The sequence below is a fragment of the Medicago truncatula genome, chromosome 5 (genome assembly GCF_003473485.1).
Source record: "Medicago truncatula cultivar Jemalong A17 chromosome 5, MtrunA17r5.0-ANR, whole genome shotgun sequence".
Classification (NCBI taxonomy): Eukaryota; Viridiplantae; Streptophyta; class Magnoliopsida; order Fabales; family Fabaceae; genus Medicago; species Medicago truncatula.
The window spans coordinates 36785070-36848929 of NC_053046.1; the positions used below are offsets into that span (position 1 = coordinate 36785070).

Sequence of the window (63860 nt, forward strand, 5' to 3'; positions counted from 1 at the left end):
ATAATATAGTTTTTATCTAACCTCAACCAAGAATTTTCTTGAGTACATAAACCTTGTCAAGTTTCAGGATTAAATTAAAAAGGGTCACCATTCAAACCCCTATTTCTTGCGATGTTTATTGCTCCTTCAAATTGGGCCAGTTTGGCATTACCCATTTATATTGGGTCACATATTATAAAGCCCAGTCTGATCCGTGTGTGCCATGGGCCAGCCCGACCCATTTTTTATTCACTCTTTTTTTCTTTTTCTTTTTTGTCTTTTTCATATATTAGTTTATCTCAATTATATATATTTGCCAAAATGTGATTGGATTGTCATAAAAGTGTAAATAATTTTTATATTAACATTGGATATTTATTAAATTCTAGACTTATTCCTTCAATTGAATCAAATTAATAATTGATATTTATAAACTTTAAAAAAAGCTAAACTTATCAATTTTTATTAAGTTTACATATTTAGATAATTTTTATTGATAATTTTTAAATTAGTTGATAATTTTTTTAGTATTTTTTTTGGGTATTTTTTTAACAAAAATCAAAGGTAAATGACTAAATGTTGATAGTGGGCTGGTCTAAAACCCGACAGGCTAGCCCGATTCAACCCAATTTTTCGATGGACTAATTGGGCTAGGGCCGAAATACCGTAGTGCATTTGGGCTACCTATTCTGAGGCCCGTCCCAAAAAACGGACTAATAGACCGACCCATTTTTGACTACTCTATTTACAACACATGTTAATCCAGTTAGTTTTGCTATCAAATTGATTAATCTACGAGAAACCAAATAAGCTCATATTCTCTCTGGCTCAGACTATTTTTTTTCCCTTCTAATGTCATCAAATCTTTGTTTTGTGACTTCAATGCTTAATTGAACTATTTTACCATGACTGCCTAGTGCCCATACTTGAATTAATTGCAAAAATAGCATTAAGAAGGAACAAGGTGATTGAATCAAACTTAAACTCAGAACATGTGTTTGGCCATTCTTCAATGTTGTGTTTGATTGTTGTTCATCAAAAGAGGACGCAATAGTGAATGCAATGAACAAAGTTTGTCATTCGTTGCAGTCGACGGTGGTGGTTTTTTGTTTGACCATGACTCGATGGTCCATGAAACATACCCGAAATGATGAAAGTCAACAAAAAAAAACTAATGGTTTTAACATAGGTAAGGGTTATGTTTGTCTTTTTTATGATAACTTAAGGGACGGTTAGTGTAAGTTTTAGAACTAAGAAGTATTAGTTATTGTTATTTCAATAGATTTGAGATAAGTATAATTTTTCCTTTTATATATATTTTACTAATATCGTCGACACTTATTTTCTCTAACATCCCTAAAAGAAAACTAATTTTTTAATTTTTTTTTTAAGGAAAAAACTTATTTTCTCTAACAACCTCGTTTTATCTGGTTACAACTAACACGATTAGTAAAATAAAAAACTAACATTAACGACTACCTTTTTCTTGTTTTGCAATCAAAGTTGAACTAGTAGTATTATTTTTTTAGACTTGAATCATATCTCAGTTTTTTTTGTTAGCTAAATCTTTTAAGGTGGTGACTAACGACTTCTTGTTCCGTTATCTATTTAGGTAACATTCTTGAATATATCTTATTTTAAAAACACCATAAAATAAGTGTAAATTAGTAGTTGCTCAAAAAAGAAAGTGTAAATTAGTTATTAAAAAAAAGGTGTAAATTAGAAACAATAATAACTTTTTTTGAAATTTTGATTAAAATTATAGGTATAAATAATAGATATTTTGTACTTTCGTATTGTAACAAACTATAATTATCTTTTTAAATAATATCAACAATATAAAAAAATTTTCTTCAAAAAAATAATATAACAAACTTAATATATTTCAATAAAATGTAACAAACATAATATAAATTCTTATCTTTTTGAATAATACTAACATAATAGCATTTTTATGGTCAAATTTGTTACGGTTAACTTTCTTTATATATATCATAGATATCATAGACGATGAAGAAAAGTGAATGCATTGATACGATGATTGTTAGTCGTTACTAGTGATGATGCTACTAAGAAAACATTAGTGTCTCATGCAAGACTTGTAAAGAAAGTATGCAGAGAGCAAATTGATAGAAGTTTTTGTTATGTATATTGATGAATAAATCACAGGTTAATATACTGTACAAGTATTAACAGAAAAACCAAACTAAGAGGAAGCTGAACTAATGTATAGGAAAGCTAAACTAATTGATAGGAACAATAAGGATTAGGATGAGAACAACAAGGACCAGTAGCAAATTGTAACTAATTGTGAGATATTCTAGTTTAGTCGATAACAAGACTCACATCTTTTCTTGAGAAAGATCACTTGTTTCTCACACCTTGGAGTTGGATTCCCAAAACTTTTGAGAATGAAACTAATTCCACCAAAGAAAAGGAGTATCTTTACTTTCATCATGGATCATATTTTTCTAATGAGGTAATTTTTTCATGTTCGTAATTCCTATTCTTTTTTTATTCTTTGTATACCTTGTTCATAATGTATCTTCTTTTTTTGAAACATTGTTCATAATGTATCTGGTATCATGATTGAAATACACGCTTTCACGTCGAGAACTATGGGGTTTGGTGATGGTAGATAATTCATATGTGTGTGTGGGGTTTATCAACTAAACATATACAATTTTGTCTAAACAGAAAATAAATTTAGAATTAAAACAGGCTAAAAAAAAAAAAGAAGCTCTATTTTGGACTAAAATTACGAGTTTCACCTAAAGCCATATATGACACTTGTGTGTTACTCTTTAGGCACCCTTTAATTGCTCAAAATCCGACTAATGGCAGTTAAGTGTTGTTTGCCACAAAATGGTAGTTAAGTATCATTCGAAACTTTTTAAATCGGCTCAAACTTTTTTGGATCGGTTTAAAATCATGTTTTGTTATGATGTTCCTACAATTTCTACTTTTAATTTATTAATCAACCATTGATATTATTCAGTTTATAATTAAAGTGAGTTGCTCGTTTAGAGAGTCAAATATGATTTAAAAAGTCTCTGGATGGTAACTAATTACTATTGATCATAAGGAGTATTTTCGTCAATTCAGGGTGCTCGAGAGCAAACCCTGGATACCTAAAGAGCAATAAAACTTTTTGCCAATGCTTTGTGTGCTTGTTTCGTTGTTCTATTAAGGTTGTTTTGGGATCTTCTTAATACATTAATTTTATCATATATATCATTAACAAAGTCTTATTAGTATGTACTTATTATCAAGTTAATGAAAACATGGCTTAAGATTTTTTTCTTCTTCTTCTTCTTCTGGTTTTTGTTAGATAATTGACCAGAAGAATGAATTTTCTTCACGTTCAGAAGAAGATCTTAAGAAAGTTTTGTCTTGTGGATTTGGGTATTCGAAGCCAGACAATTTGCATCCCTTCCAAAAGACTAGGCAATTTAATCATAGCAAGCAAAGAGTTAAATCAGTCAAGGAGGAGAACTATGATGAGAAGAGTATTGAGGTTAATACTGATTTTAATGTTCAAGAAGTGAATAATAATACTATTAAAACATCATGTGGTACATGATGTGTTACTGAGTCTCTTAATAATGTTGAGTGTCTTTCTCTTTCTCTGATTAGAACTCACAAGTCATAACACACTCTTCAATTTAGACTTTTTCCTTTTATTTCTTTTTCACACTTTAGATTTACTTCCCCAAGGTTTTTTTGGTATCTTTTAATATTATCTTATTTTCTGCAAATTGAAATGTAGTTTTGTTAATCCATATAGATTGATTGATGTATGTTTAGATTAATTTATTGAAGAGGGTACAAAATTAATTGACAAAAAGAAAAGTAATTAATACAACCTTAATATGTAAAAAATTTGGAAGAAAAACACCACACCAAAATTATATATCCATTTTATATATACTAACGTGTCTTTTTCTACTGCGCTTGATTGTATGTTTATATTATTGTATTTGATTAAAAAAAATTAGAATTAAATAAAAATTTGAGCTATATTGTTCATGTTTTTTTTTTAACAAGCGCTATATTTTTTTTTGAGGGAAAAAAAAAATATAGATATATTGTTCATGTTGAAATGTAATTGCTTATATTATAACGGGATTGATTAGATTTAAAGAATATTATACAAAAGATAAAATTACGATTAAAATAGTTTAAATAAAGGGTGTAATTGAAAGATAAAAAGGCATACCAACACTCTTGAAATTGTTTTTAACATATGTGTATGTTTGATTTCACTTTTGAATATATCCAAACATAAGCTACTTGTCATTCAACCCACTTTTAGACAAGAGTAATTTTACAAAATCAATCAATTCAAAATTAATTTTTGTCGCCGCATAACCAAACATAACCAAACGTACATGAAGAAATGTCAATACGGGGCGAGTGTATCTGAATTGACATTACCTATCACCCTTAAGTTCGAAGCATATATAACAATGAAGCCAAATTAAGGTTCCTTAAAATGCAATGAAATCAAGGAAATGATTGTGACTTGTGTTGGAATGTAAAATGTGACATCAAAATGTTATTATGGTAATGTTCAATCCTGTTCAATCCTTCCAAGTCATGAAAGGCTAAAATAATGTGAAGAGTTCTGTACAAAGAAAAAACTATTAATAACTATGAAACAACAAAGACAGTGAATTTACTTGATGTTGCTTATGGACAAACCAAAATTGTGATTGCACGATTTGCAATATGGTGAAAACAAGCTCAAGAGACACCGATATAGACAACTCAAACAAAGTTACTGAACCTTCACACCAGAGAATGTTACATGGACTTGTATACATAGGAAAGCCATGGATGTTTTAGTGCCTGTCTTGCAGTAGGCCTTCTTTTGGGGTTGACGTTAAGCAGATAACTGACGAAGTCGATAAACATAGTATCGTTGATCTGTAGGTGGTGCTCTAATGAAGTCTCTTCTGGAATTATGTACTCTAGTTGATCTGTCTCCTGTGTACATTATTAAAGATTGGTTGGGGAAAAAATGTAATTTGAATGTATGGCTTGAATAAATCTAAGGCCCTTTTTTCTTCTTCTTTACTGCGAATAACCAACACTAACGTATACTTCTCTTTTTTGGTCTAGTTAGTATAATCTGAGTTGAGTCGAGTGGCCTATTTTTTTCATTCACGAGACTCGAATTTGAGACACTGTTTAACGACTAAAAAGTTTTTTTAGGCATAATCCAACTCGGATCGGGTGGCAGCAACATGAAAAAAGTATTTCAACCTAGGACTGATGAATAAAAACAAATGAAATATGTTAAAAATGGAACAGCTGAAGGGAAACAAACCTCATTTATGAAGTAAATGTCATATTCTTTGGTGAAGTACTTGTGTGTTTCCTGCCCTTTCACCAACATCTCCATATCAAAAGGACCAAACATTCCAATCATGCGTGCTAGAATCATCACGACTGCATCATTTGGAAAAAGCACCTGGAGCCAAAAAAGAACTCAGAATCAACAAATATATAAAAGAAATCTTTGAAAGAAAATCAAAATTCCATGCTCTTGTACGAGCCATAGAAAAAAGTATTTCATTAATATCATAAGAAATGCAGATTAGAACATACTTCACCGGAGCATAGCTCAGCCAAAATACAGCCGAGCGACCATATATCAATCTTTTCATCATATTGAAGGCCTAACATCACTTCAGGAGCTCTATAAGACCGGGATTGTACATATAGACACAGATTGTCTGTTTTAAAGCAACTGCTTCCAAGATCAATAATCTTTATTTCACATTTTTTGTAACTTTTGATTAGAACGTTTTCAGGCTTCAGGTCGCAGTGAACAATTCCCAAGTTATGTAAATATTGCAATGCCTCCAAACACTGTCGAGTAATGAGCTGCAAAGAAGGATAGCAGCAACAACTCAGATCATCATGCTTTCACAATTTCTCTATTTCCGACAAAAACAAATCTATTCAAATTGATAAGCAATGATGTGGGATAGGTGCAAAAGTTAATTAGTCTAGTTGAACAAACCTGCAATCTCTTTAATGTAAAATATGCTTCACCACCAGATTCTTGGTTGAATTTCTGAAATTCATATAAGTTTGCACGCAGAAGTTCGGTCACAATGAATAAATGTTCCTGATGGTAGAAATAGTCATAAAGACGCAGTATGTGGTGTTTATCTCCTGGGTCGTGCTTATTGACGAGTTTAAGAAGCTTGATTTCATCTAGGCTTTGATCAAAGAAATCCTTGTCATTTTTAATAATCTTCAAACAAACATCAATTCCCATCTGAAGATCATGGGCTTGAACAACCCTACTGAATGCAGCTGAACCGAGATATTCTGTCACATAGTACCTTCCAGCCATGACTGAGTTGAGCACAATTGGAACTTCCTTGTTTTCTTCAAATCCAGTCCTGTAGATTCAACAATAGATGGTAGAAAATTATGGTCAGAATACTTAAAGAGAAAAAGTGAATAATGTTAGGTCAAAATCATGGTGAACTAAATTAATGCCAAATACGAAAAGTTGAAGGCTAAAAATACGAAAAGTAAAAGCATTTGATTTCAAATTTTATCAACTAGTCTCCTACACATTCAAAATCAATTTATCCACCAGCATTATCGAGAATATTAAGTAGAAATGAAAGTTCACGACAGAAGATCATGATCAAGCAAACCTGTTTTTTCTATGTACAATTCTTAGCTCAAATACTTCATATTCATCATCTTGAATGTATTTTAAGAGGTCATCATCAGTATTATTATCCTCTCCATCTGCGGCAACCTCCGGAACATGGAGTTCTTCATTCAAATCTCGGTCATCTCTTACTTCATAGCTTTCGATCCCATTCGGTAGATCTGTTTCAACAACTTCGATGGTTAAGTCATAGGGATCCTTGTAGCAATCTGAACTATGCTTCATGGTAAGCACAGGAACAGAATCAAAAGAATTAATATCCTTCATATGAAAATCATTCAGATTCAGCTTAATTTCCTTCAAATTAAGGTAGCTAAAGTTCATAGGATCCTCGCTACAAGAACCTCCTGAACCTGGACTGCTTTTGCAAAAGGGAACTTCACAATTATGCGCAATGGCTTCTTTCTCGGCCCCGTGACAATAATCTTTTGAATAAGTCGCATTTTCATCACCTCCAGATGAATGATTACAAAGGCATTGCTCCATTGACTTGTCTATGTAACCTTCATTTCCCTCTAACTGAATTTCTTCAAAGTTGTAATGAAGATCACGAGAATCATCTTGTTGATTTTCTGTTTCTGAATTCAAGATAAACTTATCTTCACTTTGACATCCAAAGAAATCTGGTCCATCAAAATCAGGAGTCATGAAATCATCATCGTCATCGTTTTCGTTATACCAATACGGTTCATGTTGCATATCGAATTCGTGATAATCGCGTGCTGTGCCGAATTGGGACAATCTATCAGATGAGGATTCAGAATCATTCTGAGTCTGAGATGAGGAATTAATTCCATATGGATTGATAAATTCTGCAACAAAAAAAAATCTAGGTTATATAATTGCCTATTTTTATGCATTACAAATTTTTAACATTGATTGAATTTATTAAAAAAAATATAAAACACTCTTGGTAATAAGTAATAACTAAGCTTAATATAATCCAAATTTGGAAACATAAATAAATTCAACTAAAGAAAAAAAAATGCAGATCATATATAAGATATAAACATGAACTATGAATAATTTGAAATCCTATAACACAACATGCAATTGAAATTAACTTAAATCAAATACACAAATTCAAATTTGGTCAATCAATTATGCGATCCAAATGTAGAAATTGCAGAAACTAAATTTAGAACACTTAAAAAATCTAACTAAACATTAATTAATCAAGAAAATCTAAATTAACGATTATAATTACTAATTCTCTATTCTTTCTTCGATTTTGACCAAAAAGAAAAACAGAGTTGAAAACAGAGCATAATCACTAATACTAGAAAGTAGAAACACATAGTGATAATTGATCATTAAGAAATAATTAAGCATAATGAATGAATAATCGATTATGAAAAGAGAACCTGAAGAAGAAACACGAGAACGAGAAGGAGAAGTAGAAGAAGCGATGCTAACAAACTGTTCTTCAGAAGAAACAGAGTTTGATTTGGAGAATTGACCGTCGCCAGAGGTAAACTCCGACGGGCGTGAAAATGAGCGGAGTTTGACCGGAGGAGGTGGAGGAACCATTGGAAAAAAGAATTTCTCGTAGTCAAAGGAAGCAAGATCATTGTTGTGCTTATCAATGATGTCTTGTCTTAGAGCTGATTCTGCTTCTGATAATCCATTTTTTCTTAGAAATTCGAACACAGCTTCGACACTGTTTGAAACAGCCATGACCACGAGAAGAAGAAGTTATAGAAGAAGATGAAGGTGTTTTTGTTGTATTGGAGAGAAGGGTAGTGATATGTGAATTAAGAAGTGTTGGAGGGGTAAAAGTGTAATAAGGTTCATGGTGTGTGATTTGCATGGTTTGGTGGTGGGAAGAGAGAGGGATTATGGGAAGTGTACATAGATGAATTTAGAGAGAGAGATATTCTGTCTGTGTTTTTTTCTTTCTTTCTTTGTGATTGTGTTTTCTGTTTGTGATTGTGTTTTCTGTGTAAAACATAAGCGAATCAAATGGTGTCTATGTCTTACCAACTTTTGAAAAGTAGGATGAGAGAGGATTGTGGAATATTGCAAGAAATTTATCAAGTGTGTTACACACAAAAGTTAGCTCGAATGATTAATCTCTATAATTGTATCTAACATTGTATAGTATAAAATTTAATTTGGATGAAGGTGGTGTTTAACTAATGCGAGAGTAAAACTAACTCATCAAAATTGAAAGGAGAAGTTTATGAAATTGAATTCGATACAGTCAACATTTGATGATCGTCTTGTATATGTAAAAAAAAATTAATTGAAATTGAATAATGATTTTTTGATTTTGATCAAACAACTATCAACACTAATTGAAAGGATCTGTTGACCGAAATAAATTTGAGTTCGGAAGTTTATGGTCTTTTTTGTTTTGTAGCTAAAACAATGCTCTAATGTCAATTTGATAAAAACAATAAAAATAAATAAGCATGTACTTAATTTTGACAAACCGATTTATTTTATTTTTAATTAATGATATTTGAACAACTTTTTTATTACAATTTTTGGGACAATCTTGTTGTGCTCTTTTTTCATTGGTCAAAAACAATGGAGAGAGAAAAAAGAAGAGAGAGAATAAGAAGAAAATATGAATATGATAAAGAAAGTTGTACAAAAATGGTTGTACAAATATATTTCTCTTTATTTTTACTATCCCCGTGAGCTTAGCTCAGTTGTGATATTGCATTTAATATGCAGGGGTCGGGGTTCGAACTCCGACTTGAAAAAAAAAATAAAAATATCATGAACTTTTACTTAAACAATTATATATTTGTCATTAAAATTTCAAATGATTTTAAAATATCCATCTATCAAATCTTGTACAATAAGCCTAGAGTGAGAGAGGGGTATACGTGATTGTGTTTAAGAGAGGTTGCTGTTTTTGGTGGGGTAGGAGACAATATAAATTGAAGGATTTGACACGTGTAATTATGATATGATATCCACGTCATGTTATGTTTTTCTCCCCTTGATTTATGGTGAGAAGTCAACATGTGTATGGGACCGGGACCATCTTATTTTGCTTTCTTTTCATTTCTAGTAACATGATTTTTGGGGTCCTATGATAACTTTTTCTTTTATTTTCAGTTGGGGAGTTCTTTCATTCTTCGTGAAAACATTAAATATTTATTATATGAAATGAGAATAAAATTTACTTATGATGTAAATTTTTACTTTATATATATATATATCTTTATAAATATTTAGGTGACATGTTTAATTGAATGCATTTTTAAAAGAAAATTAAACTAGCATGCAAATTAAATCCATATAAAAGAGAATATAATATTTTATCAGAGTATATATTAACTAAATTTATGGTTGGAATATTCTGCGGTATAATTTTATTCGTTTCCCTTGTTTGATAGCAAAACAGTTGAAATTAAAATGATTTTAAATATGCAAAAGTGTTTGAATAGATTCCATGGATTTCTTTTTAATCACTGGTCTTAAGTTTGAATTCAAGCCCTAAAATTGCCATAGTCTAAAACTCTTGAGGAATAGTGTTGAGCGAGCATACGCGGATTCAAAGAATTTGTCTATTATAAATTATGCGCAAAGAATGGATACTTTATAAAAAAAGTATAAGGATTTTAAATTACTTAACCATAAAAAAAGTGTAATTAATATAAACTGGTTGATGATATGGGACAAAGTATATGCTTTCATAAGCAAACGTGGCTGCTGGAGGCTGTGGTACGTACAAAAGAACAAATTAGACCGGTGGCCAAAATAATAGTTTTGCATGGGTATGATCTCAGCTAATATAATGTTTATGGATAGATATGTATTGATAATATTATAAAACTGAAATGATAAAAAAAATAAGGGATGGATTATTATTATTATTTTTTAAATTGGAGAAGGAGAAATTATATTATCATTTGTATGAAACAAATAATATTAATATTGTTGGCGGCACGAGGAGAGTGCGTGGGAATCAAACCATCTATCTCCTTGTTATTTCACCCTTTAACATTTTAATCTCACCCAACAAGTCAGTTTTTTTTTATTTTTTTTATTTTTAATAATAATAAATGATATTCGTTAATTAAAATTAAAAAGAAGAAAAGTGACGATGATTAGGGTTTGAGAAAGAAAAAAAAGAAGTGTTGAAGTTAGCTACCTACCAGGTCAATATTATATCTCCGACATTAATTCAGGTGAAACTAGTCATCCTTCTATAATTATTCTATTTAAAATTTAAATTTTGTCTCTTAAAACTACGAAATTAAATTCTTACTAGCGAGATCAGATGTTATATATATATATCATCGTGAGTTTAACTCAGTTGGTAAAAATAACACATTATATATATAAGATTCGTGGTTCAAACTCCGACCATCGTAGTTAGCAAAAAACAAAGATTAATACACAAAAATTCCATTATGAGTAGGACCACATGTACCATGTGAATCTTAAGAGTAAATTAAACTTTTTTACTACTACCATAACCTACTTTTTAAAGAAGGATTAATGAAATCAGCAGCACATATATAGAGACCTCCCACCTTTGATCATAATTAATGTTTTCTCTCACCCACTACTTTCTCTTCCTGGTGATCAGTCACTAGATCTCACCACACTACTCACTTGGCTGGTATGTAGAATCATTAATCTCTTTTTTCTCTCTTTCCTTTGTTCCCTTTATGATTATTGTTGTCCTTTGGTTCCTTTTTATTTTCTTTTTTAACCTTTTTTTATCTCTGACCCCAGACAGCATCTGAATTTCAAATGAGTTGCCCGTTAGTGAGGCCACACCAAACATGCCATCAAATTATTAATTAAAGAATGTACTTTTTTTTTTATAAAATAAAATATGTATACTCTATATTGTATGGATGAAGCTCAAAGCATATAGCTTAACTTTCAAATAAATGCAATATTAGTGAAAATTCAGTGTCAGTAATAATTTGCGAAAAGGGTTTGATTGATTGTCAATAGTATTAGTGGGTGATTTATGGTTTAGTGGGTAAATACATTAAATGGGGTACATAAATGCAAATTCAATAATGTTACTCTTTTTTTTATATATAAATGTTTTAATTCAATAATGTTACTTGTAAAAGGAATTTTTCCCCCAATTATCAATCTTTAGATTGCTTCTTTGTTTGGACAAAAGACCAACTTAAATGGTCATGAATAATGACATAATCCCTAACAAAATAATTGATTTTTCTATTCTTTTTCTTTTTTTATTTGATATAAACTTTTTCTCTCACTTCTCAAACACAACCTTTCATGCAGGTTTGCTAAAAAAAGTGATAGATTACAATACAACTGTTGTAGAAATAGGTCCGCTTATTGATGATATAAGGTCTAGGGAAGTTACAAATGTTAGGTTTGTGGGATTAAACCATGAGGAAGAGGTTCCTAATATCTCTGTAGAAGTGGTTAGTGAGCAAACTTTGCAGGTTGATTATTTTGTTCTGGCTGAGACACAGAATGATGACCAACGTCACAACAAATTTCCAGATATGCTTATTGTTGGCCCTTGGGATGACGCAGTCACGGATGCGGATTATATTCAAGATTCTCCTTCAAGTCAGGAGGACTTTGGTAGATCTATGGTGGTGACAAACCCTAATTTGTCGAACTTTAGCTCAAATGTAATTCATGACATGCAAGTTTTAGGGCTAGTTCCTAATGATGCCCAACAAGTTACAGAATTTTTGAGTGAATCCCGGTCTAACATGGCTCAAAATGATGAGAGTGTTGATTTGGGTGGAAACACAAATCAACCATTTCAACCGGTGGTTCCGAGAAAGTCAAAGAGAAGGTTAAAGAAGCAGCAAACCGAGGCTAACAAAGGATTCAAGATAGGTGCTTCGAACTGTACCCCACGCTAGCTCGTTGGTCTATTGTTGTTCCTTATGCTTTTATTTTGTTCTTGTTTTTTTTTTTTGGGTTAATAGACCTTTACCCCCCTGTAATATAGGTCACTTTTGGTTTTGCCCCCTGTAAAAAAAAAAATTTAGATTCGGTCCTTGTAATTTTTTTTTGTTTTGGAAAACCCCCTAGACCAGCTGACTGTGCATTTTTTCTGATGTGGCATGCTCCGTCACCTTTTTTGGATGACGTGGCGGGCTGACTGTATAATTATTATTATTTTTTTTTTTATAGGGTACACGTGGCATTAATGATTTTTTTAAAAAAAAAAATATTAAAAAAATTTCAAAAAACGAAAAAATATTATAAAAAATAAAATAAATTCTGGAAAAATAAAAATGATTAAAAAAACGAAAATAATTATGAAAAAATAAATAAAATTTAAAAAAATCTGGAAAAATTTAAAAATTCTAGTAAAATCTAGAAAATTTAATAAAAAAAATCTGGAAAAAAAAATTAATATATATCAAAATTTTCAATAAAATTATTAAAAAAATCTGAATTAAATTAAAATTATAAAAAAATCGAAATTCTATAAAAAAAAAATTAATGTATATCAAAATTATATTCTTCACGATCTAATGTTATGTTTTTTTATTTATGAATATACTTTCCAATATTTTGATTTTCTGTATAAAAAATAAAAAAACAAACTTTTAATTTCGAAAGAAAAATCTGAACTTTCATTTTTAATTCTATTCTTATTAGATTCATAAATTTTGAAATACTTTAAGTTGCTGAATTTTTTATAAATTAAAACTTCTTAATTTCGAAAAAAAAAATGATTTTTTTTTTATTTTTCCAGAATTTTTAAATTTTTCCTCTATTGAAAATAATATGGATATATGAATTTTTTGAAATATATTAATTTTTCCAGATTTTATTTTATTAAATTTTCTATATTTTTTTGAAATATATTCATTATTTTTCATTTACCAGATTTTAATTAATTTTTCCATAATTATTTTTCGTTTTTTTAATCATTTTTATTAATATTTTTATTTTTCTAGAATTTATTTCATTTTTTAAATTTTTTTAAGAATTTTTTTAAAAAAAAATCATTAATGCCACGTGTACCCTATAAAAAAAATAAAAATAAAAATAATTATACAGTCAGCCCGCCACGTCATCCAAAAAAGGTGACGGAGCATGCCACATCAGCAAAAATGCACAGTTAGCTGGTCTAGGGGGGTTTTTCAAAACAAAAAAATTTTACAAGGACCAAATCTAAAAATTTTTTTTTACAAGGGGCAAAACCAAAAGTGACCTATATTACAGGGGGGTAAAGGCCTATTAACCTTTTTTTTTTAGTTTGTTGTTTTCCTCTTTTTTGTTGAGGGTTTTGGCTTTAGCCCCCTCTTTTTTTTTTTTTTTTTTTTACTTTTCTAATATTATAAGATAAGATTAGGGTGTTGCAGCATGTTACCCCTCTGCATCCCGTCTTTTGCTTAAAAAAAAAAAAAACCTTTCATGTGGTGGATAATATAGTAATATACCCCACATAAACATCAAAGAAAAAGAAACAATTGTTAGAGTTGGTCCCTGTCCCTAGGATCCAAAGGAAGTAACCTTTTTTTTTTTTGAATAAAGACATACTATTAATTAAGAGATTAACTCTTAAAAATACAAAGAGGAAGCTTGGGATGGGACATCTTCCATCCAAACTTTGTTTAGTTCTGTGACTGCTAATTGTGCCAAACAGTGGGCCACCTTATTGCCACATCTTTTAATATGAGAAAAAGAACAATTGTTGTCTTGCTCCTAGATAGTTCGGTAGCTCTCCACCAGAACCTTGAAGAAGCTTTATCAGCCTTTCATTATCACTCTCAAATTGAACTTTATTGAAGCCACACTCATGAGCAAAGTGAACCGCTTGGTACAGACCCCAAGCTTCTGCAGTTCCTGCGCAGTGGAACCCAAGCCGCATCCAAGTTCCTGATGCCATCACTAGACCTTCATCATTCCGCGCAATCACACCGATACCCCACGAATCCGGATAAGATAAGTTCACATCGCTGTTTACTTTGATAACATCCTTCTCTGGTCTAACCCATTTAACTTTTGTAGGAACTTGAGCTCGGTGCATGCTTCTAGTGCTATCGATGTTATTCAGATGGTCCAAATCCGCTTGTTGCACATTTTTGTAGCTCAGGATACTATTTTTAGCTCGCTGAATAACAACTTCCCCATGTATATCCTTGTTCTTAAACACTAACTGATTGCGAGCATGCCAAACACTATATAATAGAGCTGCCATTGTGATTATAGTTGATTTGTCATTATTGAGAATAAAAGAAATCAGCCAATCTATGAAATCAGTGAGGTTTTCATTTTGAAAATTGATCCCTAATTGGGATCCAAACCATTCTCTTCTGGTATGTTCGCAGTTAAGAAATAGGTGATTTATCGTCTCTATGGTAGAATCACAACGCGGACACAACAAGGAACATCTGATTCCTCTGTTGATTAGTTCACTTCTAACGGGTAATGCTCTGTTAATGATTTTCCAAATAAGAACTTTGTGTCTAGGAATTGTCTGTAGGCCCCAGACTTTCTTCCAAACTGTCTTCATTATCTCTTCACTAGAGGGGCCTTGATCCCTATTATTTTTCCAGCATTGTATAGCTTGATAACCGGTTTTGACTGAGTAGACTCCAGTCTCTGAAAACATCCACATGAGTGAGTCTTGATTCTCCTTATCGGTTAGGGGGAGTTGTTGGATTTGAATCCCTTCAAAAGGGATAAAAGTATCCTCTATGAGTTTTTTATTCCAATCTGGTGGAGAGCCTATTAAAAGATCTTTGACCATGTGAATGTTAGAGTCCCTAGAGCTTGGGGTGATGACTTTGAATCCATTTTGATAGGGGAGCCACCTATCTTCCCAGATGTTTATAGATAGCCCATTACCCACTTTTCAGCAGTAGCCTTTGTTAAGTATCCATAGAGATTGATGAATACTCCTTCAAGCATAACTAGGAGTAGTACCAATGTTGGCCTTTAAAATATCCAAATGGGGGTAATATTTTGCTTTCTAGACTTGAGCAATAAGAGAGGTTGGGTTAGTGTGCAGCCTCCATGCTTGTTTGGCTAGCATGGCTAGGTTGAAGTCTCTAAGACACTTGAATCCTAAGCCACCCTCCATTGTTGATTTGAGAAGTTTTTCCTTTTTGACCCAACCTTTGAAAATGAATATTTCAAGGTTCTTTGTTAACAAATATCCTAAGTGTATTATTTAAGAAACTCATAATTTTTTTTTTTTTATAAAAAATACAACCCAAACAAATATAAATATCATAATTACACCATTTTTAATATATATGTCACATATAATTTTGATTTGTGTTTGACTTGTATATAAGCCGATCGATAAATATTTCTTTAAACTTATGAGGTGTAACCAGAACAAATATTTTAATCATATATATGCCATTATACTTTTCCAAATTTATAGCAAGAGCCTCAAAGAAACAACAATAGGGTTGCATTTCCTAAAAAATAAAGGATTAATTTTGTCTCGGTTTTGTTAAGGTGTGTTTGTTTGAAGTTATATTTGTAGATTTTTCGGAAAAAAATCAGAAAAATGCATATGCATATATTTGTTACAAGTTTATTAAATTTTATTTCCGAGGATAAAATGTTTCCATGGAGATATGAATAAAACTATGTGTAAATTACCTATTATATACCATATTTTTAAGGTTCCTTGGAATATTAAAATGTTAACCAAACATTTTTTTTAAATACTTTAGAATAAAATTTCTATCTTTATATTCCAAAAAATGTTATTCCTAAAAATAATTTGGTACACTTGAACCAAACACACCCTTATAGTTTTCATTATGTCGGAGGAACTGTGGATCCTTTGCATAGTTTAATTGCTCTATTTTTTCTTTATTTTCTATATGATTCATATACAGTACGTAGATAGCTCTGTTGAACTCCCACGTATTAACCATAATAATGGATATCGACGTTGGATTTCTCTTTGAGTGCCCACGTTCTGAAGCACCAACAATAAATTAATCTCATTCAAATTGAAAGTGACTGAAAGCATAGTGGAAGACCAACAACATTTTTCTAGAAATTTATATTTGGTGATGATTGCTACTTAATGTCTAATTGGTAACATAACTTTGGGTGTAATTATCAGTTATTGTCTTAACATATTTTGAGGCCTAAAATGAATTATGATATGAACCTTTTTCACAAGTTCTACAAATAAAAATAAAAAAATAATATTGATCACTCATAAAAAAAAATCACCTTTTCAATAAAACAAAAGTTAAATAAAGAATGCATAATTGCATCATTTTTTTTTTTTTTTTTTTTTTACAAAAGATGGTTGAAGCTAAAGAAGAAACTACAAAATTAAACAAACATTCTTAGACATGTTATTCTAGAGATATCATCACATTTTCGCGGTTAAAAGAGTTTAAGGAAGGCTAAAGTTTGTTAGTCAATCAATCAATACATTGGTTTCTTCCCTTCAAGTATGATGAAAACTGAACATGTCAATCCAAAACTAAAATGTTTTGAAAGTGTTGCACTAAAATAAGAATTGCCCCACTAAACTTTTTTTTTTTTTTTTGAGGTAATTGCCCCACTAAACTTGTAATTGTTTGTAACCATGTATAAAAGAATTTTAGAGTTACTTTCTCCAACGAGATGAGAATTGCTCTCCATTCAAGCCATATCAAAACTAACGTAGATGCCCCATATTTCGAAATGAATTAAGGATGTCACAAGTTCCAAATTTTCTAATGTAACCTTTGATTCATCTTCGTTTAGAGTTTCATAACAAGCCGACACATCCCGCGATCTCTCCATCTCTCTTAGAGGTACAATCATTGTTATGCTTTATCGGCCATCAGAGGGTTGCTTTGGGTTGAATATTATGATGAAGCGATTGAGTATAACAATTAATGATTCCTCTTATAAAATTATGGATTGTCAAAATTGAATTATTTGGCCTTTGAAAATTATCTTCAAATATAACTTTATTACATCACATCTATAGGATTAGGAACCAACAAGTGATAAGCCTACCGGTTAACATCCATAGCTCCAATGCTCAACTTGCATTATCTAATTATGAGAAAATGTAACATATTATTTTTGTAAGGCTAAAATATGTTTTTGGTTTCTGCAAATATAACGAGTTTGAGTTTTGATCCTGATAATTTTTTTTTTTTTGAAAAACGTCCTTGCAAAATTTTGTTTTTTAAAATAATCACTAGACCCATTTTCTTACTGATTTGGCAATATTTGTCCTATGTGTCACTTGCTAACTGTGTATAAGCAGTACATGTGGCATTTAAATGAAATTAAATAAAGATAAATTAAATTTTTAAATCAGAAATTATTTTTTACTTTAATTATAATTTTTGAATCCTGATAAAAAAAAATGTGACCTGATAAAAAAATAATTAAAATTTTCAATTTTAATTAACCTTTTATTCTATATTTTTGTCACAGATGCAATTATCTTCTCCAAATCCAGCAACATATAAGGAAAAATCCACAAACAAACACATATCAGTGAAAAATCAAGCCAATTTTAATTCAACCATCTTCTCCAAATTCAATCAATCCCAAATTCCTCAATTTTAGTGAATAACCCATCAACTCAAATTACTAAAACCCATATCAATTCCAAAAGAAATTCAAATCTGCATCCCCTTTCTCAGTGAGAAATTCCTCAATCTCAGTAAAAATTCCATCAACTCCAAATCAACCCTCACCCATGGCTGACCCTATCCTCGTCGCTTCTTCGGAACAACCTTCTTTCCTTCAAAATCAGTTTCACCAATTAACAACAATAACCTTTAAACACCCAGGACTGAACTCTCCTTCAACATCCTTAATCATTTGTTATTCAACCAAAACCAATCAAAATTAGATGCAATTCAAACCACAATTCGTGATATGAAATAGTTTAAGAAAACAATTCATAGAATTAGAAAATAGTGAAAAGCAGATCCGATAAATTTATAAATACAAAACAGATCTGATGTTTGGTTAGGGGATCTGATGTTTGATTCGTACGAGAGAAGTTGAAACGAGCAGTTTGGTGGTAGTGACGAGAGGGGAGGGAAGAGACATGGTCAAGAAAGGATTCGTATAAATTAATTGCAACCTGGATGCCACGTGTACAAGTTTAGACATTCAGCACCTGCCATATAAGCGAAAATGCACCAAATCAGCAAGAAAGTGGGTTCAGAGACTATTTTAAAAAATAAAAAATTTTGCAAGGACGTTTTTCAATTTTTTTTTTTTACCATGAACCAAAATCCAAACTCGTCATATTTTCAGGGACTAAAAACATAATTTAGCATTTTTGTAAAGATATAAAAGGGTCTTCTGGATTAACAAAAGGAAAAAAAGGTCTTGTTGAACTCTAAAAGAAATAGCGTCTTCCAAACTTGTGTATAAGCACATATTAAAGAACTAAAAAATATCGATTTTATGAAAAAAGTGAATTTTGAAGCATAATTACTAAAACTAGGGGTGTTCATGGGTTGGTTTGAATTGAGTTTGATCAAACCCAAACCAAATCAAATAGGGTACTTCGGTTTAGATGAGGTAAAATAACCATCCATTATACTATTGAGTGGGTTTAGGCAAACCCACTAATTTTTGGATTGGGTAATGGATTACCCAACTTATTTATTTATTTTATTTTTAATATTAAATGACTAAATGACAAGTTCTCATAATTTTGTTTAAAATAGTATTATACTTTTTAATTTTCTTAAAAAAATATGTTTAACTTATTTTACTATAATTTTATGCATCATAGAATATCAAATAATAAACTCCATCATAAAACACTTGCAAATAACTAAAGTTGCATGACATAAAATTGCATTAGTATCAAAATAACTAAAAAGTGCAACATATTAATTTATAACTTTAGTATATTTTGATTTTCAATATATAGGGTACAATGTGAATGTTTTGGAAATATAACTTTCTTCTACCCTATGAAAATAAAGATAAAAAATATTATCATTATCGGGGTAAGTGAGTTTTTTGGGTTTGAGTTTTGTTTTACCCGAAACCCATTTATTTTTATGAGTTTTCCATTTTTAGAAACCATACCCACACAATTACCCAACCCAACCTATTTTTTAGAGTTTTTTTGGATGGATTTGATCAGATTTTCTGGGTTGATCCAACGCATGAACACCCAAATAAATCCTAGAGAGGAAGAAAAAATTTGAAACTAAAATCCTAAAGAGGAAGAAAAACCGTGTATGGGGCCTAGAACCTTTGTATTTGTCCAAAAAATGGTCTTTTGTATAAGTAAATCCTAGAGAGGAAGAAAAAATTTGAAAAAGTTCAGCAATCATATTTACCAATATGATTGCCAATGAGAAGTCCAATTTCTTCTGTCATAAAAACAAATCGCAGGTTTTGAACATGCATCAGGAGACATGTTTTTTAGTGTGATTTCCTTGATTAAATTGGTAACACAAAGTTTCCATCTCTTATTTGAGTTTCTTGATCAAGAACATGAATCTTTCTGGAGCTTTGTTGCTTGTAACAATGTGCTTCTTGTTTCTTAACTTAGACACCAGAATTTGCGTACCTTGTTCACTTAAGATCCATGTAATGTTAGCATTTTCGTTGTAATTTAGTTACATTGTTTTTAGAAATTATTTCCTTAAAAAAATTCTTCTATTTTTCCCCCTTTCGTTATAACAACAACAATATGAATATGTTGTGCAATATTTTAGCAACAACTCTTTCTATGACACCATACTTGAAGAAATTACTATAGCTCCATCAATGTTGGCTTCTACAATAGAGCAAGCTCAAGGTGTATATACATTATTCTTGACTATTATTAAAGTTGAATTAGTGCCGAAAAATTTAGAAAGAAAACATATGAAATTTTCTCTAATTGCATCAATAAATTTAGTGAAAAAAAAAAAAAAAAAGTTTGATTGCAGCTTGTGTTTCCCTTTTAAAATATAATTTTTGGTTCTTTGCTCAATTTTTAAACCACACACTTAATATCTCTTTTTCTTTATAATTTAATATCTCATTTTCTCTCTCATATTTTTATAAAATTCTCACTTGATGATGAATTAAAATGTTACTTGTGGTGACCATTAAAAAAAGGGAAATGTTACTTGTGCCCTGTCGGATTTAAGACCCATTTGTTTAATTTAGAACTTACATACTAATATTATTTCTTAAAATTTGTTCACTATGCCACAATCAACCTAAATATATAATTGAACATTGATGTAAATTGTATTGAGTAAACCATTGTAATGTCTTAACAGAGAGCATTGAGGGATGATCTAGATGTTGGTGTGACTCCTATGAACACAAGTATGGAACCAAAGTTGGTGGAACCATTTTGACAGATTTGGTCGCTGCCACACTGCTGCTGAATTGCCTGCTTCTGGAAATCCTCACAAACCCACTGTTTTGATCTATGCCACTGTCCAAAAGATTGTTTTTGATACAACAGGTTCACATCTATAAGAAGTTTTATAAGGCAAAATTGCATGATGTCCTAGATTGAAAAGTGCATTTATTTAACTGTGTGTTTATTTAAGCTAGCTGTGAGTTTGGACTTTGGACAGACCAATGACAGCATTCATTGCCACCATGGTTTGTTGTCAGCTGAGATATGTCTTCACTCATCACCTAATTTGAGTTGTTTAATTTTCACACACAAAATTGACATTAAATTTCTAGAACAAATTAGATGGTTAACATAGTTCAAATATGCAGTTAATCAGGTTCATTATTCTCAGCGAGTCGATAGTTAATGAATTGCGACATCTTCACCACCAAGAACCAATTCTCAAGCTACTGTCATGATGATGGGCAGGCATGTACAGGGGTTAACGGGGACTCCATTTCATAAATAGTTTTTCTAAATAAGTTGAAAACAGTTTAGATACATGTCATAAGTTAAGACTATAAAAACATTGTTTTTTTTTTCTTCCAACTATATATGAAGATGGCCGGTCATTGCATAATGCATACTCAGGAGCTAGATAGCTGCAAAAACAAGATTTCAATGAGACAAAATAGTTTTTTATCTATAGAAAGTGCACATAAAAATTTTAATGTGTAATTAATATGCACCAGAAATATCGAGTAAACTAGTATGAAAAAAATTAATTCCTACACTAAAGTTAAAGTATGAAAAAAACAAGCATGTGTAAATCATGAGCAAACTAGCTTATGTTGATTTTGCTGCTATGTCAGTAGTTAAAGTATGGCTATTAAGTTAAAGTATTTGATTATGGGTGAAGTATGAGTAAATTAGCTTATGTTCATTTTCAGAATCTTGTAGAATTAATTCAGTATCACATAAACTTGTTTCTATATGTTTGTCAGTTTAAAATGAAACTATGATTCACTCCCTTTTTTGAGAATGCTAAATGTAATATTAGACAACATTACAACATTAACCTGCATAAAGTGTTAAATGTTTTCTGAGGGTCATGTAGATGAAAACCAGTTAATCAATGCAACTAATTGATGCAATCTTGTTCAGAAAGATCCATCACATTGTATGTTACTTTGACTTATTCACATTTTAGCTGGATCATACACTAAACATCCATCTTGTAGATGAAGTTGATGTAGCTTCTGTTTCTGTGACATCAATCTTATGAAATATTGCGAAGAAGAAGAGAATTTCACCAGAATGTTGTTGGTTTTTGAATATGCTCCAAATGGAATACTATTTGAGCATTTTACACGGTAAGAACACACCTGTTAATAGTCATCATTACATATATGGTCCGTTTGAACAATAAAATATGTCAAATTAATCACATCTAATCTGCACTTGCAGAACATACACGGTAAGAAATTAGTTCATTTAACTTGTGCATAATTTCAAAAAAGGAGCAAAATAACAAATGTATCAATCGATTCACTCTATCCAAATAGTTACCTTGTTGTGGTTTTTCTTATCTCCACAATTCTCAAGGAAAAAAATAAAATAAGGAACATGCATTATTTAATAATGGCTAAAATATGGTTTTGGTCCATGCAAATATGCATCGTTTTGGTTTTAGTCCCTGTAATTTTTTTTTTGTTGTTTTTGGTCCCTGTCGCCACTTTTGTGATGATTTGCACACGTGACACATGATGACTGAACCCATTTATTATAAAATAGTCCCTGCAAAATCTTTTAATTTTTAAAAAGGTCCCTGCAAAATATTTTACTTTTGAAAATAGTCCTTGGAGGGATTATTTTCAAAAACAAAAATATTTTGCGGGGATCAAAAACAACAATTTTTTTTAGAGGAACTAAAACCAAAACGAGACATATTTGCAGGGACCAAAACCATATTTTAGTGTTTAATAATAAATAGTGACCACATTACATATTCATGGTTTTTAAGAAGTAAAACTGAGTTTTCTCAAATAAAAAAAAAAAAAGAAAAAGAAGTAAAACTAAGTAAAATGGGATAACATCCATAAACCTACACTCTCAACTTCTTTTCAAACAGACCGATCTCCCTTGGAGAAACACTTTCTTCATTTCTCAATGGTCCAAGCTTCCTTACTGATTCCAAATGCATCCACAAACATCTCAATCTTGAGCTGCTTTGAACGTACACATTGTTCGATTTAGTTGTTTATTTTTCTTATCAACTAATCTAACGACTAAAACTCACGCATTCTTATATATGGAGAAACATGATGTATGAGGTTCGAATCTTAACCCCTGCATATATTATGTATTGTCTATATCAATTGAGTTAAACTCACGGTTTAGTTCCTTATTCTACCTGTGGTTTATTGTGAAAAGAAAAACAATAGTGGTTTATTTGTTGACACCTACTACACTAATTTGCTTAATTGGTTGTTAATGTGTGTCCATTGTGCAGTGTGACATTTATTTAAAAAACCAGAATAATCATTTTGACAATAAAACAGGTGGATGATATTGTATTTTTTATACGGTTGTCAACTAATCATAGTTTTTTCTCTCTTTCTTTTAATTAAACTAACATTTACTTTATATGTATTTATACACGATGTTTCAAAAATTGTCACATTTTGGTTGTTCAATCACAATTTTTTTATTAACAAAACAGCACCTAATTGAAATGACATTTTGATTAAAATTAAACTAATAAGGAATGTTTTTGTCCTTACTTTCCACTTTAAATCGTTGTCCCAATTTAGGCACTCTCTTCTTTTTCCTTCCTTCCTCCCTCCATTAAAATGGCCTTCATGTTAGAAATGTCTTGCTTTAGAGTTTAGACATATCATGTCATTATCAAATGCTCATTTGTGTCACTACGAAAACTAGCATTTTTGTTCTAACATATCATTTGATCAGCCGGCCCAATAATGTTAAATTATTAGAAAGAAAAAAAAAGTTGGAAATTAATTAATTACCATGCATATGTTAACGACAAATGTAACATAATTTATGAATATATTTTCCCAAAAAATATATACAATTCAATTCTAGATTCTGGTGACTCACTCCCACTATGAGACAAACATGAGTGGCCTTTCAGATCATTTTCTAAATATACAATTCTTCAATATATTATATAATTAAAGGGAAAGCCACTAATTGCTGTACAGTTTCAAGCACATGATCAAAAATTTATTTGATTGAACGTATAGTTTATATTAAAACCTTAATTTATAGTGGACAAAATTGACTTTGGAGCATGATCCGTTTAGATAATTTAAATAGTTACACATTGTAGCAAGATAAAGTTATAACCTATGACATAAACAGATAGTCATGCATGTGGGTTTTTCATTTAAATAACAGCTTTGCATTCCAAAAAAAAAGTAACAGCTTTGCTATTGCCAATAACCCACATTGTTGAATAGTCGGTTCAAAGTTGGCTAGAACTAGAGAGGAGTTAATAAATCCAATGACATTTTTTATATTCTTTATGAAAAAAGGGTTAGTAATATCTGAGTTTGATTTGTTGGATTGGAATACCACACCAAGTTGATTATTGAAAAAAGAAGCGAATAGGTGAATCCCTAAAAATATTATATTATTTTAAAATATTCGCTCATTCAAACACATTTAAATTATATATATATATATATATTATTAATATTTCTGAAATGGCCTCAATAAGGACTAACTTGCCAATGTCCTACAAAGTCAGTGTCCATTTTAGTGGTTTATTCAACCTAAAGAGGGGCTCAATAGTCAATTGCTATTTTTAAATATACTTTCTATGCTTTAATTTTTTTTAAAAGAATTTTATCCGAACTATTTGATACAACAATGATGTATGTCTAATAGCTAGATGATTTAAGTTGGATAATTGCAATTTTATTTAAGAATTTTGACTCTAATACTATTCTTTTTAAATTGATCCCAAATTTGATACAACCTATTAAGTTTGAAAAGATAATAGATTCTTGTCGTTTGTTTCATACTCTCTTGAGTTCTCATACTATATACTCCCAAATATACATATATATAGAAGGGTTAAATATGTTTTTTATCCCTATAAATATATCAGCTTTTCGTTTTAGTCCTTCTAAAATTTTCCTTCAACTTTTAGTCCCTAAAATTTTTTCCATCTTCACTTTTGGTCCCTCCTTTAAAGTAAACTCATACGTAGAATTAATATTTTTAATAAAATTTTGCATAAAAATTCATAATATTTTAAAAATCTCTCCCAAAAAAATTTAGAATTTTTTAACAAAACATGAATTTTTATATTTTTTATGGTTAAAAATTCATATTAAATTTATGTTTTGTTAAAAAAATTCTAATTTTCTTTGGGAAATATTTTTACAATATTCTACACATTTCTGCATAATTTCATTAAAAAATACTAAAATTAACTTAAAAATAGGGACCGAAAGTAGTGATTGAAAATTTTATAGGGACTAAAAATTGAAGAAAAAATTTATAGGGACTAAAACGAAAAGTTGGTATATTTATAGGGACCAAAAACATATTTAACCCTATATAGAAAATAGAATAAGAGTTATGCTCTCCCAAAATAATATATATTTATTTTTATTTTTTTCATTAGCATCTGAAAACGATGGAAATTAATAATTAAGTGGGTAAATTAAGGGATCAATGAACTTCAGTTAAGTATGAATCGTCTAGGAGAATCTAAATTCGAATTTAACATAAGTAATATTTGATTAGACTTTAATTATATCTCAATCCAACTTTAAATTATTGAATCTAGTTAACACAACCCTTGTACAAAAATGAAAAATATGAAAAACAAAGGGAGCTACCATAAATACTCATGTACACTGAATTTGAAGAGGACCTAAGCATTACATCAAATCATATTTAACACAATAGATTCAATCATACAACCATATTACAAACATTGCCCCTGAATCATGGTGCATGCATGCATCACCCCAATCATCGGCTGAGAAGTGGGGAATACAATTCTTCAATAATTAGGACCACCCAAATTACCAATCAGGAAGAGGTAAACATCATTTTCCATCAATTTCATATGCAATCTTTGTACCCTCACTTTCTTTCTTAATTGATGTGCAATTTGTACAAAATTAACAAGTACCTATCTAACAAACAACAACATTTAAGATTATCTAATATCAACTCGAGGGAATGTTATATACGGCTTGTGATTAAATGTTAAGGTTCACAACGAGTTTTACAGAATCACAATAGGTCATCACGATTTCAGTAAAAACTATCTTTCGAAACTTTAATAGTAGCTTCTGAAAAAACACACGTCTCTTGCTTCACTGACACAAAAACAAACAGTGTAGATGTCATCGTGATTTTATAGACTTACCGCTGATCCAAACATGCGTATCATCTTGGAGATTTTAAAGATTCAACTTGAGATTTTCCACATGGACCCCTCATTCTAATGAAAAGCCTATATTCATCAAAGGTCATAGCAGGGTAGAGGGCAGGTTTATCTGGCTTTACCAATTCTTTTGCTGGCTCTATTGGAATGTCACTTTTGGGATTGTAGAAGAAGGCTAAGGAAACTCTCTCTTTGTGTGAGTTTGCTATTACTCTATGCTCTACACTCCTGTAGATTGCATTGCTTAGAACCTTATCAAACACAAAATAAACAAATTTAGTAATATGCTATACTAACTATATAATGTTCAACTTTAATTAATTAAGAAATAATAACAAATCATTCATACTTATAAGGAAGGCAAAATCTTGGATCATTCTTGCCTCTCAAGCATCATCAATGATAGAAATCATATTATCATAGATGCAATTCTTAGGTGTTTATTTGCTAAGTTATTTTATTTCTACGTAATATACATATAAAAAGTTGGTCATTCGTGGACTCTTAATTACATATGATTGTTAAGAATTGCGGTAATTCAAATAACTTTTTGTAACTTTTGAAAAATCACGATGCAGATAAAGAACATAATCATATATCGTTGGTCAACATATAATAAGGTTGAAATGACTTCTTCCATTGCAAAGCTTTTGCATGACTTTTTTTTGTTATTTCAAATAAGAATTTAATCAATCTTACTGCAGTTTTATATAGATTCACTTAATATTCTAAAATCTAAACTGTACTCTTTTAGTTGAAGTATCTTGCTTTGAATTATTGGTCAATGTACATTACATAGGATAAGTTGTGATTGGTAGAGGACAACTTTACAGTCACAAATTAACTTAGGAAAGTAAAAGCACGATGGAGATAAAGTATATAATGAATAAGTTTTTTTTTTTTGACAAGGTATCATGAATCATATGTCCATAATGTCGACATATCATGAATAAGTTTTTTTTTTTTTTTGACAAGGTATCATGAATAAGTTAACGACCCTATCCATCTTAAACCTGTAGCAATGTGGCCAAATGTTTATCCACTTTGTGTGTGTGCATTGTGTGCTGATTATGCAAATCCTAGTGAAAAAGAACATTATTTATGATAAAACGTTTCTTTCAATTTTTCAATCAAACTATTTGACATGTCTATATTGATATTTATACGTCAATATACCAAGACTTTTTTTCACTTTGCTTAATTTGAGTGACAAAATGAGAAAGTGTAGTAAAATACTCATTTTGCCTTATATGAAAAATTAAGATACAAGTGTATATATATATATATATGTTTAAATATATCTTAACATTCTTTTTACGATAGTTATCTAATTTGATTTAGTTATCTAAACAGTAAATGAGTATTGTCGTCAAATTTGATCGGAAGGTCAAGTAGCAGTTCTATGTGGTGCAATTGTTGTGTAATTTTTGTTGGTGGTGTTTAGGTTCTAACCCTGGACCATGCGTGCATTGTCCTTACCAATCGAACGAAATTTACGGTGATTGAAATTGTTGTGTATAATCTAATTAAATCCCTCTTGACATCTATTTTTTATTTTCAAAACTCAATATCTCGATTCTTCTTTTTATTAAAAATGCTCTCCATCCTTCTTTTAGAAAGCAAGCTCTTCCACACATTACTTATACTTTATATGTATTTTTAAAATCGTAATACTAGGTTTTGAACTGTTCTCATGTCACTTATAGTAACAAACTTAAAAATATAATTAAAAAAATATCTTATCCCCCAACAAAATAAATAAAATAAAACAAAGAATGAGATGTGTCTTTCAAAAGGCCACAACCATCCAAAAAATCTGACGAATAGCAAAAATAAATAAACATATTATTATTAACAAAAAAAACGCACCAACTTCATCATGTGTCGCGTCCATGTGACAGATTCATGCATCATGAATGAAAATTTTCTAGCCAAATATTATCAATAAGAATGTTATAAGAATTATATAATTCACCTGAATTTGATCACCAATATTGACAATAAATGCATTCCTAACAGGTTTCACCGTAATCCAATTATCACCTTTACGAACTTGAAGACCATGTATTTGATCATCTGGTAGCAAAAGAGTCATGCCTCCTGGATCTGAGTGTGATGATAAACCAAGAGTCAACTCTGGCTGTGGACATTTGGGAAAATAATTCACCCTTATGCAAGCACCAATATCTTCACCTCCAAAAGCATTTTGAAGAAAATTCTCTTCTAATCCAAGGTTTATAGATAGAACTTTCATCAACCGCTCACATAACTTCACCAATTCTATCCCATATTCATCAAACACCTCCCTACATTCAATATGCACAAAGTTAACATATTTATATAGGAGAAACTATTCATAAAAATTTAGAGATTAATGAGTTGGATAAAAATATAGTTTATGATAGAACATTATGACCTAACTTGATTCATATAGCCGACCCATTTAGTGTGATAAAGTTTGACTGTTGTTGTATATGTTGAATTTTAACTCAAAATTTGATGTTTGTATTTTAGCAAAATCGCCATGGCACGATTTTGGTTCAGAAATTAGAGTTTGTTTCGACAAAAATCGTGGCACGAAGGAAAGAAATCGTTACACGATTTTGGATAACGTTCAATACTGTATTGTGTACTAAAGTGAAATCGTTGGATGATGGAAACAAATTGTGACATGATTTGACATGATCTAAAATACTATTTAAGCACTCCTTGATTAATTTGTTGCGTAAGCTTGGTGAATCTCCTTGAAACCAAATGAAAAAACTTTTAGAGTATTTAGATACTAAAGGTTGAGGGTCTTTGAGTGAGGTTCAAAGCTTCAAGATGTGAATCTTGGAGAACCAAAAGAGGGGACTCTTGGGAAAGGGGTGATGCCTTTTGGGGAGAGATTCATGGAGTTGAGAAACACATAAAAGAAGAGTCTTTGTAATCAACTTTGGTGAGTCTTGGGAAACCAAAAGCGAAGATCATCAAGAAATCAAAGGCTAGAGTTGATTCTCTTTTGTGGTTAGATTCTAGAGTTTGGAAACAATTAGGAAACACCTTGGGTGAGTGAAATCATTGAGTCTCTTGTTCACGGGAAGAGATTGAGAAATGAGTAGAAATTAGGTTTGTTCTTGGAGAGCTCGTTTAAGTTAATTTCTTGTAACCCTTTTGTATTTCTTTGTAAAGAACTCATTGATAGTGAAACATAATGATCTCTCTCACCTAGAGTAGGTCATTGTTGGACCGAGCTGGGGACATTTTTTGGTGTTTTTCTATTTTCTCTACTCTCCTTGTCTTGTTTATCTTTGGTTCGATTGTGTGGTTTTACTTTACACTTAATTGTTAGATTAGATCTAAATTTATTGTTGTTGTTGTTTATGGTATTTTGTTTATTGGTTGCAACTGATACTTGCATTATGAATCTAAATTTCATTAGTCTGAGATTTGGAGTGTCCGAGTTCACAACAGTATATAAATAGTACACTACTGATTATAATTAATATGTTAAATTATTGTGAGAAATTAGAAATGAAAATGAATAAAATTAATTTTTCTTTATCTAAACTTTACGATGAAATTAAAAATGTTTCATATTTTCATGTTTATGTATGGAGTAGTGATATTTGAACAACTATTTTGGTATAAATTTTGGGACAACCTTGTTGTTCTCTCTTCTTATTGGTCAAAAACAATAGAGAGAGAAAGTAAGAAATAAAATAATAACTTGAAGTAAGTATGAGAGAGAAAGTTGTATAAAAGTTATACCAAAATAGTTGTGCAAATATCATTTCTTTCATGTATGTAACTTGATCATCTGTGAGCTCGATCTGCAGCTTGTTTAGATAAGTAGCTGTATTAACACAATTACCTACCTCTGAATGAACGAGCCCATCACACACATGTATATAGAAATGATGCATAATAAATTCATGCATGATGATCAAATTTCTATCGTTGATTGTTATTTTAATATATACTAAAAAAACCATTACTAGTAAAAAATATTTATATAGAGAGAACACATAAAATCTCTTTTTAATTCCATCACTGAAGTTTGTGACGATGAAATTAGAGATGATTGTATTTTTTCCATTACTAATTTAATTTTTGTAGTAGTAATATAAGTACTTAAACCTGCAAGAGGGAGGCAGAGAAGGCCATTTGTTGTAGTCCTTCAAAGACAAAGGAAGATAATGAAGATAATAGTAATCACTCCAATCAAGAATAGCACCTTTCTTAACACCAAGTCTACTACCATACCCTTCATAAGTTTTTGGTGAGTTTGCATATAATTGTTTCACTTCCATAGGCAAGTGAAAAAATTGACGCCAAGTTTCCTTAGCTAAATCCATCAAATCATGGCTAACACCATGGTTAACAATTTGAAAGAATCCCCACTCTTTACAAGCCTCAGAGATTTGCTTGAAGGTTGAAGCTTTTTCATGTGGGTTAGTACTATATAAACCTCGAAGGTCAATTATTGGGATATTATTGATTGTTTCTAAAATAGAGTTTATTGATGGACGGTCACTAAGGGGTTTGATATATCTTTGAGGGATTGAATCTTTGCAACTTTCGGATAAAGATTGAACTCGGATTATTGGCTCAGGCCAATCTTGTGGGCTGATCATTTTTTTGAGCAAGATTATTATAAAGATTAAGTGCTCTTCATCTAATATAAATGTGTGGCACTAAATATGTATACTATATAGTATGAAACAAGTTATTCAATTTTCTTGTAAGAGTTGGTGTGCGTGTGTGATTAGGGAAAGAGAAAAGGAGTGAGGTGAGTTTGTAGTTGTGGGAGAGATGAGGTGAGAGTGTGGGACTTAAATGGACAAAGAAAATGGGTTGGATCATGGTGGGGACCATAATAATAAAACGTGGAATTCATGCATATTCCACAAGCAATAGATGAGACAATTTAGTGCATTTTGTTTTTAGTTTATTTATTTATTTTTCAAAGGTTATGTCGTGTGTGGTCTGGTCGGAAGATCGGATACTTTAAAATGGATGATATACCGATATTTTCTATCGTATCCTGCACCGATATCTGCTTGATACTTTTCGATACATATCAAAAGAGTATTCAAAAATTTAATTTAATTTTTTATAAAAACAATTGTCCGATACTTTTAAGATACATCAGAGATACGCGGAGGATAGACAATAAAATAGTGATACACTCATGATACATGATGTTTCTATTATTTTTGGGATATATGTAATTGAATAGGTAATAGTGTTCTCTTTTTGGGATATATTATGTAATTGACTAACTGTCATTTTCTTTATTATCAATATTGTTTATATTTATATTTCTGTTGTTGTCCATCGTCTATTTTGTGTTCTTTTGTTTGTCTGAGACGCTCCTATTGTTGATTGTCGTGTGAATGCAATTTTATTGTTGCGTCTTATCGTTGTTCTATGTCTGTTTGATCTAGGTTTTGCGCATATTTTATTTTGCTTTTGATTTTTAGTCCATAATTTCTATTTTGAGTTTTAAAATGTAATTTAATTTTTTTTTAATTAAAGTAACTCGGCTATATCGTATCTTAAATTTTAAAATTTTTCCGTATAGATGTATCAGTGTCGTATTGTATCCATATCGCATCAAGTACATCTGAACTTCGTTTAAAAGCTATCAGAAGTCGCTCATTATCAAATCTTATGCATCGGAGATCAGTCCCCTCTCATCAACCTCCAACGTTACACTCTTCAATTATGACGTAGATTTAAATTTAAATTTACCCTAACTATGTGATCTTGTATAAATTAACAGCTCTACTTCGGACAATATGTTTAAGAAATTGAAACTACTTAACAATTGGATCATATACTAGTTTAATATATATGAGATAAAATGATTATATATATGTCTATATCCTTAGAAAAATGATTATATATGTAAACCATATTTTATGACTAATTCTGTTTATTTTATTATTTTTGGAAACGTAATATGTCTAAAACAACATTTGCTTTTTCGTGCGGTAATAGTTTGTCCTTTTGTACATTTGCTTTAGAAGTTGATAATAATGCTGATAATGATATCATGTTTTTTTAGATAAACGAGATGGTAAAGTCATCATAAACTCATACACACAGAGTGGAGGTACTGGAATTCGAACTCCGATCATGACGTCCGGTCTAATAATTTCGACGTTTTTTGCTAGTTGAGTTAGGACTTATGAGACATAATGATGTTTATGCTAATGTGTAGACGAATGGCTCAGTTTCTTCATATATACATTATTTTGTCTATCTTTCAAAAGAGTTTTTGGATGCATTTGATTTACTATAAAATGCAAGTATTACAAAAAAAAATAAAAAAACAACATTATATAAGAGAATAATATATGACAAACTTTTAAAATTTTAAATAATATTTTACCATAGAAACACAAATCTTTTAATTTTTATCAAATCATAAAAATCGTGAATTTCACGTTGTCAAAAATTTTTCTTACGAAACATGATGTCAACCATATCTAGTGACCATCTTTCAAAAATAAAAACATATCTAGCGACCATCAAATAAAGATTGAACAATTATACTTTTAAACTTGTTTTGAATTTATAAAAATTAAAATCCATATATTTTGTAAATAGTCCTACATAAACTAAACAACGTGAATGGAGTAGATATATATATCCTGAAACCTCAATCATATGCCGACAAAGTTGTTCGGTGTATATTCCGGCGCCATGTACATCATTATCTTACATTATTTTTCATGCTTATCTAATTCTACACCAAAAAATTAAATGCAATAATCACAACCATCAAATGCTGTAGCATTGCATGAAAATGTTCGAGATTGCGATTTGAATTGAATTGTCCCACAACCTTGCTTTCATGTGTTATTTTGAAAATAATATATGCTACTAGAGAGTGGTCCAACACCAGTAACTGGCCAACATGGTGTATCAATCAAGACACGTGGATAGTCTATTTAATTCGATATAAATGTTTTATTTTAGCACGAGATGTATAAAGAATAGAAACAATAATGTTATTATACTAAAAGCCTCTCAAGAAAAATACAAACTGAAATTCAAAATTTTGAGCACCCAGACCACTATTTTAATCATATACACTGTAGTTGATTTATCCATCCACCAATGATTTAGATCATATCCAAAACACACAGACTTTGCTTTTAACTAACTTCAATAATGAATTTTGATCATGTCACAATATTCATCACAATTGTCATTTGCTTTGAACAAAAAAAGGTTATGATTTTGTTCTTTGCCAAATCACACTATTAGAAAAAGCAAAATTAGCGAGGGAAATTAGTGACGGAAAAAATAAATTCCTCACAAATTCCTTGGTCGCAAAATTTAGTGACGGAATTAGAGAAGGATTTCATGTTTTCCCTCACTAAATATCCCTCATTAATTTTTGTTTTTTTAGTAGTGTCATCCAAGCCAATTACTAAACTATTTGAAAATAAATAACGATCAAAGAACTGATACACCTTTATTAGCCTCTACAAAATGGATGTACAATATCTACAAAATTTTACTAGATATACATGCAATATAATATATGTTTATAAAGTGAGAAAAAAATGAACATATATGTTTTATAAAATTTTATTGACCTATTAGCCTTTTAAGAATTACATGTTTATTAGTCCTTATATAAATAAGTCAAATGTTTTATTTAAATTTTCTACTACAAATTGGACTTTTAGATATGCTAATATCATAGACCGACCTTTTAAAAAGAACAGACTAAAAATAAAAATTTTGACAGACTAAATAAGTCAGACTTAAGCTTTAGTTTTTACAAGTAGGTTTGACCTATTTAAGCAAAGTCGGACTCGGTTCGATCTATTTCCATACGTAAGTGTGACCAACAAAAATAAAATATTGAAATGGGAATTAAGAAGGATGTATATAAGAGAGTTAATGAAATGATGATGAGTATAGCCTTGTGAATTCAGTTTTTCTTCCCCCCTCGATATTTATCATTGTATTCAATATCTATGAACTAAACAATCAACTGAATAATAAAAAAAATTTAAAAATAATATTAGGTGATATGACAAATATTTCTCTTTTAAATTTTATCATTTATGTATTTGCGTCTAAATACTTTTGATTTGAAATTGTATTGTATATGAATAAGTATTTCTAGTAAAACTATTAACCCTAGATACCGGAACTTATGTGTCTTACTTTTATCATCATCAACAAGAAAAAGAAACATTAATTTAGCACTTGCAAGTTTAAAAAGAAAAACAAAAGCTATAAACCTACACTCTTGAACAAGTTGATTTGGATGAAAATCAATACCCTCTTACACATATTTATTTCTTCTTCACTCTTGTTGATTCATGGCATCATATATAGCTAATTCTTTCTTCTCTTGTTGATCCATTGTATCACAAAGAACAATCCCTTTAGTCTCAGGCAAATAGAAGAAAATTAAATTGGATAACATTATAACAACTCCAAACATACCATAAGAAAATATATTATTTTTCCTCCCTGCAGATATCAAAAAGGGACAAAATATGCAACCAAAAACTGTTGCTTGTCTCACCAACGACGTTGTTGTGTTTCTCACACATGTTGGAAACAACTCTATAATGTATATGAGAAACACGTTATAAGCCGTACTAGCACCAAAAAATGCAATCATAGCTAACACCACTTTGATTGCTGGTACATTATTTTCAACGACAACACACATCACACAACAAATTCCACTTAAGATTGAGAAAACAAGAATTGAAAGTTTTCTTCTATAGTTTTCCAAGAAGTATATTGCTACGCAAGAAGGTATTTCCATTGAAGCACTAAAAACTACAGCCAAATAAATGTTGAACCCTAAATTTCCAACAGCTAGTGGCATACCATAATAAACCATTCCAATTCCAATACTAAGAATCATAACAGCTATCATTCTTATAAGAGCCCATTTTTTATGAAACAATTTTCCTATTGAAGAGTAATGTTTAAAAATTGAAATTTTTTCTTTTGCGGGCGGTTTTGGTAAACTTGAAGCTAGGTTAATGTTATCATCATCAACACTTTCTTCTGATGAAACTTTATTGAGCATTTTCAGAATTTCTTTCTCTCGACCTTGCATAACAAGCCACCTTGGCGACTCGGTAACGAAGAAATAAGCAATGAAGGAGTAGAATATAGCAGGGATTGATGACCAAAGGTAAAGAGATTTCCATGAAGAGTTTCGGTTAATATAAGCGAAACCGGGTAAAGACATGTACCCCATTGTGAAAGTAAAATACTCAACAATTCCAACTCGGAATCGCCATTTGGCGCTAACTTTCTCGGTAAGCAAAACAAGAACACATGTACCGATCGAGGATCGCCAGAAACCAATCAAGAATTTCAAGGCAGAGTAAATCCAAACATTGGTGGATAAGATTATAAGCATGGAAGTTATTGACATTGAGACACAAGAAAATATTAGGACTTTTTTCCGACCGAAAGACGAGTCAGCTAATGCTGCAAGAAAGGAAGAACCAAGAAGACAGCCTGTGAAGAAAGAAGATTGTGGTAAACCTATGACGAATGTGCTAGCACATTCAAGATTCCAATAAGAAATGATTGTGTTTGAAGAGTGTGTGTCCCAAGACCAAGAGGATCTTGGGAGTTTGCAAATATCAGAGGATGAAGAACATGATGAATTTGTGTTTGTGTTTGTGCAGTGCCATTTTGGGTAATTATCAGTGTAAATGCTTATGAATGATTGGGACACCACTTGTGTACCATTGGGATACCAATGTTATATAACATTGGTCAATGAAAGTGTGCCACATAGGAAGGTCTAAAGAGGAAAGAGAAAAGATATGCATGTGAAGTGTTATATGGCACATCTTCATTGGTCAATGTTATATAACATTGGTATCCCAATGGTACACAAGTGGTGTCCGAATGATTGTTGTGCATCAAAGAACATTGCTATTGCTACAAGAACAGCTTGTAAGAAATCCATCCACCCAAAATTTGATAAACTTTTTTCTATGATTACATCCCATGATAACCTTGGTTTATTTTCTTGCTCAATATTGGAACGAGATTCAGGTACATCAATTTGCACCGGACCTTCCATTGCTATTACTAAAAGCCAATAAAATTATTCTTATAGAAAGATCAATAAAATTATTAATAAGAAAATCCAAACGACTACACAGTACAGATTTTTATAACATTACGTTACTACTAAAATGTATTGAAAAGAGGCAATGAAATCCCTTAAAAAAAGGCAACAAGATGACTATAGAGTACAGCTAAAAAGAAAGACATTTTTGTAGTAAAATAAAATACATGAAATAAAGGCAGACAACTAAATGAAGAAAGTAAAAAAAAAACCTACTTCTCTTAACACTGTTCAACGAGAGTTAAGATCATCTCCATTTATGATATTTTTCATTTGTGAGTATCTCTCTTTCTAAATGACATTCTCCATTTATTTTTATAAATGGAGAGGATCCTTAATCGTTCAGCCGCACTCCCTTCACCCCCTCTCATTATCATCCCAAGACTTTCTTCTCTCTAACCTAGATCTGTACTATGCAACCCTTCCATCCGTTTAGCCGACTCTTATATTTTCACTCTCTTTTCTCTACCCCAGATCTACATCTCATTTCTAATTTTCTTGATTGTATTTCTTTTTTTTTATTAAAAAAAAAATGAACAATCATGTATTGAACCGGTCCGGTTCACCAAACACCGCCCGGGTTACTGGTTTTTATCAATTTTGACCGAGTCACACCAGTTCTCTTGCATGCCCGATCTAGTGAGCAGCTCGGCCCAGTCATACCACCGGTTTTCAGTCGAACCGATCCAACCAGCTGGTCTGATCAGGTATTTGTCGTACTACCCATACAACTTTGTTTTCCACCATGACACAATTTCTGATTTTTATTCATTTATTTCAATTAAAATTTCATTAAACAATGGAAGTGTGCCACATTTATGTCGTGTGGTTCGTGGTGCATATAGTATTGCTCTTATTAAAATAGCAAGCAACATCAAATAAAGAAATTGAATTTTTGGAGCGCTATTTTTCTATTATACGCTCATTTTAATTCATCAATAAATTTCAATTTTTATTGCACACATTTTTTTCTTTTGAATAATTTAATGTGCTATTTTCTCTCATAACAAACAATTGTTGGTTACTCTTCCTCTCTACATAGAATTCCTATTTTTTCGGACATACATTACCTCTCTCCAATACCAAACAATTGTTCATAGTAATAATTAGTTAAAATTTTGTTTAAAAAATAAACATGTCATAGTTTTTTTTTAACTAATAACAAAAAATATAAACAAAGCTTGTGTTGATGGAGATTTAAATTTTCCTTGAAGATATGAAATTCTCTCAAACAAAATTGCAAATAAAATAAAATAAACAAACTTATCATTTCATATTAAATTTACACATAAAAAAAAAAAAAAAAAAAAACAAACTTTGCTTTTTAAAAAACAAGAATTTTTCAAATGTATAGTATTAACTATTTTTATTGTAAATAAGTAAAACTGATATGCCACGCTCATCATGATGATGAGTGCTGTATGGCTATCAAGACATATGGCTGACATAATTTTTATGAATCAATAGGGTTGGCTCGTTCAGTTGACCCTCATGTAAATATTTGCATATTTATAATTTTTTGTCTTTAATGTTATAATGTTTATTAAAACAAAGTAAAACTGAGAAAAGGGTATATAATTGACAAATTATACCCTTAAACTATCAAACAACAGTTAAATAGAAACATAAAATATGTATTCAAACGACCCTTAAAAAGAAGTGGAAGGAATGCTCACTAATCCCATTGAAAATGTGGTGAAACCCAAAAAGGAGGATCATATGAAATATGATGTTCTTTTACCTTATATGTCTCCATATCAAATTGGCAAGGAGTTGCACAATTGAGCTTGTACGCATAAGTATCATTAGTGAAATAATTGTCTCCATAATAAATAGAATCTTTCTTTAGACAACCAGAAAAGTACGAAGCTGATGCACAAGTTGAATCATGTATTCTCTCCCACAAACAAAACATTATCTCCAAGACTCTCAAGTTTTACCATTTGCTTAACTTTTCCACTTTGAGCATCAAATTCCAACTTGCACACTTGAAAACATATGGTATAATAATTGTTGTACTCAAAACTCAAATCCCTTTTCACCAGCCACAAGTCTCCCTCTAATGACTTCACAAGATAACCTTTAAAGGTTCCATGAAAAACAACGTTGTTGGTTGGAATTATCGTCACGCCATAAGGGTCGTCTAAATCAAGATTGAAGGACACTATACCGCGACAGTGACTTACACCATATACTAAATCTTTGTAGAACATAACATCCATAAAGAATAAACAGTTTCTTATATAATAAGTCCAACATGTTTGGCCTGCTTTTATAAAAGCAAGACTAGAAGATTTGTGGATTGCTAGAACCACGTAATCATTTGGTCTTATTATAGGGTCAGCAGAAAGAGTAACCTTTTTCACAACATAGCAAGAACTTTTATAAGCATTATTGAGGGGTGGAAGACTAATATGAGCAACATTCTTAAAAGGATTCAATATAGTTACGACATGATTTCTATCTTCTAATGCAAGCCATCCATGACTATTTCCGCAACAAGTAATTTTGTAGTTAATAATTGGAAATTTAAATGCATACATTCTCTTGGCTGGAATGCTATACAAACATATGTTTGTTCTTGGGATCATTAGCATGGGTAGTACATGAGTTCTGAACTGCTGATTTTGATGGTTAAACTTTGCAATTGATCGCCAGTTCTTGCACACGGCACCGAACCAAACATGATCTATTCGTTCTTCTAACTTGTCAAGAATTAAACCTAGTGCAAGTGCTTCTAAATTTTCCCAATCTGGTTCCATTCTGTTGAATATAAGAAGAACTAAAGATAAGATAAATCTATGATGATAAGATTTTGGTTTTTTCTAAATTACCTTTGAAGAATGGTGGGTAATTTACCCACCAACCAATGAAAATGAGCAATTTGTTGGTGGGATCAAGATAGTTCATGGATACCACTTAAAAATGTGCTTATGTGGCTAATGTGTATTGGTTGGGGTAAATTACCCACCATTCTTCCATGGGTACTCTAGTTGTCACCTAAGATTTTGTGTTATGGCTTATTCAACCCTAGAAACCCTACTTATATTAGTGGACAAATGTCTCCCACTTATAAATATATTTTTAGGTTATATCAATATCACATTCAATGTGCAACTATTAACAATAATAATAATAAGGGTCATGTTAACCAATAACCGGTGTCCCAGGGCACTAGTTAAGCAACTAAAAATGAAAAAAATGAAAGAAAAAAAAAAGACAAAATTAACATTAAAAATAACACTTTTTTCAAATTTCAAAAACCAAAATATACAATTTCCAACTATACATTTCCTTTTATAATTCCTTAACTACTGCTTCCCTAATAATAATAATTAGGAGAATGTTAATGAGTGCCTTTGATACATGGGTTAAGGTGTTAAAATTAGTAAATTTGCATAAAAAAGTAGTGCGATTATTGGTAAGACAAAAGTAAAAACTTATATTTTCAAAACAAAATTTCTATTAATGGATTCCTTAACCATTGTCCTTAGGGCACTAGTTAGCAAGACCCTAATATTAATAATTGTCTCAATACTAGATCTAGATTTTTCAAACAGCTGTTTTGTCTAACGTGCAAAAGTAAATTAGTATTGTAGTTCGTAAGTTTGTAAGTTTGTTTTCTACTATTAGATCAATAAATCACATCATTTCTCATTTTGATCAAATGATGACATTGACTAGACTTATCGTTCTAATGATGTAAACAAATTAATACATGAACAAGACTTATCCTACTTATGCACTATAGAATTGACATTAATATCAACTACAATTTAGGATTTTTTTTTTCTTCAAGATATTAGTAAATAGTTGCATTATTTATTAGCGAAAAGACGGGCACGTCGTGCCCATCTTTCTACTCTTTTTATTGCGTTAACGTTTTAAAATTATGAACTTTGTTTTTTTATGAAATTTTAATTTTGATTAAAAGTAAAAATATAAATGTTTATGCTTTCACATTATAACAAATCAAACTAACCATAATTATCTATTAGAAAAATTGAAACCAAAATATAACAAAAAAAATATAATATAAATTCTTATTTTTTTTAATGACACAAACAATCACCTTTATTATAGAAAAACTTGTTGATTAAGGGTATAATTGGGATAATGAAAAAATAGGTATAGATATAATCATCTAGTTTGTTACACTTTTTAAATGATAAAGGAAAAAACTAAACATTTGTGTTTGTTGCACTTTTATTTTAATATTTAAATTTATTCTTATCTATTTGTTACATGTGTTATTTGTATTGAAAATTGAAGGGATTTTTTGAAAAGAAAAATTCAGCCCAAAAATACTAAAATATTTGTAGTTTTCTTTATATATATATATATATAACAGATATTAATAGTTCTGATTGTAGTCTAGCTGTGGTTCAGATTTTGTATTTACTAATAGCAAAGTTGTAACATTGATTTGTATGGGTTGTTTTTCTGTACTATTTGTGTGTATGTGGGCGATAATAGACTTCATAGTGTGCATGTACGCATCATATATGCAAAAGACATCTCTGAATGAAATTAAAATACACCTAGAATTCGAAGAAGTTTCTTAAAAAAAATAAAAAACTAGAATTCATAGAAGTATGTGTAACTTACCTCTTCATCGGTGCAAATATGTACTTCAACTTGATTCCCACTTTATAAGTATCGTCGCGGTATTACAGTGGTGACAAACGGAATGAATATTTATGAACTCCTATTATACCCCATCCATTCTTTTTTAAATTTTGTTTTAGAATAATAACATCAAACTATTCCACTAATGTATTTATAGTTTTTTTTCACACTTTATCTTTCAAATAAATTTAGTGTGATATCTTTCTTTCATAACAAACAACTTAACCAAATTTATATTTTCATAAGAAACAATTGTTAGTTACTGTCTCTCCAACAAATATATATTTTCACAATGAACGTACAATTTATTTTAATAACAATTGTTCCTCTAGTTTTTTAATAATGTTAATGATCATATTTATAAAATTCTAACTCCTCAATATGGAACCACAATGATAGGTAACAAAATTTTATTTAATGGAAGTTTAAATTTTCACATGCCAAAAAATAAATTTTGTTTAAAAATAAAACTTGAATTTTCCAAAAGTATAATATTAATCATTTTTATTGAAAAGAAGCAAGTAGGATTGAGAAAGAGTATAATCCACAAATTATACCCTTAAATTATCAAAACAATAATTAAGGAGCAGAGCGGAGTAACTTTTAGTTAGACAAAAAATATACAATCAATTGAACCTTGTACGTATAAATAGAAAAATAATAAAAATAGTAATGAAAGACGTTAATAAGTAAAGGACAAATCAAAATAATCCAAGTTAAACCACTAATCCCATTGGAAATTCGGTAAAACCCAGAAAGGTGGTGGCTGCTGCTTGTTGAAGAAATGATTGTGAAGATTGTGATGATCAAAGGTTCCATCTCTTACATTATACTAACTTGTTTGCATTAATGATTGTTTTCATATATCCCTATATGAAATGGACCACAAGTTACACAATCTAACTTGTTTGCATTAATACTTTCTGTGTAATAAATTGAATCTTTTTTCAGACAACCGGAGAAGTATGAAGCTGATACAGAAATTGAATCAGTGTCTCCCAAGAATAAAACATTGTCTCCAAGACTCTCAAGCTTTTTTATTTGTTTAAACTTTCTGGTCTGAGCATCGAATTCCAACTTATACACTTGGAAATCATTCTTAAAAGTAAAAAATCTTTTCACCATCCACAAGTCTCCCTCTAATGATTTCACAAGATAACCTTTAAACCTTCCATGAAAAGCTATGTCCTGAATTGGATTTGGAGTTATCCTTTTATGACCAAGATTAAAAGATACTATACCCTGATATTTACTCCCAACATAAACTAAACCTCTATAGAACATAACATCCATAAAGGAATGAAGCCAGCTCGAGCTACATACATAAGTCCAGCATGGTTCACCCGCTTTTATAAAAGCGAAACGTCCATGAATGCTAGTGTGAATTGCCGCAACCATATAATCATTTGGTCTTGTTATAGGGTCAGCAGAAAGAGTGACCTGGTACCCGACCTCAGATAATCTTGTATATGATCGACCGAGGGTTGGAAGACTAATAGGAGCAACATTCTTAGAAGGATGCAATATTGTTATGGCATAACTTTTATCCATTGTTGCAAGCCAACCATGGCTAAATCCACAACAAATATGGTAATAAGGATTTGGCAATTTAAATGGATACATTTTCTTCGCTGAAATGCTATACAAACATCTTTCTATTCTTGAGAGTTGCTGATGGGAGAGGCACGATCGGAAAATTAAACAAAATAGAAAAGGTTCAAAACCAATATAAACTATTTTTTAGAGAAACATGCTTATAGCATTTCAAGTCAAAAGATTTAGATGATTTTGTAACAAAAAAATTTCTTTTATATGGTTGTATATATCTAAATAAATTAAATTATTTTAAAAAATATGACTTTGTTAAAATAAAAACAAACATAAATTAAACCAAATCAAGGGAACAATATTTTCACTAAGAAAATAAAAAAAGAAAAAAACACAAGACTATTTCTTACTAGTAAATATTTTTGCATCAAATTTATTCAATTATATCTGATTTTTTTTTTATGGATTTAATTATATTTGATTGCTAATTACAAATAACATAACTTTGAAAAAATTACAAAATATAATTTCTCACTTATAAATTATACAAGAAATTAACATTTATTGCAAGAGATACACCTACTTTTCAGAAAATTGCAAATTTTTAAGATTGCTGCTTTAATGAAATTAATCCTATGTTTTTTGTTTATATTATTGTCATATTATAAAAACATTTTGTCGTTGTTATAGATTATTAATTATTATATCCTTTGAATGTATGGATATATGTAAAACATCGGATAAATGATCAATGACTCACTAAATAATATAGTAGTACAATTCATACACGGACAACAGTTTGTCGCAAATTTGTGCTATCCAAAGAAGCATGATCCTCCTGGTGATCGTGTTCAAAATCATCATTAGCTTCAAGGACCTCGATATATATCTATATCTTAATGATCTTACATAAACTTCATGTTGTTCTGCGGATCAACATCAATAGTAGGAGAAGAATTTGGTAACTGCACAGACGCTTCTAGTGACTGTTTGTTTGTATCTTGCGTCCTCATCGCTAACAACAAGCACTTCCTCTGATTGTTTGTTTGTGTTATGCGTTGTTGTAACATTCTTAAGTGCATTCGATCATGGTATCTATATATGTATCCATGAATGGTGACGGGGTCTTTGGAAGAATCCATCTTCTCTTTGTATTTTGTTTGGAAGAGTAATTATAATATAGTAATTATAATTTATTAACAAAAAAAAATTAGCAGAGGTGGGAGCACATGTTTAAAAACCATCACACAAAAAACCAAAGAAGATTTGTAATGCTTATGTTTCCCTCTCAAGGTACCTAACTTTGCGTCAAACAAAAAGTAAACTAATTTTAATATATTATCACGTAATTGTGTTAAATTTAAGTAGGTTGATAGCATACTAAATTTTAAAAGAAATTGACTGACTAGAAAATAAATTAAATATATTAGCCTGGCCTTAATCTTGAATTGTTTTTATTGCATCAAACTTAATTATATTTTGTAAAGTCTAATTCAAATCAACTTATTCTTACTCCAATTTTTTTTAAAAGATATTCCTACTCCTAGTTAGAACTCAGTATGTCCTACAATTTATGTCATCTATTTTAAAGTAAGTCTTAAAATTTATCTCACATATTTATATTTCAAGTTGATTAACACTTGGTTGCCGAATTGTCGAAAAGCTTGTTTTTCGGTATACTACAGCTAGAGAAACCAATTCTCAAATTTCAATGATAAAAAGCTGAAAATATTATCCTAAAACTTAGACGGTTTCTTTTTCCATCCTATGAGTTTCTCACGCACCCTATGCATTTCAGATTCTGCATAAATACCACATAAAATTTTAAAAAACACGTTTAAATATTTCAGATTTTAGAATAGAAATACGGCGTCCGAGAAACTCATAGGGTGGGAAAAGTAATGACCTAAAACTTATGAAATATGGATGTTTTGATTTGGGCCAATTTCCTTGACAGCCCAACGGGTCAAAGGTGGGCTTGATGTTGCTTAGAAACAGAAAAATTGCTCTTCTCATTTGTGAAATTGCTTATTCCCTTAAGTTCAGTGTGAGTTAATTCACACTCGATATTTTCAGCGTGAATTAACTCCCGCTGATACTTTTAAGATCGGTTCAGCTGACTTAAAAGGGGATTAAACCGATCTTAAAAGTGCACGCATGAGTTAATTCACGCTGAAAAATGCATCTCGCGCTGAATTAAAGGAATGAGCAAAACCGGAAGGGAGAAGAGCAATTTTCTGGTAACAGAGATTGTTATTGATTAACTTCAAATATTTATTTTAGAAAACACATAGTAGATTTATGGCCAAATGAACATCGCAACAAGACATGAAATCAAACAATATCGCACAAGACGGTGAACAATACAACGATGCACTCGGACGACAAAACCATGAAGAAAAAACTTAGATATATGTAAAAATCACTTATTTAGATTGAAATATAGGAAAAAGAGTTGAAGATGGGTGATTTCGACCCAAAACCATTCAATGAAGAAAATATAAGAGAAAAAACTTGGGTGGCTTGGGAGGGAGAGAGGGAAGGAGGGAGAGAGAGAGAGAGAGATTGTTCTTTGGCTATCAGTATTGCATCTCACTATTATGAGTTGAGTATATTTTATTGCTTCATTTAACTTTTTAATAAAGTATATATTTAACAATAATATATAAAAGATATATTAAAACTAATAAATTTCAATTACTAAATTTTAAATATTTAAATATTAGTTGATATAAATTTTATTATGAACTAAGAGTGTCTTTTTACTTATTTTACATATTTTAACTAGTTAAAACACTAATTTCATTAGTTTATTAGTTATCAACTATATAAATTATTAATCATTAGGCATAAATTATGGAGTAATGATATCAACACGTTCATTACAACATTTTTTATTAGGTAAAACATACGTGGATCTCGTCATTTTATGTAAGTTTCAATAGCATTCATTTAAACTATAAAGCTATTTTTATTAAAGAGAGTACTCTAAGTTAAGAGATTAATTTTGCTTAGATTTATGAAACCAAAATAGTGTATGTATGACTACGTCAAAAGTGTGGTGATTCATCATCAGTACTTCACTTTGTTTTTCAACACACACAAGTGCTAGCCTCGTGTGACAATAGAAGAGAGAAGAAAAGTATGCTTTCAAGTTTCAAAGGTGTCATAAATAATGGAAGGCTGACTCAGAAAAAAAACATAACATATCTTGCTGTCTGTCACCCAACTACGACCCACTCATAGTTAAGCATTTATCAATCAAAAACATTATAGAAATAGAAATGTAGCAAAAGCCAAACACAGCACAAAAAACGCGTTCTAACTAGTTATGTTATGGGTTGAACTTCCACTCCCTTTTCTCATGTGGTCCCTAATCTAATCTATTGGACTTGGCTCCATTGCTTCTGTTCTGTACTCTTTCACAGTTCCACTTTCCAATATTTATTTATCTATTACATTTAAATATGTCTCTGATAGTATCTCTATAAAAATATAAAAAAAAACATATTAAATATGAATTAAAATAAGAACAATGCTAAAAAAGTGTTCGGATATTTGTTAATGTATTGGAATTTCTGGAATCAATTCTTATTAAAAATCTTTAAAATACATTTTTCAGTACAATTTTTTTATCAACTATCAAATTGACTAAAAAAAATCGATTATAAAAGTTTAATCACTTCACTTGAAATATTCAGTTTCGTTAGGAGGAGAATCCGACTAAGCGTATCTAACTAGATTTTTTGATAGAGATTAGTCATCGATAAAAGTTGTTGGATATTTCACATCAATAACATGGTTAAAAAAAGTTAAATTTTAAATGGGTAAATGCAACTAGTTAAATAGGTTTGTGTTTAAAAGTTAAGGGATAACGATATTAACCGATACAATCCACACTTATGATGGTGTTTCTTTTTTTATGGTGCTTAGGGTGTTTCTCTTTACAACCATTGTTTTTTTTTATGAATCAGATATCATTGACGCACAATGATTCTTCGAGTTGAATAAGACTAAATTTCGACAGAGTCTATCAATATGTAGTATTATGTGACAAATTTTACAGATTGTCATAGTGGCATGCTAATTTTTTGTTTAACAAAGTGACATACAATGTTTAGAATGAAGAGCATGGCGATGAGTTTGAGTTGATATTTTGCAAGTTCTTTATATTTCCTTAGTAGTGTTCACCACTTGACCAATTTTGACTCATTCAAATAATTTGTTTTGGTCCTCCTACAAAATCATGTGAAGCTACGTCACTAATTGGCCTCAAATATTTCTCAAATGTTTTATACTTATTGTTAACTATTCTTTCCCTAAATGGTTTCAAAACTATTTTTAGTAAATTAACTTTATACTTAATGTCAACTACTCTTTCCCTAAATGGTTTCAGAACTATTTTTAGTAAATTAAATGAGAGTAGTAAAAATCTTTAGAATGAAATGCAGCAGTGGACAGTACTTTACTTGTTCTGTTGCTGTAGAAAAAAAGTAGTTACTTGTTCTTTCTAAAAAGGAAGGGAAAAACACCTGTCATTTTCACACAAATATTTCATGACAACATAAATAAATTCAGAATTTTATTCTCTTCAGGATGTTAACTTTCTTGCTAAACCCAGTATATCTATATTCTATTCTATTGCACCGTATACCTGCTAAACTTTTACATATTATGATTATGCATGATTATGATTTATATATGCATGTATAAATTAATGCTGAAGTGACTCACCATTTAATCTTTGAAATTGTATTGGTTCAGTAATTTAGTTCTCTAAATTTATGAAATGAATTCAGTTTTTGAAATTAAAAAATTAAACTCACCTCATTTAGAAGCAAATTTTTTTTTCTTTTCAGATGAGGTTTATAATTATGGACAGTGGGAGTATAAGGAAGATACATGATTTAATCTATATTAGACATATATCTTTTTTTTTTGAGCAAATTAGACATATATCTTGATCATCAAGAAAGTAAATAAAAATATATTTGGACATATATCTTGATCATCCTTTATGGAAATTATTTCAAAACCAACATTGATGGATCTTTCAAACTAAGCTTGATGCTTAGATTGGCATGAGATAAGGGAGGGTCTCGATCAACTCATATTTTAGATCTTCAACCCTCACCGATGGAAACTTCGTGTAAATTTGAAATTACAATGAGTTTGACAAAATTACAGCAACATTGTAATTTTATTAAAACTCTAAAGTGTAGTTATTGTAAAATCAAACTCACTTCAAACATAAACTTCCACTTGCAAAATCAAGCTCACTTATCGGATATGTTTCACTTGTTCTCCATGTTCTGCTCTTTTTGGAGAGTTGTGTTATTTGAACATCCATATATGTGACAACTTTTATGATAACCAAAATTTTACAAAGGAAAATGAATTATTGGCACAAAAACCAAAACAATAGAGAGAGAAACTAAAAAGATAATGTAAGTATAAGAGAGAAAGTTGTAACAAAAGTTGTCAAAAATGATTGTTCAAATATCATTTCTCCTTTTTGGCAGTGGCGGAGTCAGACAAAAAGGTTTGGGGTGGCTGCAATTAAAATAAACTAAAATATATAAATCATATTGCATATAACACATTTAAGTTGTAATAAACCAAAAAACGATCATTCAAAATTTAAACTACATAATATATAAAGTCGATCATTAAATACTTAAAGTGACATTTTACGCTTTCCGAGTAACTTGAAATCATCGATAATTGACTCAGAACTAATACATGCACTAATTTCCCTTTTAATATAAACTAACATGTTATCTGCTATCAGTAACCCAAGTCTCATCTTGTTTTTCAACTTAGACTTGATAATTCTCATTGCTGAAAAAGATCTTTCAATTATGACGGTAGAAACTAGAAGGGTCATAATAAGACGCAACAACCTATCAAAAAAGAAATATTTTTTTGGTCAAGATAACCAGGAAGTCTCTAAATATGCTATTTTTTTAAGGGAATTTTATTGCGTTTGTGTATATGAATGTTTTAAATCACATGATTAGATATTAATTGTTGAAAAAAAAAAAAAAAAGCAATTTGTAAAAGGAGTAAAGAAACGTGTAACAAAAAAACTTCAGCATGCCATTTAACACAAACCCGGCGTGTATGTCTCCTGCCATCTCTCCGCTCCATTTTATACCGTCAGATTAATCCAGCGATTGAGAGGAAAGAGAAAAAATTGGCCACTAAAATAGATAGTTTTCAGTTTCCAACACTTTTTTCTTTACTTCACCGTTGCCACAAACGCCGCGGCTGCTGCTACATGATTTCTTTCTCACTTTCTGCTCTAAAACTTACAGTATCTCATAGTTTTTCCTTATATTATATTATATTGTATTTGTGAAAAAATATTCTTTCTTTTCTGAAGGAGGGTGACATTTAAAAAGAACAACCAGGGAACCAGATCTTAAAATCAAAAAAAGGGATTCCAGGGTAAAAAAAATTGAAGATGGGGTGGCGGTGGCTCCCCATTGCCACCCCCTGGCTCCGCCACTGCTTTTTGGATGGGGTTTATCCAAAAATAAGGATTGACGATGGTTTGACATTTGGTGGTTTTGGTTACTTTGGAGGTTGCAAAATGAGGTTATCTTACTCTTATTGGAATAAAATTTAAGTAAAAGTGGTAGTTGAAAAATCAATACATATGGTTAAAAATTTAGTCCATATACATCAACTTTTCACTTATCGTTTTTGTTTATATTTTATTCTAAAAGGAATACGAAAGAAGCTGGTGTTGAGCAATCGATAAATCTTATAAAAATAATTCTTTTGAAAGTGGTTATTGGGCAGGTCATGGGACCCTCATGTACTTTTTATGAGTGAATAGTGAAATCATCTCCATGTGGTATTTGTTGAACTTTTGGTGGATACCTCTCTCTTCTTTGTTTTTGTGTGGACATGTGTTTATTTTTAAGATGCATCATTTTCTCTTGTATTTACCTTTTTATTTTGGAAAATGTGAACGAAGATTTTAAAGATATAAGTTAAGAAAATCAATATAGTATTGTACTTTTAAAAGTATAAGTTAAGAAAATCGTGCTTTTAGAAAGTGTGTATTAAACTTTCTCAAAATTTTAGATTGCAAAAAAAATAAAAAATAAAATAAATAAAGTTTAAAAATGGTTAGTTTCAAAATAAAGTTTCTACATTTAACATTGTCCATTTGTTTTTTAGATTTTTGGGAATCTCTTGTCTTCTTTTGGTTTTTCTTTTTGCTTAGGTAGTTAGCATTTTGTTTTATTTCTTTTTGGATTTTTTTTAAGAATAAAAAATGGTATATTTTAACAACAACAATGGAACCTCTTTAGCACAAGGTGTATTAAAAAGGCTTCTCCAAGATACAATCAGTCAATCATATAATTACAAGAACAACGATTAGCCGATACCCAAGCATAACAATGGGTCTGACCATCATCTTTGACAACCATACAACAAAGTAGCATTATTGGCCTTCAACCACTAGTAAGAATTATACTTAACTTTATTCATAAGAATTATCCATAAAATGGGTCCGACCGTGATCTTTGACAAGCATACACAAAAGTGGTGTTATTAGCCTTCAACCACCGGTAAGAATTATACTTAACTTTATCCATAATCTATATGATGGGAGTTTGAATATTATTAAAGAACTTGTTAATACATTCACTCCAAACTAGTCAAACACAAAGCAAACATAAAAGGTGAAGAAAAGATCGTTGAGCTCTCGAACCACCTAGATAATAAGTGAACTGAATAAAATGATCACAGAGACTCTGAGGATCTAGTCCTAAAACACCAATCCAAGACCTGACATGCTGCTATAAGGAGCCAAACATGTCGCAATGAAGAAACAAATGAGATGCAGATTCGGCCTGCCCACAATCCGCCACACACAAGCTTTTCTCGGCTGAGATGATGTTGCGGTTCAATATAGATTATGGAACCAACTTATTTTGTCGGCATCCTATCACGCATCAATCGTCAAGCAAGAATAGAGACCTTCAAGGGTACCAGCTTATGCCAAATGAGGTCCTCCGTGACATCAACTCTGCGCCTCACCCCCTCATCCCATCATTGAGAGAACATAGTTGTCACCGTACTCGACTTATTCACCGCTAAATCAAATAAGCAACTAAACCTCCTACAAAAAGGAACCTCACCTAACCACCTATGATACCAAAAATAAAGTGTATGTTCCATCCCCTACCTTTCGCGACACCCTCTTTTAAAACCAGCCACCCTCAGCCTCGCCTACGACATACCTAATCTTCCCCAAAAAGAAACACTCCGGTCCCCAACCTCCAACTTCACTGCCTCCTCGCCATACCTCGCAACCAACACCTTGTACCATAAACCTCCTCTATCAACCAACAACCTCCAACACCACTTTCCTAATAATGCAAAATTTAACTCCCTCAATTGCCTCACCCCAAACCTCCATGCTCCTTTCGTAAACAAATAGTATTCCAAGCGATCCATGATATTTTCCTATTATCCTCACTCTTCCCAAAATAAAATTTTAAAAAAAATTAAATTTTTTTGATATTATTTTATTGGGTTGGAGTACTCATTTTATTCATTTGTTAGATAAATTACATGTCATTCGAATAAAAATCTAGGTCATATGCAAGAATATGTACCCGTGCAAATTCAAATACCCTTCAGTGGACGACTAATCTGACTCGTGCGTAGAGGTATGCACACTGACCAAACGTTGTTCCTCCTGAAAATCGAATTCAATATTCCCCAAATACGTCCCTGGAAGGAGTTCCTTGTCACAGAATCCCAAACAACTTGATTCCTTCTTTTGTTATTCTAAGATGTTAGTTTTCTCATTTAGTTGGTTTGCAGGCTTGGCAATCATTTTTTATTATAAAAAGATAGAATAATAACAAAGTTTATGTATGCAAATTCTGTCAAAAAAGTGTTTGAAAATTATTTTTCTAAAAGTTATAGATATATTTCTGTCAAATAAATTATAGATAATTTTTTGTTATCAAATTTTTTAAAAGTGAGTTTGTTTTACAATTGACTAAAATGTACATATTTGTCTTTCAATAAGGGAATAATAGTTTATTTTTATTTTTATTGTAATTTAAATTTCTCACAAGAGAGCTGAATGATGTGATTTATATATCTACTCAAAGGAGATATTTATAAATCATCATTCAGTTACCTTCTTTTTATAAATTTGGACCTCTAAGTTCATCAGTAATTTCTAATTAATCCGTCGAACTAATTTCTTTTAATCAAATAAGCAAACTTTTAGAATTTGTCCTTTTAAATAATTTGTACGGAGTCCCTACATTTAGGATCTACTTACAAATTATTTTAAGTATTATAGACTTGATTGAGAATGTTTTAGAGGTTGTTTGGTAACACAAAAAAACTAGCTTATAGTTTGTTGGATTAACTTATAAGCTCGTTAGATGAAAATGTGGCGTGTTTGATAACAAGCTTTTTTCACGAGCTTATAGCGTTTTTTGAAAAGTTATTTCAAATAGTTTTTTAGCTTATAGCTGATAGCTTTTTATATTTTCTTCCAACTTTAACCCTATTAATTTAAATTAATTATTTTTTTAATTAAACAACTACCCATATTCATCTTTATAACCGCCCCATTTTTCCTTAAAAAAAAATGCCACGTTGTTTTTTTTAAGGAGCACTTTATATATATATATATATATATATATATATATATATATATATATATATATGTGTGTATTTTTTTAAGGAAATACTTTATATTTTGCTATAAATAACCTGCCGTACACCACAAAAAAAATAAGTAGCCTATATTTTTTTTAAAGAAAAAATTACTAGTCTATTGTACGTTGTAAAATTTTATATATTTTAGATCACATTTTGTTTCCACCTTTCTCTTATTTTTGGGATTCATAAAGCAGAGATCAAAATTGTCGGTAAATTTTTTTTAGGATTAAAGGTCGAAGAATTTTTTTATGGAGACTAAGACCAAAAGTTTGAATATTTATAGGGACCAAAAACATATTTACTATAATTAAAAATATTAAAAAATAAATACATTACAAAAAAATGTGTGTGTCTATATGTATATTAAAAAAAAAAAACATGTCATTTTATACTTATCAGCCACTTCAACAGCTAATTTTATCAAATACATTATTTTTAATAAGCAAGCTTTTCAGCTATAAGCTATCAGCTATCAGTCATCAACTATCAGCTAGCTTATAGCTTATTTTTACCAAACAGAGCCTTAGTCTAATAATATAATTATTAAACTATTTTTTTTTTACAAAATAATTATTAAACTATTGAAAAGTTCAAGTATGCAACTATACATTTTTTAGTTTAAAAACATATTTGAAATTTGAAAATCTCCCTCATTTTGAGGACAGAGAGTGCAATTAAATTATATTATAGAAATAAGGCACAGTATTATATTCTACATCCTCTTATAAAAGAATATCAAAACATGAAATTGACCTCGAATATGTATAGTCTAGTGATTAAAGGATTGAAATATTAAGGGTCAGTTTGGGAAACCAAAAAAAGAGCTTTTAGTTTTTAACTTATAATTTATAAGCTCGTTTGATAAAAAAAGCTCTGTTTGATAATACTTTTTCACCATGAGTTTATAGCTTATTTCACGAGCTTATAAGCTATTTTTCAGAAGCTATTCCAAGTAGCGTTTGAGCTTATAGCTTATAGCTTCTCACTTTTTCTTTCAATTTTACCCTTATTATTTCATTTAAATTGTATTTTTATCCATTATAATTTTTATAATAAGCTATGTAATAAAGACTACTATCCCTTTATTTCAATTTTTGTATATATATCAGCTGACCTTTTTTTTTTTTTTTTTGAAAAAATATATACCTTAGTTTTTTTTTTTTAGGAACAAAATACTATTGTTCTATTAGTGTTACTTTTTATTTTATTTTTTTGAGGTAAGTGTTATTTTCTTTATTCTCTGTTATTAGTATTACTCTATTAGTGCTACTTTTTTTTTTGTTTTTGAGGTAAATGCTATTTTCTTTATAAAGTAGAAACACTTAAATGATAATAAATATAAGATAAAATTTTAGTGAATAAAATTTAATTTAATTTATAATACATAGGATATATTAAATTAATAAATTTAAAGTATTTTTTTAAAGAAAAATTAGTTTACAAAATTACAAATACTTAAATTAATGATATAATTTTTATTATGAATTAAGAATACCTTTTATGTCATTTTACATTTATCAGCTAGTTGAACCGCTATTTTTACCAAATACTTCAGTTAGCTTATAAGCTAAAAGTTATCAGCTAGCTTATCAACTATCCGCTATTTTTACCAAACAGAGCCTAAAAGAGTTTAAGAAGGAAGTTTAAAGTTCGATCCCTCTGCTGCTAAGATTTTCCCCTCGCCTCTAACATATATACTAACAACTGAAATTTATCTATATAAAAAATTAAATCAACTAAAATGTAATCAAAACCATTCAAATAGTGATCATTGTGGGCTAATAGGTCAACATGCAAATTAGCTTCACGAAACGCATAACATATGCTCTTCAAGTAGACTAAAAAGAGAAATGACATGTTGAAAGTTGAGGTTGAACAAACATGCATTTGGGGAAATCATCAATCGTTATTGTTTGTTTCCATCAATGCAAGTTAATCACTTATAAAAAAAATAAAGCATCTTTACTATCAATGAGAAAAATTAAGAAATAATATTTTATTTTAGTTTTTTGACTCAAGAAAGAATATTTTATTAAATATAGTATTTTTCAAGGGATATTAAATATTGCATTTTTTTAGGGGAATTAAATATAGTATATAGTATTTCTTACATATCATAATAGAATATTACTTTTGTCAAGAAAAAAATCAATAAAATATCAATTTTATCATAAAGGATTGGAAGTACGTACCTTTCCAAGAGTGAGAATTTGCTCTAGTCAAAAAAGGAGAGTGAGAATTTGTTTAATAATGAAAATCAATTAGAAAAAGAAAGGAAAAAAACAAGTAAACAAACCAAACTAGTCAAGCATTATATGATATTTTCTAATAGATACTTAAGATTAAAAATAATTTTAAAAAAGTTTTTAATTCTATTAAACTCTTAAACTGACCCATATATTTAACCACCTGTTATCAATTAGACCTTTGTATTTTAACAACTCAATTTTATCATTATATTTAATCACTTAATATTAATATAGTCTTTATCATAAGCAAGATAGAGAGAAAAAAAAGAGAAATAAGTTGTTATAAAAATTGTTATACGAATATCATTTCTTCATTTAAAATCATGTCGTGAACACAACATTATTAAACATCCAAGAAAGATTTACCACTCATTAGAGTTGTATTGAGCTCGATGTATTAATATACTCACTCCCTCCGTCCCCTATTTAGATGATATGTTTGACAATGTGCATTTTTGATCTGACATACTTTGACCATATTTTTCTACTAATATATAAAGATAAATAATATCATATAAAATGTTGTTGGATTTGTCTCGATAAATATTTTTAAAATATTAAATTTTCATAATTTTTTCAAATAGATAATTAAAGATATTAACAATAAAAAATATTAATTGGTGTCCATGTCAGAGTGAACTAGATCATCTAATATGAGACGGAAGGAGTATAAAGTTGCACGAAAAAAGTGACAAGTGTATGAAAACCATCCGTTGAGCTTTGAGGCTCCCTTAGAAAATTGATGGGTGGGGCCTACATGACCATTTGCATTTGAATCTGAATTTGAGTTTGATTTACATTTCATTTGGGAAGAAGATAGAGACATTAAGCAAACGCTGCTGCCTGTGGGACCCACTCTTACCACTAGCATTGAATAATTGACTTTGACCAAAGAGAAAGAAAGAAAGAGGAAGGAAAGAAAAGTCACACTTTCCTATCTTCTTCCTTTGCCTTTTGTTGCTCTTCACCTTACAAATAAAAACCCCTTTCTCATCATTCTCTCACTCATTCATCATCTCTCTCTCAATCCAACTCTTCTCCATTTTCTTACTCTCTCACTTCAAACATCAGCAAAAACAACAACAAAAGCTTATTCAAGTGTTGTCTTATACTTCATCTCTACTAATCTAAAGGTATGTTTTTTAATCTTTTCGTGTTTCAATTACTTCTAAAGTTATGTTTTTGTGTGTGTTTTTGTTTGATCTTAGGTTGTTTTTGGTGGGTTTGAGGAAAAATATTTTGTTGGTCTACTTATGTAAATCAAAGTTTCAATCTTTTGATTTTTTTTTTTGTTTCATCTTAAGTTGTTTTTGGTGGGTTTTGAGAAAAATATTTAGTGGGTCTGTTTTTGGGTAGATCAAAGTTTCAAGCTTTTGTTTTAGATTTAGGTTGCTACTTGTTTTTGTACTCATTTTGTTTTGTAACCATGATTGGTTTTGGAATACCAAGGTGTTGTCTTGTTTAGTTGAAAATATTTTTATGGATCTATTATTTTGGGATTTGAAACAAGGTTGTTGTTTTAGATATTGATGGAAATGAGAAATTTTGATTATTTATCTTGTGCTGTGTGAATATTAAATTTTTTGAATTGAAAAGTTGTATTGATTATGTACTGGTCTATTGTGCAGGATTTGGATTATGTGCAGTGGTTCAAAGAGTAAACTTTCTTCATCAGACTGTGCCATGGAGGATAAGCTTCAAATGGGTATCCACAACTCCTCAATCTTGCTTGAATTGTCTGCATCTGATGATTTTGATGCTTTCAAGAGGGAAGTAGATGAGAAGGATTTGGATGTGAATGAGGAAGGCTTTTGGTATGGTAGAAGAATTGGATCGAAGAAGATGGAATCCGAAAAGAGGACTCCTCTTATGATTGCTTCCATGTTTGGAAGCACTAGAGTGGTCGAGTATATTGTTTCGGCAGGGAAGGTTGATGTCAACGGAGTTTGTGGTTCCGATATGGCCACTGCTCTTCATTGTGCTGTTGCTGGTGGTTCTGAGTTTTTGCTCGAGGTTGTCAAGCTCTTGCTTGATGCCGGTGCAGATGCTGATTGTCTTGATGCCAGTGGAAATAAACCAGTTGATCTGATTGCACCGGCCTTTAATTCGTCGTCCAAATCGCGTAGGAAGGTATTGGAGATGTTTTTGAGAGGTGAGGTAAGTGCTGAACTCATCCAAGGGGAGATGGATGCTCCTTTCTCATTGAAAAAAGAAGGTGGTGATAAGAAAGAGTTTCCTATTGATATATCGTTGCCCGACATAAACAACGGTGTATATGGATCAGATGAGTTTAGGATGTACAGTTTCAAGGTGAAGCCATGCTCGAGGGCTTACTCTCACGATTGGACGGAGTGTCCCTTTGTTCATCCAGGTGAGAATGCAAGGAGGAGAGACCCAAGGAAATACCCTTACAGCTGTGTTCCCTGCCCAGAGTTTCGCAAAGGGTCTTGCCAGAAAGGGGATTCTTGTGAGTATGCACATGGTGTTTTCGAGTCATGGCTACATCCCGCACAATACCGAACAAGGCTTTGCAAGGACGAGACTGGCTGCAATAGAAAAGTCTGCTTCTTTGCTCACAGACCCGAAGAGCTGCGCCCCGTGTATGCTTCCACTGGGTCAGCTATGCCTTCACCTAAGTCCTATTCAGCTAGTGGAATGGACATGACATCGATGAGTCCGCTGTCTCTAAGCTCCTCATCTTTGCCTATGTCCACTGTTTCAACGCCGCCCATGTCTCCCTTGGCAGGTTCATCATCTCCCAAGAGTGGAAACATGTGGCAGAACAAATTAAACCTCACTCCACCATCGTTGCAGCTCCCAGGTAGCCGGTTGAAGAGTGCTTTGAGTGCAAGGGATCTTGATCTTGAGATGGAACTGCTTGGTCTGGATAGTCCTCGTCGTCAACAGCAGCAGCAACAACAACAACAATTGATTGAAGAGATTGCTAGAATCTCTTCCCCATCTTTCAGGAACAGCGAATTCAACAGGATTGCTGATTTGAATCCTACTAACCTTGATGACCTATTAGCATCAGCCGATCCCAATTTACTATCTCAATTACATGGACTTTCCATGCAACCTTCGACACCCACACAACAGATGCATTCTCCAAGTGCAATGCAGATGCGCCAAAACATGAACATGGGCCAAAACATGAACCACCTTCGTGCAAGTTATCCATCAAACAATATGCCTTCCTCTCCAGTGAGGAAGCCCTCACCATATGGATTTGATTCATCGGCTGCCGTAGCAGCTGCGGTGATGAATTCCAGGTCTGCTGCCTTCGCAAAGCAGCGCAGCCAAAGTTTCATTGACCGTGGCGCTGCAACTCACCATCTTGGACTTTCTCCGCCTTCCAACCCTTCCTGCAGGGTGTCGTCCGGCCTTTCAGATTGGGGTTCCCCCACTGGGAAACTCGATTGGGGTGTAAACGGTGACGAGCTGAACAAGCTGAGGAAATCCGCTTCTTTTGGGTTCAGAAATAATGGACCAGCAGCACCAACTGCATCCCAACATGCTGAGCCTGATGTCTCATGGGTTAATTCATTGGTTAAGGATGTTCCATCTGATAATTCCGGCGTATATGGAGCCGAGAATATGCGGCAGCTGCAGCAATATGATCTGAGTCGAGACGTGCTTCCACCATGGGTGGAGCAGATGTACAAAGAGCAGGAGCAGATGGTAGCATGAATGTGAAATGCAGCCATGTCAAAGCTTCTTGGTTTTCCTGACAAAGTTTTATTTATTTATTTTATTAATTAATTAATTTGAACTGTTATTACTATCCAACATTTACATATAGTATAGTTAGAATCAAAGAACAAAGTTCAGGTTAATATTCCAGAATTTGAAGATTTCCAACTTCACTAGATCAGGAATGACTTGGAGAAATATTGGATGAAGCAATCATGCTGAATTTTTTATTGTATTATATAATTTATTGCCCCTCTTTTCTTTAGTGGGTCAATGTATTTTCTTTAGCACAAGAGAACAAAGTATTTGTCATCGATTAATCAGCACATTTTTTTTTTTAATATATTGTTGTCTTTTAAACTATATTGTTGTCCATGGTTATCCATTATTGTGAAAGCATTCTTTAGGCATCTAATTAATATTTGTTTAATTGCAATCCTTAAGGTTATGATTAGGCTAATCGTGCTGTTTTTATACAAACACAACCATAATGGAATAAAAAAGTAGTTAGTAGTTACATGCAACAGCTAAAATAGAAAAACTTCGTTAGTGTGGATAGATGCCCGCCGGCTATGATGAGTAACGTATTCAATCTAACTTATTCTAATGTTTTTTCTTGATAAGAACTTGTTCCTATTTTAATCTTTGGGAAATTAAGGTATGCTCCGTGCAATTGTAGGGACTAATTAGTTCTTTGAGGTAATTGAAATGTTTTTCCATACACCTCGTCAAGGACCAAACTTGAACTAAATGGTTAAGAGATCTAAGTATCTCTATCATTTATGTCGCATTATGTTCGTTGAATAACTTAAATTTACACCTTAGATGTTGTATGTTTTTGTAGCCAAGCTGTGCAACCGTGTAAATAAGAGGTCTCTCACAGTAGGAGATCTATACACTATACAGGTCATGCACCAGAGATGGAGTCGTGCCATAGACCCGAAACAATGTCTTCCTCCCTTCGTCTCCAATTAGCTGAGTCATTTTTTCTTTTCACACATATTAAGACAAATATATAAATGAATGAGAGAGAAAAATGATTTTAAGTGATCTTGTTAAGTATTGGTGCATTCTCCACTATCATAAATGCAAAGTGGAATATATTGAATTAGAAGTTGTGAAAGTAGTATTAATTAGAGTTATAAAAGGAAAAAAGTAATTAATATCGTATTGAAAAGTGAAATGACTCAGTTATATTGAGACACTTTTTTTTTTGCAAATAGCTCAGTTATTATGGGATGGAGGGAGTATACATGAGGAATGACTTTTCCTAGATCCTATCTAGTCCCACAACCCCGCTCCTGTCTCACCTTACACCTTTTTATCAAGAGAAATGGTATTTGAACAACCATTTTTTTATAACTTTAGTGATAACTTTCTCTCTCATACTCACATTATTTTTTTACTTTCTCTCTATATTGCTTTGGTTTTTGTGTCACTACCTCATTTCCTTTGTAAAATTTTAGTTGTCACATATATGGATGTTTAAATAACACAACTCTTTTATCAAGCATTCCAACCTCATATTTCCCATCTCTTTCCTTCTCTCTACCATCAATCTTCTCTACAACCAGACAGTTTTATAACATGTGGAGAAATGATGGAGACAAGTCATAGATGTAAATTGAATTGAAACACGTAATTATAAAGGGTTTCAAAAGGCCGAGAACTTAACATTGGCAATGTCACTACTCACTAGTAATTGTCTAGGAACTTTTCCTATGTCATCTTTCACTACTATAAGAGCCAATACCAATTGAAATTTGATGCAAATATGGCTGTGTTACGTTAATTAACTAGTATTCCTAGTCATCTTTCATCTATGTCATCTTTCACTAGTATTCCTTAATCCTAAAAGAAACTAATTCATAAATTTTCACTCTCTCATCAATTTAATCCTTAAACTATTTAAAGTCTATTAAAATATCCCTAAACTATTTTCTCATCTAACTATTTAGTTCCCAAGTTAACAAAATTGATTGTTTTTTATAATAGTTTAGGAATTAAATTAACATGCTTTCCGTAGTCCACGTAAAAAAAAAACCTTTTAATTGATTTAATAGTTTATAGTATACTAAATTGATGAGATAATGATAGTTTAAGAATTAAATTGACCTTTTTTCAGCAAGAAAGAGCGTCTATTGCAATCTAAAACAAACATGCATTAAATTAGGTTATATCTTAATGATCAAATACTTAAACATTTAAGATAGTCAGCAAGATTACTTGTTATTTAAGATAATATTTTTTTGGAGGGAGTTAAATTAATCCACTCAAATTGATAACGAAGAGAATCGAATCACACTAAGATCTTAAACCAACATCATCAGGCTAAACCTAGTAGGTTAATTATTAATAAAATTTTAAAAAATAGTTAATTTTTTTATCTTTTAATTTAGTTAATTCAATATTTTAAAATTAGATAATTAAGAATGAATAGATAAAATATTGTTAAAATTTAATGAAATATAGTCACCGTTAGGACCCATTTAATACATTTTTTGTGGTGTTAGATTGAAGATATTGAATGATTATTAAGTATTAATTATAAAACGGGTAACATGTACAATCGAGACCCATTCAAACACTCAAAACATTCAAATAGAATGTTGTATTGTAAATGGTCTAAGCTTTAAGCATTCACATTTCATAGATATGTAATAATTTAATAATAAACATTCATTTATATTAGAAAGACATGAGAAAGTATGAAATAATTATAAAATCGGACGAAATCTACTTAATGTGATCTATTTCAACAATTGAATCATTTCCCTTATTTTATATTTTGCAAAAAAAATATTGAATGTATAGCTTGACATCAAGTGTCATTGTATCATTTAGATTCGAAACCATCATCAGCAAAGTGTAATATTAAATCTATAAAATATTTAATGAATAAAAAAAAAGTATATGCAAAGCAATGTGTTTATAAACACATTTACATATAATATAGTTTGAGTAAAAGAACAAAGCTCATGTTAATCTTCCATAGATTTGAAGAATTCCAACTTCTTGATCAGGAATGACTTGGAAAAACATTGGACGAAGCAATCATGCTGAATTTTTTAGTGTATTATACAATTTATTGCCCCTCTTTTCTTTAGTGGGTCAATGTATTTTCTTTAGCACAAGAGAACAAAGTATTTGCCATCGATTAATTAGCACATTTTTAAAAATTATATTATGTGGTTATCCATTATTGTGAAAGTATTATTTGGGAATCTAATTTGTTTAATTGCAATCCTTGTGGTTATGATTAGGTTTCGTGCTGTTTTTATATATAGAGACACAGCCATAATGAATAAAAAAAAGTGTTACATGTAACAACAAAAATAGGAAAACTTCATTAGTGTGAAAGGATGCGCGCCGGCAATGATGAGTAACGTATTCAATCTTTAACTTGTTCTAATTGTTTTTTTAAAAGAACTAATTTTTTTTTTTTATGAGAACTTATTTTTAGTTTAATCCTATATGAACAATTCATATTATTTATTATTTTTACAAATTTAAAAGTATCTTCCATGTAACCATTGAGCTAATCATTTAAGTTCCTATGAATTTAGCTCAATTGATAAAGACAATACGTAATATATGTAACTGCGGTTCGAACCCCATACAAACGCCACACACAAAAAAACAAAAAAAAACTAATCATTTAAAGTAACTAAAATGTTTTCTCATTCATATCGATCAAGCAAACTCTAAATCATAATTAAGAGATTCAAGTATCAACCAATGCACAATTTAGATTTATATTTTTATTTGTTTTATTTCTCCATTAAAACAACGTGTTTTAAGGTGATTATAAAATTAAAAAAAAAATCATGTTTCTAAGGTTGTATCAGTCTTTCATGATTGAGTTATATATTCAACAATTATATATGGACATTTTAAATTTTTCTACCCCATTCAAGATCTTGTTTCTTTTCTATCTTCCCATTATATCGTCAATCTATTATATTCGTCATATCATTTCTCTTATGCATATCTCTTTCGGGGTGTCTAACAACCATTTTTCTTATATATTTTTATTCCTTTTTAACATATTTTTTCGCTCTTTCCCTCTACTATTGATCCACCTTTAGATGTTCTATGTTTTTGTAATGAAGAGGTTCTACTCTTTTGTTATAGACAAAGGTTAATTTTTTTAGTGGATACACAAAGGTTAATTGTCAATATATTGTTAAAGAGGCGGAGAAAATGTTAGCAGCAGAGATCGAACTCTGAATCCTATTTTTGAACTTCTTCAATTCCCGATCCTTTAACCATCGAACTACACCTTCGACGAAGCTGTTCTACTCTTAACAACTTCTGGTTTATACATAATATGCCAGACCCCAAACAATGTCTAGGAGCAATGATTTTTCGTTATCCCATCTGCCCCAGCCCCACACCCCCACTCTTGCCCCACCTCACCTTCATCTTTTCCATTTCTTTTCCTCTCTTAAACATCAACATCCTCTACAACCCGATAGTTTCATAACGTGTGGAAAATATCCGCTGAAGTGATGGAGACAAGTCATAGATGTAAATTGGAATGAAACATATAATTGATGAGGAATTTCAAAAGTGGCCCGGAACTTAATCTTGGCAAAGTCACTAGTAATCGTGTGCGTCATCTTTGTAGACTTGGTTGAAAAGAATTTAATAAAAATTCATTCTTTTGCATCATCTCACTCTAAATTTGATACGGACCAGGGCCTTTTCTGCACACAATATGACTCACTTCCCTGGTCCGTATCAAAATTGTAACTACATGTCAGCATCATAAAAGTTATTATTTTTAAATGTTTACAAGTTACATGACGTGATAAAAGAAAGAGATGTGTTATTTGAACAATCATTTCAATGACAATTTATGGAACAGTCATAATTTATAAAGGAAATAAGATATTGACACAAAATTAATGCAATAGAGAGAGAAAGTAAAAACATAATGTGAGTATGAGAGAAAAAGTTGTCAAAAAATAGTTGTTCAAATATTTTTCTAAAACAAATGACTCATTACAATGACCGCGTATGCCATTAAGCTCATTTGAGAAAGTGTATGAACCGATATCAGTTGAAATTAGATGCAAAATTCCTTAATCCAATTGTTCTTTGTATTATATTATGGAGCTCTTGGAATCTCATTTAGTTGAAGGATCCTCAGCTGGGTTGCTTTAGAAAAAATTACATTATGTTTTAGAAGTTAAGATCCTATCCATTTAGTCTCTCCTCCATTTCTTTCATTTGAAGAGATATAAACATAAAAAAATTTAAAAATAATTAATGATGGTGAAATTCATTTAATAATAGGACCCACCACCTATTTTTTGTGTCTATCTTTTTTCTAATTGCAATCTCCATTTATTTTAATAAATGGAGAGGATCTCAACCCATAGTTCATGGCAAATTTTTGTTATTAGAATGAAAGAGGGTTAAAGCTCCACAAAAAAACTACCCTATGAGAAAGATGCAGTCTAAAACAAACATGCATTCAATTACGTTATACCTTCTTAATGGTCATGTAAAGACATCGAAAGATTAGTCTCGGTTAACCTAAAAAAAAA

The 63860-nt window shown here is 30.7% G+C and overlaps 7 protein-coding genes and 1 non-coding gene across 8 annotated transcripts; 2 read left to right on the forward strand and 6 right to left on the reverse strand.

The window, feature by feature from the left end:
• Positions 1-4485: 4485 nt before the first annotated feature.
• Positions 4486-8737, reverse strand: LOC11425552 (DYRK-family kinase pom1). Its single transcript, XM_013598801.3, has 6 exons — positions 8047-8737; positions 6663-7494; positions 6011-6398; positions 5593-5871; positions 5312-5455; positions 4486-4968 (listed from the first exon to the last, which is right to left on the reverse strand). The coding sequence occupies exons 1-6, from the start codon at positions 8357-8359 to the stop codon at positions 4786-4788; spliced, it is 2139 nt and encodes a 712-aa protein (XP_013454255.1). The 5' UTR covers positions 8360-8737; the 3' UTR covers positions 4486-4785.
• Positions 8738-14282: 5545 nt separating this feature from the next.
• Positions 14283-15365, reverse strand: LOC112422173 (uncharacterized). Its single transcript, XM_024784985.1, has one exon. The coding sequence runs from the start codon at positions 15363-15365 to the stop codon at positions 14283-14285; it is 1083 nt and encodes a 360-aa protein (XP_024640753.1).
• Positions 15366-25772: 10407 nt separating this feature from the next.
• On the reverse strand, positions 25773-31136 carry LOC11418940 (probable 2-oxoglutarate-dependent dioxygenase At5g05600). The gene is made up of 3 exons (XM_003616598.4): positions 30469-31136; positions 28325-28655; positions 25773-26600 (listed from the first exon to the last, which is right to left on the reverse strand). Exons 1-3 carry the CDS (start codon positions 30963-30965, stop codon positions 26352-26354), a joined length of 1077 nt encoding a protein of 358 aa, XP_003616646.1. The 5' UTR covers positions 30966-31136; the 3' UTR covers positions 25773-26351.
• A 3339-nt stretch (positions 31137-34475) lies between these two features.
• Positions 34476-36427, reverse strand: LOC11421266 (organic cation/carnitine transporter 3). Its single transcript, XM_039834751.1, has 2 exons — positions 36216-36427; positions 34476-36095 (listed from the first exon to the last, which is right to left on the reverse strand). The coding sequence occupies exons 1-2, from the start codon at positions 36425-36427 to the stop codon at positions 34667-34669; spliced, it is 1641 nt and encodes a 546-aa protein (XP_039690685.1). The 3' UTR covers positions 34476-34666.
• A 1420-nt stretch (positions 36428-37847) lies between these two features.
• Positions 37848-37972, forward strand: LOC112422285 (U11 spliceosomal RNA). Its single transcript, XR_003012653.1, has one exon. It is a non-coding gene; the product is annotated as a U11 spliceosomal RNA (small nuclear RNA).
• Positions 37973-38361: 389 nt separating this feature from the next.
• On the reverse strand, positions 38362-39237 carry LOC11421267 (uncharacterized). Its single transcript, XM_003616600.3, has one exon. It carries the CDS (start codon positions 39235-39237, stop codon positions 38362-38364), a length of 876 nt encoding a protein of 291 aa, XP_003616648.1.
• A 2713-nt stretch (positions 39238-41950) lies between these two features.
• Positions 41951-42655, reverse strand: LOC11435037 (uncharacterized). Its single transcript, XM_003616601.1, has one exon. The coding sequence runs from the start codon at positions 42653-42655 to the stop codon at positions 41951-41953; it is 705 nt and encodes a 234-aa protein (XP_003616649.1).
• A 12890-nt stretch (positions 42656-55545) lies between these two features.
• Positions 55546-58646, forward strand: LOC11429482 (zinc finger CCCH domain-containing protein 29). The gene is made up of 2 exons (XM_003616606.3): positions 55546-55745; positions 56241-58646. Exon 2 carries the CDS (start codon positions 56251-56253, stop codon positions 58300-58302), a length of 2052 nt encoding a protein of 683 aa, XP_003616654.2. The 5' UTR covers positions 55546-55745; positions 56241-56250; the 3' UTR covers positions 58303-58646.
• Positions 58647-63860: the final 5214 nt, after the last annotated feature.

Coding starts and splice junctions, on each gene's coding strand:
- LOC11425552 (XM_013598801.3), bottom strand. CDS start 8,359: ATGGCTGTTTCAAACAGTGTCGAAGCTGTGTTCGAATTTCTAAGAAAA. Junction 6,399..6,662: donor ATTGTACATAGAAAAAACAG/GTTTGCTTGATC, acceptor TTGAATCTACAG/GACTGGATTTGAAGAAAACA. Junction 4,969..5,311: donor ACATTTACTTCATAAATGAG/GTTTGTTTCCCT, acceptor TAATGTACACAG/GAGACAGATCAACTAGAGTA.
- LOC112422173 (XM_024784985.1), bottom strand. CDS start 15,365: ATGGTCAAAGATCTTTTAATAGGCTCTCCACCAGATTGGAATAAAAAA.
- LOC11418940 (XM_003616598.4), bottom strand. CDS start 30,965: ATGATCAGCCCACAAGATTGGCCTGAGCCAATAATCCGAGTTCAATCT. Junction 28,656..30,468: donor TCTCTGCCTCCCTCTTGCAG/GTTTAAGTACTT, acceptor TATTGAATGTAG/GGAGGTGTTTGATGAATATG. Junction 26,601..28,324: donor ATATTGGTGATCAAATTCAG/GTGAATTATATA, acceptor GTGTTTGATAAG/GTTCTAAGCAATGCAATCTA.
- LOC11421266 (XM_039834751.1), bottom strand. CDS start 36,427: ATGGAAGGTCCGGTGCAAATTGATGTACCTGAATCTCGTTCCAATATT. Junction 36,096..36,215: donor TGTACCATTGGGATACCAAT/GTTATATAACAT, acceptor TATATAACATTG/GTATCCCAATGGTACACAAG.
- LOC11421267 (XM_003616600.3), bottom strand. CDS start 39,237: ATGGAACCAGATTGGGAAAATTTAGAAGCACTTGCACTAGGTTTAATT.
- LOC11435037 (XM_003616601.1), bottom strand. CDS start 42,655: ATGGATAAAAGTTATGCCATAACAATATTGCATCCTTCTAAGAATGTT.
- LOC11429482 (XM_003616606.3), top strand. CDS start 56,251: ATGTGCAGTGGTTCAAAGAGTAAACTTTCTTCATCAGACTGTGCCATG.